Source organism: Phocoena sinus, chromosome 9, assembly GCF_008692025.1.
Source record: "Phocoena sinus isolate mPhoSin1 chromosome 9, mPhoSin1.pri, whole genome shotgun sequence".
NCBI classification, from domain to species: domain Eukaryota; kingdom Metazoa; phylum Chordata; class Mammalia; order Artiodactyla; family Phocoenidae; genus Phocoena; species Phocoena sinus.
The window spans coordinates 83,582,666-83,654,754 of record NC_045771.1 but is presented as its reverse complement, the minus strand read 5'-3'; the positions used below and the strand labels follow the sequence as shown (position 1 = coordinate 83,654,754).

The window sequence follows — 72,089 nt, the reverse complement described above, 5'->3', positions numbered from 1 at the left end:
GAGGTTCAGAGTACTAGAGACCGTTTCAACCTGCTGAAGGATGAGATGGGATCACTGAAGTCTTGGTAGAGGGTGTGTGTTAGAACAACATTACTAGCTTCGGTGACAGAGAGGTGCATGGTTTACTTAATAGAAAAGAAATGTGAAAGGAAATTAAAGGAGTGAGTAAGAAAGTAAACATGATGTTTTTATTGGGCAATATTGTATTTGAAATCAGCATTGCCTTATCTTTCCTCTTTATGGTCAAACATCTAAAAAAAAAAAAAGACATTACTTACTGTCACCATCTATCCGTGCATTCCCTAACCCATAACTATCTGACTTTGCCAAATGTCACTTTGCCAAAATGTCATCAGTCACACTAGTGTCCCTAAATGCGATGGATACTTACAACTATTGATTGTTTTTTTCCGTTTTTGAAAAATTCTCCCACGTTGTCTTATTCCTGCACACTCCCTGGTCTGAATCCTACTTCTTTCATTTTCCTTTCCTTTTCAGTGTCCTTCACAATCTCCTCCTCTTTGCCAGAAAGCTCCTGCAGTTCTTGAAGGCTATATCCCAAGCTCTTTTTTCTGCCTACTCCATATTCTTAATCTCATTCGTACCCACAGTTTCTATTACTATCTTTTCCTTGATGATTCACAAATGACTATCTCTAGTCCATAGTTCTTCTCTATCCTCTGGATCAGAATTTCTAATTACCTACTCTACAGGGATATCTTCAGGGCCCCTCAAATTCATCATGTTCAAAATCATTTTCATCTATTCCCTCTTCCTTCCTCAAACCTGGTGGTCTTCTCCCGTTCCCTACCTCAGTAAGTCACCACCATCCCTGAAATTTCCTCCCCTTTCCTACCCACTAGCCCCTACCATATCTGACAGTGATGAATTAATCACCAAGGTCTGTTGGTTTGGCCTCCAGAATACATGATAACTCTGTCTGTCCTTTTATTCTCCACCTCTGTTGTCCGAGTTTAGGTTGTTATCTCCTTCTGGAACATTTTGAATAGCTGCCCACTCATCTGTACAAATCTAGTCTTCCTTCCTCTAGTCGTTTTTCCAGAGCACAGCCAAGGTGATCTTTTCAAATTGCAAATCTTATCATGCCATTCTATTTCTGAACACTTGTATTTAAAATAAAGACAAAAATTCTTGATGTATCTTATCATCCTGTGTAGTCTGATCTTTTTAGCCTTTTCCCTCCTTCCTCTTAGACCTCCAGCCACCACAGTCTTTTACGTGCACAGGATTTCTCTTACCCCAGGGCCTTTCCAGTGGCCTGGAAGAGTTTTCTTCCTCCCTTCATCTCATTACTGCTTCCTTATCCTCAGTTCAAGTTTATTTAGTAAGCAAAAACTTCCCGGCCCCTCTGACTAGATCACTAATTGCATGCTGTGTGCCAATGAGGTCTTATTCACTGCTTTCATAACATATGCTGCATTTTATACTTACAATGTTATTAGTTTGTGTAGTGGCATTCTCCCTCCTAAACTAGAAGTTCCATGAAGGCAGGACTCGTGCTTATTTTTGCTCACTATTGTAGCTCCCTAATTTGACACAATGTCTATTCTTTAATAGGTGGATAATATATATTTACTAAGTAAATTAATGAGTAACTGAATGAGTTAATAAATGCAAGATTGGAGATCCTACCTTTGTTATCTGATTCTTCTTGAGATACGTAGCTTATCTCCCTTACTAGAATAGTCTATTTGAAAGTGGACACTAATCTTATCCACTCACACTTCCCTCATATGTCTAAGTTGGAATATAGTAAGTGCTTCATTACCATTTAAATTGAAAAAATACAAGTGACAATAAAACTAAATTCAAATCAGTGTTGTATTTTTGATGTTTTAAGCCATGTTTCCCCTACTGCCTATTCATAACTATCACAAACGCTTGGGTGTTTTTCAAAGCAACAGAATCAGAATATGAATCCGTGAAACTATATTTTTAAAGACTCAAGTTTGGTGTTAGCAAGAAAAGTTTGTGAAACATCAATTTAATACAGGTAATATATTTATATTTATAAGAGACAAAGTGATAAGGAAAAACCAATGACATCATGCAGACATGGCTTAAGGAAAAACTATATTCTTCCTACCTCCCTTTTTTTCTTCCATCTATATGTTAATATTGATGTAGTCCAAAATCAGTCAAGTTTATTTACAATAGACTTAAAAATCTTTCCTTTTTTCTTTTTCTGACTCATAAGTACACTTTGGGTTTCATCTGACCAGTTTTTTGCTAAGGGCAGGAACATCTTTGTCCTGTGTGATAAAGAAATTGTTACTTGTGTCTTGACGTCAGAGGTAGGCTAGTTAAAGTTAGATGCTGAACATGTGGTTGTACCTAATAATGTGTAATTTATCCTAATTTACAATGATGTCTCATACATTTTACTGTGTATTGGGAAGTCTCAACCTAACTGTTAACATTTTTCTAGGTTCAACTGTGTGGGCTAAATCATCTGGAAAATAGCTAGGTTGAGAAAGCCATGTTAAGATTATTTCAACGGTGTTTTAGTGAAAAATTAGTGTCAAGGAAGAGTTGTATTCAGATGAATGACCTCATATTGATTTTATGCAAAGGAACAAGTGGTTTCCTAGGGAAGAGAGAGAGGATCTTCTCTTTGATTCATCATTTTACAATGATAACAAATCAGATTAATGACATTCTAATGGTTCCAATTTTGGAACAATTAAGATTTCTGCCAGGGTAGGATTTGTGTTTCGGCATTACAGTTTCATAACTTAAAAGACGGTGCTCAATTCACTTTGGAGAGTCAGGATGAAAGTCAAGTCCCTGGAGAACTCCCAGGGCTTCTCCTTATCCAGGACTTTTTGTTTTTTAAAGAAAATTGCTGCACCAAATAGTACCTGAGCTCCATTCAGAAAAAAAGCAGTGCTGGCTCCTAGCATAAAAGCATTATCTACAAGATGACCTCACCAGGCACAGGACATTGCTCCCTCTCCTGCGACCTGGACTTTGTCAGTCATCAAAACTGCCTTTTACTGTGCTGAATTCCGTTTTCCACGTGCATGATCTAAAGGAATACAAATAGCACCCTTGTTTCATTGAAACTGAATGTGTACTCTCATCACCGTATGCTGAACAGAACTGAAAACCAGGAAGTAAGGGGAAAAGGCTTTTGTCCCAAAAACCTATCACAAAGTCTGTGCAGTAATGCTATCGCTGTAAATTTATAACCCAGTATTTCCCAAAACACTAGCTGCAAAAATAAGCGTTCCAAAAAGGAGTTCTTGTACTGTGTCTCCATCTCAAAGATACACAGCGTTAAAGAAATGTTTAACTTAATTTAACTTTTGTCGACTGAAAGGAAAACACGCAACGTCAGAGCTGTGTTTTGAGTGTCAGTTTCATTCAGAGATCTTACTGAGGACTACAGCTGGGGAAACAGTCTCTCGGATAGCTCTGATGAACTGCTCAGAGAGATAAGAGAGGAGCCAATATCTGATTAAATTTTGGGCTAGGAAATACATGCAGTCAAGCATACATCTTGGTTAAAAACATGACTGCCAATAACAAAGAACAGATAGCTCAGCTTAATAATTTTAGTGCTTTTCTGTGATGTATGGGAAGATGGAAGAATCCAGGGTCATTGAAATACTTCTGGAGATACGCATCTTAAATATCTGGGGGACCCGTTTATCCAAAGCACACGGTGCTTCCTCCTGTTTTCTTCATCCTGAAATCTGCAGTGGGTTGCAGCTTAACCCTTGTGTAGCTGGATGATGAGTGACACTCTATGTGCTTTTTGTTTACACCTTGTATGTCAAAAATGTGTTTGACAAAGCTAATCCCTCACTTTTGCTGAAGTTGTCCAATGTGGGAAATTCTGTTCTGTTAATTTGAAAGTATCTTGGTGACAGAGGCCTCATATTGAACTTTAAGGATTCTGCAGTAACTTTCAAATTTCCTATGCATGGTAGCTGTTTGTTGAAAAATTGAATAAATAAATGAATAGGTTAGTGTAGGGATGGACATATAGATGGAAAGATGAACAAGTAAATAAATTAATAAAAATAATTCTTAGGCCTAACACAATGAATGCAATTATTAAAAATAGTTTTTTTTTTTTTTTTTTTTTTTGCGGTACACGGGCCTCTCACTGTTGTGGCCTCTCCCGTTGCGGAGCACAGGCTCCGGACGCGCAGGCTCAGCGGCCATGGCTCATGGGCCCAGCCGCTCCGCGGCATGTGGGATCTTCCCGTACCGGGACACGGACCCGTGTCCTCTGCATCGGCAGGTGGACTCTCAACCACTGCGCCACCAGGGAAACCCCCGTGAATACTCTTTATATTTCTCTATACAACTTCACAACTGCGTGTCAACTTTTCTGCTCCCTCTGCTAATAACCAGTCATCTCTAACATCTATCAGGCCCTCTTGTGAGCACTCCACACATATTATCTCGTTTATTCCTGGGATCTGGCCTGTAGCTGTTGTTATTTTCCTCACTGTATGGATGTGGATACTGAGGAGTTAACGACCTTACTCCAGCTGTGCAGCTAATCAGTGGCAGAACCAAGATATCAGCCCAGATGACTAAGAATCCTTAGGCAGCGTTGTTCTTCTCTGTTTATATTCTGTCCACGCTAGAGAGCAGGCTTCTCTTGCATGTTTTTCTTGAAAGGCAAGCACTTTTTATCCTGGTGACTCATATCATCTTCTCACATATATGAGTCCCTACGATAATGAATAAAATGAAACCCACATACCTACATTGTATGTCAGAGTATCATTGCATTACAATATAGTAATTACTGTTCATCATAATGGTTATGGGACATTAAGGAAAGGGTAAAATACCTTTCCTCAGAAGACAAATAGTTTATAATACAGTTGAACTATTCATTATGGTTTAAAGTACCAGGGTTTGAAAGGAGCAAATCCTCTACTAGTTGGAAAGCATCCTGTTTAGTAAGAAGTCGCCCATTTAGACAGATGATCAAAAATAAATGCCCTTTGAGTACTAGACTGCACAGTTTTATCATATACTGCTTACACAACTTAGATAACAGAACACTTTCCTTCATGCTCAGCTATGCTATTCTTCTTGCCACTCCTTGTTGGTATAGTAATAAGATATGACACCACATGGGTTACTTGATGAAGTGATTTAGAACTGCAACATGTTTTTAACACAGCTCTAACATCCTTAGTCAGCTGATGGCTGGAGATTAATGTCACAATTAGTATGTGGATGTTTGATATGCCAAGCTCCTGGGTTTAGAATACCTGTAAAATGCTGTGGGCTCAGCTGGGCATTTTGCTGTCAGAGCTCACAAAGGTAATATAAACAGACATCTGACGGGCCTCTGCTGAGATGGGGTTTGGAGGTAGGCGTCTCTTGGAGTAAGACTTGGTTTAACTCAGAAAAGAAAAAAGACTCTCAAGGTGAAAATATTATTTTCAGAACGTAGGTATCACAACACATTTTGTACACTGTTACATGATCATCAGAAAGTCAAATTATGTGCATTCACCGTTCACATGGTGTGAGTTTAATAGGTTGCAAGCTGGTTGTAATTTCATCTGGTCATTATGCATGAGGGAAAATTAGCCTCTTCAGATCTTTTTAAAAATTGACACTGTTGCTAGTTATATTTTTAGAATTGAAACACAACTGAGAGATAGCACAGACTAGTCCATGGACAGTAGAAATTCGATGAATCTTTAAGCTTTTTCAATGTTGTCATCGAAGTCCCATGAATTGTATAGGAAAAATTTACAGTCCCCATCTGGTGGACTTAAATTTCTGAGTTCAAGAAGGACTGGTAGATTTCATTAGTTAAAAAAACACTTTAAAAACTGTATTTAGGGCTTCCCTGGTGGAGCAGTGGTTAAGAATATGCCTGCCAATGCAGAGGACACGGGTTCAAGCCCTGGCCCGGGAAGATCCCACATGCCGCGGAGCAACTAAACCCGTGCGCCTAGAGCCCACGCTCCACAACAAGAGAAGCCACCACAATGAGAAGCCTGCACACTGCGATGAAGAGTAGCCCCCGCTTGCCGCAACTAGACAAAACCCACGCACAGCAACAAAGACCAGTGCAGCCAAAAATAAATAAATTTATAAAAAGAAACAAAAACTATAGCAACTGTATGTTAGGTCTTCATGAAGCGTGAGGTGTTGAGGGCAATTGTATTCAGCAACTTGGCTCCATAATTTACAGCCAAAAAAAAAGATTTGAGACTTGCCAGATTTGCTGGGTTTATACATTTAAGGAAGGTTATTAGAAGAAATCTAAAAACTTGATTTTTCCCTGTTATACATACACACATATACACCCATGTGATTAATGGAAATTACCTAACACCTAAATCTGTATCAAAGATCACAATTACCTCATCAAGATTGTGTTTATTGCCTTCCCACTGAAATCTATCACCAATATTCTTATACATCTCAGTGAAGGTAGTATTTTTTATATAAACATATTTTAAAATGTGAGAAATTTTAAAGAAAACAATATATTCAGATTATGGAAAACATACAAATAAGAGTTCCACTATTACCTACTTATATTTATAGACATTAAAGGGTCATTAATTTATTGACTAATTCTCCAAGTTACATTGCAAGTTTTGAAGTGTAAGCATTTTGAAGAGCTGTAATAGGACTTTGGTCAAGTATGTTTTGTAGTCCTCTGGAGTGTTCCAGGTAGGGGTTATTTGTAGTACAGAGGGAACTGGCTTTAAAAGGTACTGATACTTTGATGAAAATATGATTTGTTGGTGAAGTGGTAGCGTACAGAGAAAGTTCAGAGTCTGTCCTGTTAAGGGGATAAAAGTTGCTTTTGAAAGACTTGAAGAGACTTAACAACAAAAAAGAATATCAAAACATCAGCAGTAAATGTAAACCTTCTAATTATTGTAAAAAAAATCATAAAAAGTTATGAAGCAAAATGTTTAAAGATTCTGAAGCTTAATCCTTTTATTGTTGGGTGTTGCTCTTCTAAGGGTAGTGCTTTGTAGGATGTAATTCTACCTTTACAAACAATTAGATAAAAGAAATGCTCACATTTTAAGGCTTATTTTTTTTATACAAAAGGACTAATTATTACAGGCCTTTGTGATGTGCTGCTGTTCATTATCCAAAACCTCAAAAAAATCCATATGACTTGTATGTCTGCTCTGGATCAAAAATCTCATTTCAAACCTCTGGGACATTTAAATGTGTCTCTGTTTACAGAGGCATCAGGCTGGCACCAAAGCCAGGACTGGTGTTGCTTTCTTTCAAACATCTTTAGGGTTGGACTAGCTATAACTTCATCGAATAGTGGTGGGTTTGAGTTCTTCTCGAGAAGCTTGTTTATTACTATTGATACTAATAGGATGTGGTAAATGGCTTTGGGGAAACAGATTGCTGACATACTTATGTAGCCTTATTTGGAATATAATATTAGTGTATAAGATTTACCAATTGGAAATTTTGCCAAATGCATTCAAGATTTTTTGCAAGTCTGAACTGAGTAGAAACAAATGATGTCCTTTTATTCATGTTACATCATTTTCTTTAGACATTTTTATTATTTCTTTCTGTCCTAGTAGGAACTTTTAGAGTTGGAAACTTTAAAACACACACACACACACACACACACACACACACACAGAGTAATAGAGCATACACACAACTATCCCTATCCTAAGGTAGATTGTCTGCTTTTTGTAGTCTTCCCAGGGGCTGAAATGAATTTACTTGACTTCCTTATCATGATAAGGTTTACAAAGAAGGAGGTGCAGGGTGGTCAATAAGACAGACAGGTAACCAAGACGTGGCAGGTGAGGAGAGAATTTCTGAAAATAATCAAAGTCTAAAGGTTGATTTAATCAGTCAATGAATCAGAAGAAAGAATGTTCTAAGAGGGAGCACATTTGCAAGTGGATTTAGATAGAAGAATGGCAAAAGGTGGGCCAGAGAGGTAAAAAGGTACCAGATCATGGAGAACATGTAAACAGGCAGGCGGACTTCATGACACTGGAGAGCCATGGCAGCCTTTAAAGTCACGTAATGTAATTGTTCTGCATTTCAGAAAGGTCACCCTGTCAGTTGGGTGGAAAACAGATGGGAAGTGGCAAGAATGGATGGTGGGCGGACAGTTTAAGGAGCTGTGCCAGGAATCTCTGCAAGAGAGAGACTTGAAGTAGACAAGGGGTAGTGATGATAGAAAAAAAAGCAAATAGTTAAATATTTAGGATGTAGCCCCATAGGCCTTGTTGAATAATTTGAGATGGGTAACAGGTGAAAGAAAAGAAGGGTAAAACCTGAGGTCTGGACTAAACAACTGAGAGATCACAGGAGGGAGGGATAGATTTTTTGAGATTAATTAAACTTATTAAATCATGAGTTTAATTTTTTAATGTTATTTTATTAGTCTGTATATGTCCCCAAAGGCAGTTAAAATGTACATCCAGGGATCAGGAGACTGAAGCTGCCTAAAGAAAAATAAAGATGTGTAAGTACTTCAGATTTCTAATAGAGGATATGTGGAGTAAGAAGACAAGATGGTCTAGATAAGTATCTTCAGTAAAAGTAACATTTACAGGAAAATCAGAGGAGTTTGAGAAAGAAGCAAGAGAGAAAGGAGAAGGATCAGGGAAATATGGCATTCTGGAAGCTGAAAGAAAAGCAACTTTCCAGGAGAACCCAGTGAACAATCATTGGTGTATTGGTTTAATTCACAAATATTCTTTAAGTTCCCACTTTGCACCAAACACAACTATGGAAAACCCACATATGGGCTCCACCCTCAGGGAACTAACAGTAGAGTGGAGAAACAAATACACATCAAACAAGCACACACATAAATATTTCATTGTAAATGTCAGTAAGTTATAAAGAGTAAATTTATTATAAACAGCTATAAAAGGATGTAGCCTGTGATCTTGTGTCTGTAAGGTCTGGGAACCCCTGTCTCAAGACGTGAACACAGACTTAAAATTTGAAGAATAGGGCTTCCCTGGTGGCACAGTGGTTGAGAGTCTGCCTGCCGATGCAGGGGACACGGGTTCGTGCCCCGGTCCGGGAAGATCCCACACGCCACGGAGCGGCTGCGCCCGTGAGCCATGGCCACTGAGCCTGCGCGTCCGGAGCCTGTGCTCCACAACAGGAGAGGCCACAACAGTGAGAGGACCGCGTACCGCAAAAAAAAATTGAAGAATACGTAGGAGCCAGTAGGGCCTGGAGTGGAAGAGGGGCAGTCCTCACAATAAAACAGCAAGAGCAAAGGATGTACTGAGTGAGGGACCAGGGCACTGAGCACTAGGACTTACCCTGAAACTATATTTTAGCATGAGAATGATCTAAGCTTTTAGGAATTTTAAAAAAGTAAAACTAATTTATTGCTCTTAGGCAACCAACCATGCAGGGTAGGGCAGACCTAGCTAGACAGCAATATTGGAGTTTAGAACTTGTCTGTTTCAGGTAGAGAGGTCATTGTGGGGAATGTGACCTTATTGCTTATTAATTTATTAAATACTTATTAATTCCATTACATGTGTGAGATACTATTGGGAAGGACGGGTGCCATATTATTTTTAAAAATTATCTTTATCATTATTATTGTTTTGATTTGAGGTATAATTTATATGTTCGTCCATTTCAAGTATGTAATTCAATGTTTGGTAACTTTATAAGTTGTTACATTAGTCTTTAATAATTTTTTTACATTAATCAGTGCAGTTTTCCTCCCTTGGATGGCAAGGGATGATCTACCTGACTGCACTAGGAAATGTTCTTGTGAATCCTTAACTAGCGGCAGTGCTAGGTGCTAGATTCTTCTTCCCAGGAATAAATAACACTTCTGGCCCTCAACTGAACACTGAAAAGAGAAAGAAGTCACAAGCTTTACTAAGTCACATTTTAAGCGTTAATTAAAAATCCTTTACACATCATTCCTCTTCCTGTCTTCATTTTCTTTTAATTCTCACTTAAGACAAGCTTACTCTGGTATCAGTATTCAAAGATGTGGCTGACTCAGAAGCTCAGGCTGGATTGGCTTGTGGGGATTGTTTACTCTGTTCATCTATAGATAAGAAAAGTAGCCACCTGGAAAAAATTAAGTGTTCGATGTCGCACACAAGGACAATTGGTGATAGAACTGAGATTTAAATGCAAGTTCTCAAGCACAGCCCAGGGTTTCCACAGTGACCATGTCACCTTTCTTGGGGGAAAATGTAGTTCAGGGGGACTCGTGCCACAGATTCACAGTGAAATACCTGACGAGTAATTTGCTGTTGGAACCTCTGAGTTTAATGAAGAGAGGCCACAACAGTGAGAGGCCCGCGTACCACAAAAAAAAAAAAAAAACCAAAAAACCCCCCAAAGAACAAACAAACAAAAAACAATTGTACTATTACTAACGAAAAACGTGTTGGCAGTGGCAGTGCTGATAATAGCAAAATGTCACAGAGCACTCTTGTTCCTCTTGATGTGGAGGAGTGGCGGTTACAGAAAAAGGGGCAATAAACAGAATAATGGAATGGCAAATATTATAGCAGAATGGAATTTTACTCTGATTTACTGAAAAGATACACATTAATAGGCATCTAATTGATAACTATTCACAGAACATAAATGTTAGGCATCAGATTATTCTTTCACTGTAAGCTAATCAAGATTTTAGACACAATGCAGATTAATGGAAAACACACACTTTACAAAATTAATGGTTACTTAGATTTCAATAACAGTTTGAAAATGGCAGAAAATAAAAGCACGCAGAGACTAAATATCTGTATAATATCAAACAAATTTGGAGCTGATTTAGTAGTGGTTTCTCACAAATTTGACTAAGATAGTGCATATTATAATTATCAGAAAATTATCATGTTCTACTGAGCTGGAAGCACAAAATGAGCTATGATTCTTAATAGGATTTTATTATCTGTTTCATTAATGTTATCGATCATCCAAATTCATTATGTTTGCAACATTTGTGTAGGAAAAAACACATGATGTAAGTGTGCCCCCAATGGCTATAGACTAGTTTGTAAGAATATAGAAAAGACCCGAATGTTCCGAATAACGGCCGTAGCTGGTTATATTCTCCAGTGAATGAAGCAGAGGGTTCTCTCTCCTATTTTTAAAGTTATTCCAAATTAGAGGATTCACAGTTTTTACAGAGATTTTATTTTTAGCAGATGCACGTGTTAACCAACGCTTCTACCTCTGATTCTGATGTAACACAGTGAAAACACGTAAATCAACACAAAAGATATATTTTTTCCTCATATACATAGTGTTTGATTATGTTAAGCCTGACTAATTCTCTGCAAGTATTGAAAAATACGTTTTGTGTTTAAAATAGGATATTGGATGAAGTAAGAAAATGTGTATTAGGACAGGCTCATAACCTGAAAAAGTATAGTTTGCCCATTTGTGTGATACACATGAAAACTATTTGTTTATAAATGTTGTTAATCAGTAGGATATTAGATATCTATAAGGTATGTTGCAGATTCCTCAGAATTTGAAACCCCCTTTCCATAGAGCTTCTTCATATAGTTGCCAACTTTTTGCATTTTGACACAAAGGTATTGCCCAGTTTAATACTCTTCTTCAGTTAACGCTAGCCACTAGTCCCAAGATGCAAACACTGAACTTGATCAGTTCATGCTTCTGGAAAAACTCCGCAAGAACTAGTTGTTAGTGACCCCATTAGATGTAAGTCTGCACCAGATCTCTGAGGTAGTGCAGTGTGTCTACAACTGGGCAAATCTTAGAAAATAATGAGTTAGGATTAAAAATCTAAGGCAAATCATCAAAAAATCTAGAAACAATAAATGCTGGAGAGGGTGTGGAGAAAAGGGGACACTCTTGCACTGCTGGTGGGAATGTGAATTGGTTCAGCCACTGTGGAGAACAGTATGGAGGTTCCTTAAAAAACTACAAATAGAATTACCATATGACCCAGCAATCCCACTACTTGGCATATACCCTGAGAAAACCAAAATTCAAAAAGAGTCATGTACCAAAATGTTCATTGCAGCTCTATTTACAATAGCCAGGACATGGAAACAACCTAAGCGCCCATCATCGGATGAATGGATAAAGAAGATGTGGCACATATACACAATGGAATATTACTCAGCCTTAAAAAGAAATGAAATTGAGCTATTTGTAATGAGATGGATAGACCTAGAGTCTGTCATACAGAGTGAAGTAAGTCAGAAAGAAAAAGACAAATACCGTATGCTAACACATATATATGGAATTTAAGGGAAAAAAATGTCATGAAGAACCTAGGGGTAAGATAGGAATAAAGACGCAGACCTACTGGAGAACGGACTTGAGGGTATGGGGAGGGGGAGGGGTGAGTTTTGACAGGGCGAGAGAGAGTCATGGACATATACACACTAACAAACGTAGTAAGGTAGATAGCTGGGGGGAAGCAGCCGCAAGGCACAGGGATATTAGCTCGGTGCTTTGTGACAGCCTGGAAGGGTGGGATGGGGAGAGTGGGAGGGAGGGAGACGCAAGAGGGAAGACATATGGGAACATATGTATATGTATAGCTGATTCACTTTGTTATAAAGCAGAAACTAACACACCATTGTAAAGCAATTATACCCCAATAAAGATGTTTAAAAAAAAAAAAAAAAAAATCTAAGGCAAGCAGGATTGTGAAACATTCTCAGTCAGGAAGAGAAGCTTCAAATAAGAGAAAAGGAAAATATCAGTATCATCACATTTGACCTTTGAATGACAAAGACTATTTCCTTGAGATACTATGAAAGAACACCACTAACTGTATAGTAAAAAGGTTGAATTTTCAATTGAAACAGATTTTTTTTTTTTTGCGGTACGCGGGCTTCTCACTGTTGTGGCCTCTCCCATTGCAGAGCCCAGGCTCCGGACGCGCAGGCTCAGAGGCCATGGCTCACAGGCCCAGCCGCTCCGCGGCATGTGGGATCTTCCCGGACCGGGGCATGAATCCATGTCCCCTGCATAAGCAGGCGGACTCTCAACCACTGCGCCACCAGGGAAGCCCTGAAACATTTTTTTTTTAAACATCTTTATTGGAGTATAATTGCTTTACACTGTTGTGTTATTTTCTGCCGTATAACAAAGTGAATCAGCTCTGTGCATATGTATATCCCCGTGTCCCCTCCCTCTTGAGTCTCCCTCCCACCCTCCTTATCCCACCCATCCAGGTGGTCGCAAAGCACCTAGCTGATCTCCCTGTGCCATGCAGCTGCTTCCCAATAGCTATCTATTTTACATTTGGTACTGTATATATGTCCATGCTACTCTCTTACTTCGTCGCAGCTTACCCTTTGCTCTCCCCATGACCTCAAGTCCATTCTCTATGTCTGTGTCTTTATTCCTTTCCTGCCCCGAGGTTCATCAGAACCTTTTTTTTTTTTTTAGATTCCATATATATATATGTGTCAGCATACAGTATTTGTTTTTCTCTTTCTGACTTACTTCACTCTGTATGACAGCCTCTATGTCCATCCACCTCACTACAAGTAACTCATTTCTTTTTATGGCTGAGTAATAGTCCATTGTATGTATGTGCCACATCTTCTTTATCCATTCATCTGTCTGTGGACATTTAGGTTGCTTCCATGTCCTGGCTATTGTAAATAGAGCTTCAATGAACACTGTGGTACATAATTCGTTTTGAATTATAGTATTCTCAGGGTATATGCCCAGTATGGGGATTGCTGGGTTATATGGTAATTCTATTTTTAGTTTCTTAAGGAACCTCCATACTGTTCTCCATAGTGGCTGTATCAATTTACATTCCCACCAGAAGGGCAAGAGGGTTCCCTTTTCTCCACACCCTCTCCAGCATTTACTGTTTGTAGACTTTTTGATGATGGCCATTCTGACCGATGTGAGGTGATACCTCATTGTAGTTATGATTTGCATTTCTCTAATGATTAGTGATGTTGAGCATCTTTCCTGTGTTTGTTGGCATTCTGTATATCTGCTTTGGAGAAATGTCTGTTTAGGTCTTCTGCCCATTTTTGGATTGGGTTGTTTGTTTTTTTGATACTGAGCTGTATGAGCTGCTTGTATATTTTGGAGATTACTCCTTTGTCAGTTGCTTCATTGGCAAATATTTTCTCCCATTCTGAGGGTTGCCTTTTCATCTTTTTTATGGTTTCCTTTGCTGTGCAAAAGCTTTGAAGTTTCATTAGGTCCCATTTGTTTGTTTTTATTTCCATTTCTCTAGGAGTTGGGTCAAAAAGGATCTTGCTGTGATTTATGTCACAGAGTGTTCTACCTATGTTTTTCTCTAAGAGTTTTAGGTCTTTAACATCTAACATTTAGGTCTTTAACATCTAACATTTAGGTCTTTAATCCATTTTTGTGTATGGTGTTAGGTAGTGTTTTACTTTCATTTTTTTACACGTAGCTGTCCAGTTTTCCCAGCACCACTCATTGAAGAGGCTGTTTTTTCTCCATTGTATACTCTTGCCTCCTTTGTCAAAGATAAGGTGACCATATGTGCGTTACTTTATCTCTGAGCTTTCTATCCTGTTCCATTGATGTATATTTCTGGTTTTGTGCCAGTACCATACTGTCTGGATTACTGTAGCTTTGTAGTATACTCTAAAGTCCAGGAGCCTGATTCCTCCACCTCTGTTTTTCTTTCCCAAGATTGGCTATTTGAGGTCTTTTGTTTTTCCATACAAATTGTGAAATTTTTTGTTCTAATACTGTGAAAAATGTCATCGGTAATTTGAAAGGGATTGCATTGAATCTGTAGATTGCTTTGTGTGCTATAGTCATTTTCACAATGTTGATTCTTCCAATCCAATAACATGGTATATCTCTCCATCTGCTTGTATCATTTTTAATTTCTTTCATCAGTGTCTTATAGTTTTCTGCATACAGCTCTTTTGTCTCCTGGGTAGATTTATTCCTAGGTATTTTATTCTTTTAGTTGCAGTGGTAAATGGGAGTGTTTCTTTAATTTCTCTTTCAGATTTTCATCATTAGTGTATAGGAATGCAAGAGATTTCTGTGCATTAATTTTGTATCCTGCTATCTACCAAATTTGTTGATTATATCTAGTAGTTTTCTGGTAGCATCTTTAGTATTCTCTATGTATAGTATTGTGTCATCTGCAAACAGTGAAAGTTTTAATTCGTTTCTGATTTGGATTTCTTTAATTTCTTTTTCTTCTCTGATTGCTGTGGCTAAAACTTCCAAAACTATGTTGAATAATAGGGGTGAGAGTGGGCAACCTTGTCTTTTTCCTGATCTTGGAGGAAGTGGTTTCAGTTTTTCACCATTGAGAACAATGTTGGCTGTGGTTTTGTCATATATAGACTTTATTATGTTGAGGTAGGTTCCCTCTATGCCTATTTTGTGGAGAGTTTTTATCATAAATGGGTGTTGAATTTTGTCAAAAGCTTTTTTGCAACTATTGAGATTATCATATGGTTTTTCTCCTTCAGTTTGTTGATATGGTTTATCACATTTACTGATTTGCATATATTGAAGAATCCTTGCATTTCTGGGGTAAACCCCACTTGATTATGGTGTATGATCCTTTTACTGTGCTGTTGGATTCTGTTTGCTAGTATTTTGTTGAGGATTTTTGCATCTATATTCATCAGTGATGCTGGTCTCTAATTTTCTTTTTTAGTAGTATAGTTTGGTTTTGGTATCAGGGTGAAGGTGGCCTTGTAGAATGAGTTTGGAAGTGTTCCTTCCTCTGAAATTTCTTGGAAGAGTTTGAGAAGGATGGGTGTTAGCTCTTCTCTAGATGTTTGATGGAATTCACCTGTGAAGCCATCTGGTCCTGGACTTTTGTTTGTTGGAAAAATTTTTAATCAGAGTTTCAATTTCATTATTTGTGATTGGTCTGTTCATATTTTCTGTTTCTTCCTGGTTCAGTCTTGGAAGGTTATATCTTTCTAAGAATTTGTCCATTTTTTCCAGGTTGTCCATTTTATTGGCATATAGTTGCTTGTAGTAATCTCTCATGCTGCTTTGTATTTCTGCATTGTCAGTTACTTCTCCTTTTTCATTTCTAATTCTGTTGTTTTGAGTCTTCTCCCTTTTTTTCTTGATGAGTCTGACGAATGGTTTATCAATTTGGTTTATCTTCTCAAAGAACCAGTTTTTTTTTTTTTTTTTTTTTTTGCGGTACACGGGCCTCTCACTGTTGTGGCCACTCCTGTTGTGGAGCACGGGCTCTGGACACACAGGCTCAGTGGCCATGGCTCAGGGGCCCAGCCACTCCACGGCATGCGGGATCCTCCCAGACCGGAGCATGATCCCATGTCCCCTGCATCGGCAGGCAGACTCTCAACCACTGCACCACCAGGGAAGCCCCAGTTTTTAGTTTTATATTGATCTTTGCTACTGTTTCTTTCATTTGTTTTTCATTTATTTCTTATCTGATCTTTATGATTTCTTTCCTTCAGCTAACTTTGGGGTTTTTTTGTTCTTCTTTCTCTAATTTCTTTAGGTGTAAGGTTAGCTTGTCTATTTGAGATGATTCTTGTTTCTTGAGGTAGGATTGTATTGCTATCAACTTCCCTGTTAGAACTGCTCTTGCTGCATCCCATACGTTTTGGGTCATCATGTTTTCATTGTCATTTGTTTCTAGGTTATTTATGATTTCCTCTTTGATTTATTCAGTGATCGCTTGGTTATTTAGTAGCGTATTGTTTAGCCTCCATGTGTTTGTATTTTGTACAGGTTTTTTTTCCTGTAATTGATACCTTGTCTCACAGCATTGTGGTTGGAAAAGATACTTGATATGATTTCAATTTTGTTAAATTTACCGAGGCTTGATTTGTGACTCAAGATATGGTCTATCCTGTAGAATGTTCCATGAGCACTTGAGAAGAAAGTGTATTCTGTCCTTTAAATATCAGTTAAGTCCATCTTGTTTAATGTGTCATTTAAAGCTTGTGTTTTCTTATTTGTTTTCATTTTGGGTGATCTGTCCATTGGTGAAAGTGGGGTGTTAAAGTTCCCTACTATGATTGTGTTACTGTCGATTCCCCCTTTTGTCGCGGTTAGCATTTGCCTTATGTATTGAGGTGCTCCTATGTTGGCTGCATATTTACAATTGTCATATCTTCTTCTTGGATTGATCCCTTCGTCACTATATAGTGTCCTTCTTTGTCTCTTGTAATAGTCTCTATTTTAAAGTCTATTTTGTCTGATATGAGTATTGCTACTCCAGCTTTCTTTTGATTTCCATTTGCATGGAATATCTTTTTCCATCCCCTCACTTTCAGTCTGTATGTGTCCCTAGGTCTGAAGTTTTTCTCTTGTATGTAGCATATGTATGGGTCTTGTTTTTGTAGCCATTCAGCCAGTCTGTGTCTTTTGCTTGGAGCATTTAATCCATTTACATTTAAGGTAGTTATTGATATGTATGTTCCTATTCCCATTTTCTTAATTGTTTTGGTTTTGTTATTGTAGGTCTTTTCCTTCTCTTGTGTTTCCTGCCTAGAGTAGTTCCTTTAACATTTGTTGCAAAGCTGGTTTGGTGGTGCTGAATTCTCTTAGCTTTTGCTTGTCTATAAAGGTTTTCATTTCTCTTTCAAATCTGAATAAGATCCTTGCTGGGTAGCATAAGCTTGGTTTTAAGTTTTTCCCTTTCATCACTTTAAATATGTCCTGCCACTCCCTTCTGGCTTGCAGAGTTTCTGCTGAAAGATCAGCTGTTAACCTTATGGGGATTCCCTTGTATGTTATTTGTTGCTTTTTCCTTGCTGCTTTTAATATGTTTTCTTTGTATTTAATTTTTGACAGTTTGATTAATATGTGTCTCGGTGTGTTTCTCTTTGGGTTTATCCTGTATGGGAGTCTCTGTGCTTCCTGGACTTGGGTGACTATTACCTTTCCCATGTTAGGGAAGTTTTCAACTATAATCTCTTCAAATATTTTCTCAGACCCTTTCTTTTTCTCTTCTTCTTCTGGGAACCCTACAATTCGAATATTGGTGTGTTTAGTGTTGTCCCAGAGGGTCTGAGACTGTCCTCAGTTCTTTTTATTCTTTTTTCTGCTCCCTGGCAGTTATTTCCAACATTTTATCTTCCAGGTCACTTATCTGTTCTTCTGCCTCAGTTATTCTCTTATTGATTCCTTGCAGAGTATTTTAAATTTCAGTAATTGTGTTGTTCATCGCTGTTTGTTTGCTCTTTAGTTCTTGTAGATCCTTGTTAAATGTTTCTTGTATTTTCTGCCTTCTCTTTCTAAAATTTTGGATCATCTTTACTGTCATTACTGTGAATTCTTTTTCAGGTAGATTGCCTATTTCATCTTCATTTATTTGGTCTTGTAGGTTTTTACCTTGCTCCTTGATCTGTAACAAATTTTTTTTTTTTTTTTTTTTTTGATGGGTGGTACTGTATTTCCTTCTTACTGGTTGTTTGGCCTGAGATATGTGGCACTGGAGTTTGCAGGCAGTTGGATAGAGCTGGGTCCTTGGTGCTGAGATGAGGACCTCTGGGAGGCCTCACTCTGATTGATAGTCCCTGGGGTCTGAGGCTTTGTTAGTCCAGTTGTTTCGACTCAGAGTTCCCGCCACAGGAGCTTGGGCGTGAACTCCGGCCTGGGAACCAAGATCCTGCAAACTTTGTGGCACAGTAAAAAAAAGAAGCAGCAGCAGCCGTACAGTATCAAAGAATAAAAAACAAAATAAAATTAGAAAGATAAAGAATATATTAGGAAAAATAAAACTATAATTGAAACAACTGCAACAAGGTCAAATAAAACCACGACAGAAAAAAGAAGAGAAAAAAAGGGTGGGGAGAGAGCAAGCCAAAAGGAGAGATCACTAACAAAGTATAAAGAATAAAATAAAATTATAAAAATATTTGTTAGGAAAAATAAAAATATAAAAGAATCAGCAACAATGAATCAACAAAGTAAAACAGACCCCCAATCTAAAAGAGGAAAAAAGAAAAAAAAAAGCCTTGGCTATGGGGGTGGAGTTTAGGCGGGGATGGGGGTGGTGTACCTTAGGCAGGAGTGGGGTTTAATGTGGGGCAGGACCTAGGCAGGTTGCAGGGGTGGTATTTGAGCATAGTGCGGAGCCTAGATGGGGCCATGTGCAAGTGTGGGGCGGGGCTTCTGCTTAGGACCTGAGCAGAAGGGGAAAGGAGGGCCTCTGGAGTGTGGGGTTCCAGAGTTTGGAGGTAGGGCCCTGAGTGAGGGTGTGTGGGTGGGGTTTAGGCCCAGCTCTTTGGAGGGGGTCTGAGAGGGGGTCTCTGAGTGTAGAGGTAGGGCCCTGGGTGGGGGTGTAGGAGCGGGGCTTGGGTTCTGTGCAGCAGGAGGTAGGCTCAAGGGCAGAGGGTAAGGCCCGGGAGCCCAACAGGCTCCCTGATGCCTATGTGGACAGGGAAAGCGCTGGCCCCGTTCCCTTCCGTTCCTTCATGCCCCTCCCCCACCGTCTCCCCCATGGTCTCCCCCGTCGCTGCTGCCGCTGGACCCATAACCGTGGATGGGTCCCGCTGGGTGTAGGAACTCCTCCTCTCCCCCAGCTGCCCCTCAGGGGTGCTGGTCCCAGAGGTCTGGCCTTTACTTTTGCTCCCCCTTCCCTCCCACTCCCTCAGGACCTGCCAGCTGGAGGGGACCTAGGTGGGCAGAGGATCAGGCCTGGGATCTCAACAAGTTCCTGGGGGTCCAAGTGGGCAGGGGAAACCTGGCCATGCTACCGTTTGAACCTCTGCCCTCCCAATGGTCCCCCCACCATCCGCCTTTGGGGGTGGAATCCCTTACCCTCCCCCTCCCCCAGCTGCCCCTCAGGGGCGCCAGTCCCGTCCCACCTCCACTTCTCCTCCCCCCTCATTCCCCACGCCCCACGTCCTATCGGGTCACTGGGGATTCCTCCCATCCCCTTAGGTGCCCTAGTTGTGAGGAGACGCACATTCTGCGTCCTCCTAGTATGCCATCTTGACTCCACCCTCAGAAACATGCTTTGATTCTAACCAACTTTAACATTTCTGGTCTCAGGGTGAGTTTCTTCCAGCTGAAGTGTATCTTCCCATATTTCCCATTTTGCTGCTTTCTTTAATTAACCCAAAATGCTGTGTATCCACTCCAGCCCCTTTTTTATTAAAACATTTAAAAAGTAAAATCAGAAATAGACTCAATTTTTAAGGAGTGCAATCATTAAAGAAATGATGGAAACATTTATTTTCTATTTTCCAACTAAAAATTTCTCTTAAAGTTGTCGTTTAGCATAGCAACTATTTTTGATTGTGAAGAAAAGTTTTTTAAAGTTCAATTCTAGGATTGGAAGGAATTGAACAGGTTTTTTAAAAAATAAATAATCCAAACTGATCTCTAATTTTAGTTTGGTAATTTAACATTGTTTAAAGTTCTCGGAGAACAATATTCATAAATACATACTGATGCCTGTTAACTTTTGCAAAGACTGAAATGAGTTATGTATTTTTAAGAGACCATTTCTGACCTCACCCTTTCTACCTATGTTATCTAAAAGAGGAACCCTAAAGGTAAGTCAGAGTCAAAATCTAAGTTATAATAGTAGTATTTCAAAAAATATTCTTTTCTGGAACATTCTTTTCACACTGTTAGAGAAAAACAGATTAAAGTAAAGCAGGAGAACAAAAACAGAGCAATGGATGAAAGGACAGAATTTCTCATCTTAATTTAAGATCTCAAAGCATTGACTAGCTCCTAGCAAAATGTTGGGTTGTTGTCATATAGATAATGGGTCTTAGCCAGAAAAATTTACTGAATACCTGAACTAAATATTTTCTCGTACACTTTTTGTCTTTGGTATCTTAGGCTCCTTAATAACTTACATTTTGCAAAGAAATTTCAAATTAATTGTTCTTACTATAGTAACGTTTTTATTTGACTGTATTTGTTAATAACTCCTTGTGTTTTTGAAAATAAAGCCAGAAACACTCTAGTCAAGGTTACTGATCGAATAGTGATCATTCTTGCATGATTAGAATGGAAATGTGTTACAGAACAGTGAAGTAGTGACACTGAGACAGGACTACCTAAATCCGCCTGAGCTACAGATTCGCAAATTGCTTAATTTTTGTACCTTTCATCTCATCTAGTTACACTAACCTAATTAGCTCTCTTTTCAAAGAAGTTATAGATCTTAAGCACTGATCTCCTATTCTGATCTATGTATCACCTTCTGCAAGTGGAGAGAGTAAATGATATCACACATGCTTAACAAGTATATGTTGTAAATAGTGCACACTTTAAAAAAGAAAAAGTCATCTTTTCTGTTTATAAATAACGATTTTGTTTGTAAAGCACCAAATTAGCTTTTAAAGAGTAGGCTTTGACCACTAGCATCCGGTGTAACGTTTAGACAGCACAATACACTACTAACAAGAAGTTCAATGTTTCTCTTTTAAAAAAGTCTCCAGGGCTTCCCTTGTGACGCAGTGGTTGAGAGTCCGCCTGCCGATGCAGGGGACACGGGTTCGTGACCCGGTCCGCGAAGATCCCACATGCCGCAGAGCGGCTGGGCCCGTGAGCCATGGCCGCTGGGCCTGTGCGTCTGGAGCCTGTGCTCCGCAACGGGAGAGGCCACAGCAGTGAGGCCCGCGTACCACAAAAACAAAAAGTCTCCGAATTACTCACTCTTACTTCCTACTTCTTATTCACAGAGCTAAAACACACTAGTGCTAAGACACTGAATTATTTTTTTCTCTTGAGGTCTCGATTTATTGTCCCCAAACCATCAATTACAATAATGTTCCATGCTGCTCTGGAATAAAATGTAGGAAACAAGTACTCCGTTGAGGACTTGGTTCAGCCTGAGCAGCCTTACACTGTGTTCTTGACCACACGTGGTCCCCTGTTTTCAGTCAGATTGGTACAAAAATATATCATTGGAATCCTCAATTCTAAAGGTAAATTCAGCATTAATGAGATTTTTCTAAGGAAAAGTAGCAAACAAAAATTGGATGCATATGAAATTTCCATCAGCAGATACATGTATAGTGAACATTGCATTTGCAGGTGGCTGAATAGGAGTATTCAATAAAATAAACACCAGTAAAACACCACATGTATCATCTTTGAATAGTTTCTACAGTTACAGGCATGGTTACATTATCAGCAAAAATGAAGGCCTCTCAGTGTCTGGCCAGTGGAAGTAATATGGAACACCTTGCTTTTTTTCCATTGCTCTGTCATTAAAAATAGGCCACAGTGCAGAATTTACTTCCAAGGAAATTCAGTGTCACTGATATGTACAGTTATAGTGTTACCAAAATGTATCAGTTTTCAGAACTGAGGACATCAAAGACACCCCAATCCTCAATATTTCAGAGAAATCAAAACTCATCCACATGCAGGTGACAATACATTAAAATTTTTGTGTGAAAACTTTTGCCTTACAACACTAGTTATACAAGTTAATATCTATTAAAACTAAACACACAGCACCTTTTATATGCTGAAAAATATACATCAGCAAGAGTGGAAGAAAAAAGGATTGATTAGAAGAGCCCACAGTCTTTCAGATTCTCTTTATTATATCTGTAACAGCATCAAACACGAACTTGACATTTTGAGTATCTGTAGCACAGGTCGTATGGGAATACATTTCCTTATCTTTTTTTAAATTCAGGTCTAGAAACTGGTTCTTGATGTAGTTCCTTGCATCTTCAAAGGTATTTGGACCTTGTTAAAAAAATTAAAGAAGTAAACTTTAACTGCATTTAAAAAGCATCAAATTATAAGTAATATCAATAAGTTTTAGTATTTTACTTTGCTATTTGATGTTCTCAGGATTGAAAAATCAAAATGGCAATGGTTAATTATCAGAGGTTTACACAACATCTATTTTGTGCTGGGAACTATGCTTACCTCCCTGGAGGCTTCAGGTGGCTAAAATGTAACCTCTGCGTCAGAAAGCTCACAGTAGAGTAGAAACACTAATATATTTATATAACAAAGTGAGTGAGTAAAAAAGCCCATATGTATGTCAAAGATTATGCATGTAAATGTGTGCATGGGTTGGGTGCATGTGTATTAATATGAACTAAAAGAAGAAAAGAATGGATATTATAGATGAGTGGACTACATAATGAGGTGTTATTTGAGCTGGACCTTGAGGGATAGCTAGGAGAGACGGAAAACTGTGTGAATGAAAGCCAAAAAGTGAGAGGCACTTACTGTATGATTTCAGCTCTTTGACATTCTCGGAAGGGCAAAACTACAGAAACAGTAAAAAGATAATGGTTTCAAGGGTTGAGGGCAGCGAAGACATGGACCACAGGCATTTTTTAGGGCAGTGAAACTATTTTGTATAATGCTGTAATGGTGGGTACATTGACATGACTTTGGCATAACCCATTGAATTGTGGAACACAAAGAGTTAACCCTAACCTGAAATACAGACTTCAGTTAATAATGTATCAATATCTGTTCATCAGTTGTAGCAAATATACCACACCCCTTCCAGATGTTTATAATAGGGGAAATTGTGGGAGCTGGCCAGAGAGGGAGTATGTAGAAACTTTTTTCTGTTTATTATTTTCATAAACTAAAAATTGCTCTGAGAAATAGATGATTACTTAAAAGAAAACATATAGCCCTGAATTATGATTCTATATTTAATTGGTAACTTTCAGTACAGAAGCATGATTATATTCAGTCATACGATAAATATGTAAACATAATGTTTACAAATAAGAAAAATATAAGTACTCATTATAGATGAGCACAAACAGCTGCTTTGACACAATTCAACACCCCTGGCACATCTGGGCTACCCACATATCTAAGTGGTGAAATTGGGTTTATATTTGTGTTTAAATCATAAATATTTCCATCTTACATAATTTCATTAACAACAGGGCATATAACTATTTACCAAAAAAAAAAAAAAAAAGTCTCCAAAAGAAACACAACCCTTTTAGAGAAACTGACATTTATATTCATTGGCTAAGAGGGTCAGTACTAAAACCCTAGGAGCTAGGAAAATTGGAAAAATAGATGTCACTCTTCTCATTCATTCAAGCTATTCCTCCAGAAACTTAATTCTGACTTTGAAGAGCCACTGAGGTCTAGTACAAGATTACAAGGTTTCATTAGGAAATATATTAAAAACCGCCAATTTGGAATATAATTTACACTCCTGTTATAATGTTTAAGATAATATAGTTTGCAATGTCATTATACATTACACAGAGTAACAACCCTGGTCTATCTAACCACCTCCCCTTTATTCATTAGAGCTTTGCTTTAATGCAGGCAGTGTAGAGAGGATTTCCTCTTTATCTGTAAGATTCTTCCCAGGTTGGATCATATACATGACTCAGAAAAGTATCATAAGCCCCAACCTCCTAAACATTACACATCAAAATCCAGATAGAAAAAATGTATCTCTATACAAAATTTTACTACTATGGAATTAAAAGGAAAGTATCTTACCAGTGTACTCTGGAAAGCAGATACCAAGATGCACTTTGGTTACTTTTTCTTGAAAGATCTTTTTTATTGAGAAACAGGACAATGGAGGTGGTTGCAAAGTACTTGTGATTACAGATACTGTTGAACAGGTGAAGGCTTTCATGCATTCTGTTCTGTTAGGTATAAAAGATGAAAATATGTAGGATTGTTATTTGCAAGATATTAATGGTGGGCATTATGAACAAGGATGTAGAAGTAACATCTGTCTTTGGAAGGTCTTAACTGAGTTGGGAAATGGGGTATTCATATTGGAAAGCACAACGGCTTATTTTTTACCTTGACCGTGTTTTCCTTTTAGACTTACCACTTCATCTTCCACCAAGACCATGTCATAGGCACTGAGTGCAGCACAAAATATAATTCATGTAACTCCTTCAAGGAGTGAATCCATTTCTTTCTCTCAGATCTCTGTCCACCTACATCAAGCATTCTTTAAAAAAACAAAAATAACAGAATAAAGAATCATACAAATATCTTCCAAAATTTACATTAAGATGAACATTTGGACTTATAACTGAATGCTCCCATCTGTTTAAAAGGTAGTCTTTCAGTTTTGACTGATTATAAAGTAAGACTTGTTTGGCCAATTTGCAGCTCAAGGACTAGAGAAAAAGAGAACATTTATTTACTTTTTTCGGTATTCATGCAGCCTGGAGCAAAATAATTCACATACTGACTTTGAGCAACTGGAAAATTTACAGCAGTTTAGAGTTTTAGTAAGACATCTATTGGTCTTAGGGATTTTGATCAAAGTCTATGCATATTCTTAAATATCCAGAGCCCACAGAAGATTGGAAGCTACCATAGTTCTGATACTATGATTCTTCCCTCTTCTCTTAGCTCCTCTTACCTCCATTCATTCGTTCAATTATCATTTGTGTTCTACGTACTAGACACTGTGCTAGGCCTACCAACATAAGCATAAAGGGACATGGTCACTCTGTCCCCTATAAGCTGGGTAACCTTGGGCAAGTTACTTAACCTCTCTGCACCTTAGGTTCCTGATGAATAAATGATAATAACAGTACCTATATTGTGAGGTTGCTTTAATGACTGAGTAAATACAGCATTTGTCTCAAGTGTTAAAAGCTAACAACATCGTTTGAACTCCTTTCTGTAAGGTTCTTGGACTTTTCCTAACATAGAATAAGGGAATTAACTTTTTGTCCATGTTTTCACAATTTATCTATGTATTCCCTGTGTGTTGTCACTTGCTATCGTGTGTGGTGGTTTTTTCCATATGCTTTTATTTTTCTATAATTTTATTTATAAATGTTCTCTTCTCCTTTATGGCTTCTGAATTTTCAGTTGTTACTAAAATTGCCTTTCCCACTTAAAAAAAAAAGGACTGGTCACTATCTTCAAAGAGATAAATAAAGAGAAAGAGAAAAATACATTATTATAATATTATGTAATATTCTAATATATAAGGTAAAATGTGAGCCCAGAGGAAGATTTAAATCAGGCTGAGGGACCATGTAACAGTTCCTTTAATATAAATCTAACTTTTTGCTATCTCAGGACTTTTGCATAATCCATCTCCTTTCCACGTGACACAGTTCCTTTCTTCCTTCCATAAGGCTGCTTCTTTCTCAACTTTCAGGTCTTAATGTCAATATCTCCTTCACAAGTAACGACCTTGAATGTCCATGTAAATTCTTAACTCTTTTTATTGCCCATTTCCTTTCTATTGTATCACTCTCTTTATTTCTTTTATAGTAACTGCCACAATCAATAAATAAGTGGTTTATTTTTTCACATGTTTAATAGCTATCATCACCCTAATAGAATAGTAGCCTCATGAGGGCAGGGACCTTATCTATATTAGTGATGCCTATATTCCCAGTACCAGGCACTGTGCCTGACACATAATAGACATGCAATAAATACTTGCAAATAAATGAATAGAATCCATGTTAATGGAATGGAGGGAGGAGTTTTACATAAAGTGCATGCACAAGTCATCAAGGAACGAGAGAACATGGCATGCTTGGGGCAAATAATTATATTTTTGGAAATGTGAAGATTAAGGTAAAAACATTGAGGTATATGGCCTGATACTTATTCATTTATTCAGCAAATATTTGTTTATTGAGCATTTATTATATTTCAGGTACCAGAGATGATTCAGTCTTGAGAACCTTGTAAGTGGATGATGGTGGCGTTTATGTGTGTGTGTGTTTGCGTGTGGGTGTGTGAATACACTTAGGATATCAGTATCTGATAGGAAGTGTAGAGGGTGGGTTGTAATTTGAAATGGAGTGATCAGAAACTGCAAAAGATGATAGCTGTGTAAAAAGAAGAGAGGCAGCGAGGGCAAAAGCTTTGAGCAGGCAGGAGTAAGCCTGAGGTGTTAGGCCAGAAATAGATTTACTATGTCTTTTACATTACATGAGAAGATTAGTTTTTATATTGTAGTCAATGGGGATCTGTAGGAGATTTGGGGGTAGGGAATTAACGTTTGTTTGTTTTCTTATTGTTATGGTAACTTTGATCTGAGATCAGAAGATAGATTTGATGAGGAAGAGACCAGAGGCAAAGGAAAAATTATGGGGCTTTCATAATAGCTTAATCCTAAAATATTAAGTACCAGGGAACATCCTAGCTGTACAGAGATTTCAAAGGTAATAACTATATTGGGGTATTAAATGTCAACCAGCTGATGTACTGAAGATAATGAAAAGTACAACACATTGTAGTGTTAGTACTTTACCTTTCACATAACCAAATGGAGAACAGATATATAGAACTAAAATTCCTCAAATATATATGTGTACCAATGCAAAATCACTCCACTTAATAGTCGATTGAAAGAGCAGTTGCTCATTGGGGCTTATTTTAGAGTGTAAGGCACTATAACCACTGAAAAAAATTTAGAGATTCCCAAAGTGGAGCATGGAAGAAATGCAAATATACACTCCATCATAACTATTCTGAGAAAAACAGTAATAGAAATCAGTAATAGAAAATCAGAAATCAGAAATAGAAAAACAGTAATAGAAATCAGAGGAAAACCTGTATCCTTGCTGACTGAATATCTGGATTGGTCAGATCTACTGGGATAATTAATGAGGTGAATGGATATGTGATATAGCTTGAATAACCTTAATTCCCTGAGTAGTTAAGATAACTAGAGCTTTAGAGACTTTAAATGGAACTTGGAATTCTCATTTTGGAAAGGTTTTATTTATTTATTTACTTATGTATGTATGTATGTAATACATGTTTCCTTAAGTCTGATATTTAAGTAAGGATTCTTAAATAGTAAAGAAAACGGGTTTAAATGCCTGAAATATATGATGTAACTAAAAATTCACAGGCTAGGATTTTAAGCGACTAGTGAACATCAATTATTTGTTAAACTGCCCATGTTATTTATATATTGCAAGCCATCAGAGTTTAATGGATTTATATTAAACAGTTGACTAAACAGTTGAGTTTTATAGTCCATTTTAAACAGTTGGGAAAGTTACTGAGTTTTACTAGTTTATGTTAAACAGTTGGCTAAATATTTGGCCACACAAGATTATTTACATTTTATATCAGGAGAGACTATTATGGAATAATATGCCCTTTATAGTGTTTGCAAACTCATTGAATAGTCTAGGACACCTAAAAATTAATAATGTTACTGCAGCTAATTTATTTGTGAGATGTCTTTGCTCATCCTATAAGCATGTGACTCTCTTGGAAAAATAACAATTTCTGACATCATTTATATATTTGAGCACAGAAAAATAGGATCTAATCTGAGTAGAAATTTATTTTAAACTATTCTGTTGAATGGGGTTTATTCAACATATTTGACTGTATCAGCAATGGTATAACTTTTTAATTTTTTTATTGAAGTATAGTTGACATATAGAATTGTATTATTTCAGGTGTACAGCACAGTGATTCGACATTTATATGCATTATAAATTAATCAGCACAATAAGTCTAGGTATAAAATCCTAAGGTGGCTACGTATGTCAGGGCCAACAGGTAGATCTGTGTCACCACTACGCAGCCACAGCAAAATGGCTCAACCAAGTCTTTCCCTGGTACCCAGTTCTGAAAATAGATTAGGGCAGATGCTTGCAGATAAAAAGTATATGCAGAGAGGTCATTCTAAATCCCTTAATTGCTTTTTATTAAAAACAGAATCCAAAGGATTTACAACCACAAGGGAAGCTGGGTCTCTAGACTCCCGTAATTGTTAATACCATCATATATTTCCTACTAAATGTGTGTGTGTAACTTAAAATGCCCACTAGATAATTCTCTGATTATTGAATAATATAATTTTTAAAGTCATCAAAGTAAATTCTATCAGAATAAATTAGACATCATCTTATATAGCTTATAATTTTGGTAACATTAACCATGAACATACCTGAAACAAAGGTACAGTTATACATGAGTTACTGCTCTGTGAGATCTAATAGAGAACAACAAAGCTAAGTTGGGATATAGCTGCTGGGTAGACAACCAGACTCACTGCTAAGCTGTCTCATACTCCCACAGAAATGAACATAGTGCACATGATTCAACTTTAAACTCAAAACAATTACGATTTATTTCATATCATGGATCCACTAAACACTGTTGCAAATAGTTATATAACAGGTACAAAATCTAAAGCTCTATGTTGTAATGGTTGCTGACCTCTTTTCCCTAGCTTCCGTATAGTTCTATGTCCTTTCAGTTCTATTTTTTAATCATAAAGCAATTAGGAAGAAAGGACTTCTCTATAACTGATAAATCCTTGTAAATATGTAAGTTCTTTGCCCTGCGGAATTATTTTATAGCAATAAAAGGGCTCACGTTTGCATTGCATTTTCTGTTTACTTAGTAACTTCTGTAAGGAGAATTAATTTTACCAGTTTGACAGTTGGAGTTCTGGTTTGATAAGAGCTCTAAGGAAATTTGCATTAAATTAGGTGATATATGAGGATGATACAGTACTTGGACAGAGAGAATTTTTTCATTTTGATGTTCCTGTTTAAAATTCTATAGTTCTTGAATTTAATATGTAAATTCAGTCTTTAGTTTTAAATAGTCTTAGGATAATTTATGCTATGTGAATACAAATCAGTGCTAATGTGAGTACCTGGGCACTTACTGAAATGAAGTGGGAAGGTACCTTATTTTTTACAATTCCTATTTTGAAATACTATGAAATGTTACACTGAAAAAGCCTATGTGCTTTAGGATAAACCTATTTAACACTTGAAAAAAAGTGATTTAGCTGTGAGAATTTATTAAGGGATTAATATAACTCAATTGCTGTGACTAAACTTAAAAATGTATTTAAATGATTAAAATAGTTCCTTAAAAGTACGTATAGCTGTGTTTTTTGTTTTATAGTAAAATTTAAGTATTTTCAAAATTTTATTGTTTAAATATTTGTTTGTAAAGAAATTCTCCACATTCTCTTCCTCATAGACAGTGCCTTTAATAACACACTCTCTTAAGCCAGAGAGAAAGCAAAACCTATTAAGAAAACAAAAGAGCTGAAAACCTGTTTTAGTGGGTGCGAAAGAGGTAATAGTTGCATAGTATAGAAAATGTTATGTCAAAATAAGTCTTAACTGAGCTTCACAATCCAATTCACAAGCATCTTACATTTTAGCATCAATACTGTAATAGAGAATTAGCAAGACCTTTCTCATTCCTTCATAAGGGCCGGTGATACATGAAAGTAGAATAGATCACTTATACAACTTAAAATGCTTTACAGAATTAACCAAAGACTTATAAAAGGACAGGAAAATGATGATACACCAATGAAAGTCTAGCATCCTAATGCAAATGCTGTATAATATTCAAAAAATTGTTTTAAAAAATGTATGAATATGATATTGGTACTGAGTGAACTTGACGTTTCGGGAAATGAACATGATTTTCTGAGGTTCTGTGTCTTCATTGGCAATCGTCGCATCTAGCCTCGTTTTAGAAGCACAGAGTGGTAAAGTACCACAGAGTGGTGACAACTGAGAGATACCTCCCCAATAGACTGTCCTTTTATTCCCCCTTCCCTCTTCTCTTTGAAGGGAATTGTGAATGACCAACAACACTGGAGAAAGCACTTACTGTACAGAAAAGGAATGGTTTCCAGCCCAATTTACCTTATAGCCCATCAGTGATGAGCAGTGTAAGACGTGTGATATTTGAAGTTAGGAAGATATGCATTTTAATCACATTTCTAGCACTTCTGTGTGTGATCTTGGGGAAGCCTTTTACTTTGTTTTAGCCTCCATTTCTTGACCATTTGTCCTCCGTAAGGATAGCAATGCCCATTCACCGTGTTACAGTCAGGGTGTGAAGGTAGTGTTCATAGGTGCCTGGCATAGTGCATTTATTCCTCCAGCCAGGATTGACTGTGTGTCTGCTCCGTGTTGGTCAGTGTGATAATCACAGGAGTTGTAAGCAAATATGGCCCCTGGCCTTCTGGAGCTCAGAGCACGTGACGCAGAAACAGAATGAAAAAGAACAAACTGATAAACAAGGCAATTTCATATATTGGTATGTTTCAAAAGAGAAAAATAGTGCAATATTATCAATTGTGTAACGGTACTGGCTCACATTGGCGCGGCTAGAAAGAACTGCTTGTTCGTATTTCTTCCCAACTCTACATTTAGTGGCATCATGTTGGTAGGTTGAAATTGGCTATTGTCAGGGTGTTTGCACCTGGGGACTCATCAAGGGCCAAAAATCAGGCTGCCCTCCCTCCCCCCACTCCTGAGAGCTTGTTCTTATGTGCTTACCCACACTCCGCAGGGTGTAGTAGTGACAGGGATGTTAAGGGATGGGTAGTAGGTAGGATGGTCAAGGCTCCATGAGGAGACAGCCTTTGATTTGGAAGCTTAATGATAAGAAGAGGCCAGTCTTTGCAGAGATCCAGGGTCAGGGCATTTTAGGCAAGGAGAGCAGTAGGTGTGAAGACTCTAAGGCTTGGAATGTTCAAGGAACAGATGTACTAAAAAGATAATTCATGCTAGTGACTATTTCTGACAAGATACTAAATTGGTTGTAGAGAATGACCAGGATTGGGTCATTCTAGGTGTTCAGTGTACGGCATTAAGTGTTAAAATTGGCTTATTATGATCCAGACAGTCTAGGATCCAGAAGATTCCATTAACTTACGTAAGGTAAGCGGACACCAAGTTATAACTCTGTGCTGGTACTTCATTTCAATAATCTTCACAACAACCTCATGAGGCAAGTAAAGAAAAAGTAGCTTTATTCCTCAAAAACTGCTGCTAATTAACGGAGAACCTGGGATTGGGACCTTGGTAGGATTAGCCCCAAGGCCTACACTCAGCTTCTAGTCTGTGTTTCAGTGAGAAATTTGGAGAGGAGAAAGGAGAGTAAGAGAGAAAAGTGAGTGTGCCACAAATGTACGGACAGGCTTAGGAGGGGCAGAGAGGAGGAATTGGACTTGGGTTCTCAAAGGAAAACTCTGAAAACTGGACCAAAGATCACGAGTCTGGAGAAAGTAGTTGCTAAAGAGGCACTGTGCCACAGTGATGACAAGCCCGAAGACAAACAGCTTACATTTGCCAAAAGAGATGTCCATCCCAGTCTTTGCAGTTCCTTTATCCTGGTTTGATCTTTGGTTCATCTTTCAGAAAATTAACTATTTGTGGGCCTGAAAATGAGGGGTAAATTTTGAAGGGCTTTCTTCCATATTAACTTGAAAATATCCTGGCCATCCATATAATAACTATTCTAATGAGATATTATGTGTCAGTAGTTTTAATACTTAAAAATATTAAACTTTGATCCCAGTGAAACAAATTTCCCTCATAAATGGATACAAATAATTCATGTCACATTTTTTTCATTTTTTATACTTTTAAAAAATATTCCCATTATCTCATACATGAATGACTGAACTATGTTTTTACTGACTTTTTTCATTACCAGGGGGTACACTAGAACATGGTTTTAATGTTGAATACTCCATCTCATCCGCAATCATAGGGAGAAGTACTTAAGTGTCAAGGGACATTTTCTAACACTATGGTATGGATTTCGATTTCTTGGTATAGTAAGTGAGTAATTTTACAATAGAATTTCTAGGAGTGTCTTGATAATGCAACAGCAATGAAAATAATGGACTCATCTTTATACCCAAACCATGCTTATAAAATAGGCTTTGTTATTCCAGTAAATAGCGTCACATTCAAATAATTCTCAATTGTTTTCATTTGTTTTTAACTAAGAAGACAAATTAAGAATATTTCAAGCAAATGGGAGAGTAGGAAGGCCCAGGAAATACGATCCCTGGCACCTCTTGGTTAAATGTTATTTAAATATATTTCCTTTTTTTTTTTTTTTTTGCCAAAGTAGGATATCAGTTTCAACTATGAGGAAAATGAAATCTAGCTCCCACCTACTCAAGACAGGCTTTTTTTTTTTTTGCCATACGCGGGCCTCTCACTGCTGTGGCCTCTCGCGTTGCGGAGCACAGGCTCCGGATGCGCAGGCTCAGCGGCCATGGCTCACGGACCCAGCCGCTGCGCGGCACGTGGGATCTTCCCGGACCGGGGCGCAAACCCGTGTCCCCTTCATCGGCAGGCGGACTCCCAACCACTGCGCCACCAGGGAAGCCCAACAGAGGCATTTTTGCTGGAGGGAAAGGGTGAGGCTCAGGGTGAGGGTTGGCATGTAGAGCTACAGGAGGGCAATGAAAGACAGTGGTACTGAAAGTACCTGAGGCCTAGTGAGCATGCCCAAGGACTCACTGCACTTGACCATGGGTTAGAGCTCTTCTCCATGAAGAAATATTGTGTCTGATGCATATTTCTGTTGAGAGTTCAAAGAGACATTGGATCATACCTGAAATGCAAGTCTTTAACAGGAGAATTGAGTTTCAGTGATTCTAGTTGTTTTCACTTGAGAATGTGGAACATCTTGATCATTTGGGACGTAGCCAGGAGCTGCTCTTCTGTCCAAATCGTTCAGGTAGCTAATAAGAAAAACAAATAAAATAGCATATATAATTTTAACTTTGTACTAGAAGATATCAGTATTGAGTACAAATGAATTTTTAGTTTAGAGCCCATTAAAGTTGTGAAACTCCAGACTGGTGCTTTTCCAACTCTGCTCCTCAGAATTACAAGAACATGGTGTCTGGGATGTTGCAGAGCACTGAGTGTGACACACAGCTGACCTCTGGGACCTTTTTTTTAAACGGCAACTGGATGAATGCTGCCTTAGTTTATATTTTATAAGGATGATGTGATGGATTCACTGGCATCTGAATAGACATTTGAGAAGAAAGCTCTCCTTATAGGACTTAGATCATCCCAAAAATGCTACCTTGTAATGATGGTCACTAGACTGGTCTGAAAAGGCTGTTGTTTGTATGTAGGCACTTCAAATTTTAAGAGAGAGACTGGTTTTAATATCATAATTTGATGGTGGTTGTGTTGTGTCTCCTGGATCGTTTAGTTTAAGAATCGGAATCGTTTTCATTAAGAACCATGGCTATATCTGGTTAGCTCAGTAACAGAAGAAACTTTTGACTTTCTTGCTGGTTCATGCTGGAACTAGTTCATGAAATTGCTGACCCACTCCCAAATCACACTCCTGGGGATAGAAAGCTGAAATTCCACACTGTATCCTTTCCAACCTCCTCTTCGCTTCCATCAGTGCCTCAGTGTGTCCTTCACTCTTCACCGGAGGCCATATTTAAAAACCCTACTGTTACCAGGAGAAATACTGTCCTCCTCCTGCCCACAGGATCTCTCACAGGTGGTGAGAGGCAGGAGTGAATCTGATTAAGCTGTGTGGTCTAGAAAAGTCTGTTAGATTAGAGGAAACAAACTGTTCTTAGCTTCATCCTTCAAACCAGATCATGTCTTTGGACTAAAACAAACTGTATCACTGCTTTAAAAACAGTTGAAAATCACTTATTATACACTTTTGATACTAAGGCTTTAGGAGCTTAGCAATATGGCTATTTCTATAAAATTGTTAAATAGAGATAGCAATAGCCTGGTAAGGTTTTTATGACAAAATTGCCCATTATATTGAACCAAGTTTATACATATAACCTAACTAGGAAGATCATAATGGGCATGTATCCATCCAGACAGAATGAGAGGTATAATCTAACTGAATATTAGTTATTACTCAACAGTTGACGTTTTCAGGGAATAAGCTGAAGGGCTGTTATGCGTTAGCACCTAGCACAATGCCTTGAAAGCCAATGCTATTTTATTTTATTTTTTTAATAAATTCAACAGCAATATAGATAATTTATTCTTGGAGGAACTTTCTGATTTTAAGCTGAAATAAACTAAGAATTGCCAAGTGCCTCAAAGGGATTTTGGCCAAGGACCAATAGACAATCACACTTCAGAAACACATATATGTATTATGTGAAAATTTATCACCATGTTTTATTCTAATAAAGTTTAATTTTATTAAAGACAAATCAAGATAGAAATATCAGAAGAAAGTATTGGAAAAATGTTCTAGTTTATCTCTTTTCGATTTTTGAAGCCAGATCCTTGGTGAATTTCCTGTTAACTCAGGGCTGCAGATGTGGTAGTATACTACTGGTCAGCTCATGCAGGAGCAAAAACCAAACCAAACCGAACCAAACAAAAACATACCTGCCATGACAGAGATTAAATTCATTTTAATGATAGCTGAATGAATGCTTTGGTAAAGACACATTTTAATGTACTTTTATTTGCATGCATAAATGATCTCAAGCGAAGCAGTAGCAGAGTGACAAATTTGCATTTAAGATGTTCATTTTAATAAACAAATATAGAATTTGGGTGCTCAAGCCTGTGGTCTAAAACTTAAACCAGAGACCCTGAATACATCCAGCTCAAATCACTTAAAAAATATCTGATTCTTTTCCTAATCATATAAAAATAGTATTCTCCTAGTAAAGTCCATGTTGAATCTTAAAACGTGGAGTTTAAGTCACACACTGGACAGCCCAATCAGCAAACCATGAAGTATTAATTAAAATTTTTCCCACTCTCATGACCCTTTTCTTTCAGTTTGCTAGTACTGGTTAGGGGAGAGATGTTATGTAGCCAACAAACAACATTCTCTGATTAGGACTCACCTCTTTGCTGGCCTCAACTTAAAGGGTTGCTAGGTTTGAGAGAATAACAAATATCTCACTTTCACACAAAAAAATGGATGGATGGTTGGACGGGTGGATGAATAAATAGAAAGAAGGAAAGAAAGGAAAAGAAGGAGGGGAGGTAGAAAGGAAGAGAGGAGAAGGAAAAGAAAGACCCCTGCCCTGTATAATGCATATGAAATAAAATGGATGTGTTATCAATCTGATAGTGTATTTAGTTTTAAAACATGAATGTAATTAAGTATTTGAAAGAAAAAAATCGGCTGTTAATTTTTGGAAGAAAGCAATGGCCATTTAACTATTTTTCTTAGCAGGCTTTTACTTAATCTTCCCTTTAAGAATCCCTAAGGGAAAAGAAAGTTAACATTTAAATTTTTAAATTTTAAATGAAAACTTTCTTTTTCCTGTCGTTATTCTACGGCTCTTTGCAAATCGATGTGGGTGGTTAAAAATCATTACTGGCGAGGTTCACAAAAATGGATGCAAATAGATATTGTGTAGATTTGCTAAACTTGAAGAACAGACAGATGCTTTTGATATGAATCTGAAATGTGATAGTGCCAGTGTAAAATATATTTCATGTGTCAAAACAAAGAAAAAAGCTAAAATTAAAGATTAGAAAGTCTAGGAAAAGCAATAAAATGTCATTCTATTTGCCCATTTTGGGTATACAATATGTAAAATTTTTTGTTATCAAAGAGCAAAGAATTTGGTAAACATGATGATAATATAATTGCAAATACAAGTTACATTATTTTAAGGGAAAATGTTTAACCAGTAATATGTATCTGAAACTAAATGTATGAATTACAAGTGTTGAACTATCCTTCTCTTCTTCTCTCCCCAGAACATTGCTAAGCAACATTTTATGAGAATATTCCATAACTCAGTTTCTGATTGTGACTGCCTTTATCAATGATTCATATCAAAAAGCGATGCTTTATACTATAGCTTAGTATTAAAACGTTGTTGATGTAATCACAGGATGATATCCATTCTCTAGGTCATCAGAGAGATAAGAGCAGGACTTTCCTCCAAGGGCAATATGTCCATTGGATTTTGGAATTTAAAGTGAAAACGGATGAGCAATCACAGAAGACTGTTGTTATGTTTTCCTAGAACTTATATGGTTTGTTTTCTCTCCATAATCCTCCTACTCGTTATGCTTAAAAATCTGAAGCATCATGCACGTCTTACTGTTCTGTCCTCAAATAATCTTTCATTTGTTTAACTTTTACTTAACTGCTTTTTAAAGTACTGCTAGCATGTTCTGTTGGGAGCCTCAGAAGAACTGCTATTTTTACCCTTTTACACATTCATATGCATGGACAGAAATATAGAATAAGTATTGACATTATATTTACATGCATGTGCACACATGCTTATAAGCATGTAACCATGGGACAGGTCAAGGACCACTTACTAAAATGGAAATTTAAAATCATTTTGATAATGAAATTATAAACATTGTTACAACATCCTAATTTCCTTATGGCTAAAAGTTGTGAAAATTATATAATCTTGCTTGAGACTCAAAAAGAATCCCACAACATACAAATGTTTTTCAAATCAATACATAACTTTCTTCTAAAATGCTATATCATGCCCATCAAACCAATGGAGCCAAAGCATGTATCATTAATAAGGTTATTTTAGAAGATGATTTGAGTAACTTGAATAGAGATGAAGTGAATAGCCCAAGACCTCAGTGTGCATGTTACCAGTCTGTGTTCATGTTGAACTTAGTGTGTAAGGATTAAATCTTTTTAATTGGGAGAAAATATTTACAACATATATATCTTCTCAGACATATAGGTTCAAAATTAGTTATTTAAAATCCTCCTGTGGTTATGTTTCTTACATCTTATTGCACCATCTTGATCTTTTTTTCTTTCTCTTCACTTGCTTTTTAGTATGATAAAATGTAAAGCCATTTACTTTCATCATTTGTGATTACAAATGTAGAGCATACAGAGTTACAATTCTTAAATGTAGATGTTTCAGCTACAGTTCCTGTCGAAACGCATTCACTTGCTAAGCTGCTGAGTCGTTGACCTGATATTCAGATGCCCTTTCAAAGCAGGCCTGAATTCCTGGATCTCTCCACAGTCGTTTTATTACCTCAGCCAATTCAGGCATCATGCTGCCGTCTTCCAGGGTATTTGTTGTCGCATAAAGTTGTCTTTGGTCTTTCTATAGCATTGTTTTTGTGAGAAGGATAAAAATACGTTGTTATTTGGGATCACGTATTCATTTTTTTCCAATAGAGCATTTCAGTTTGTTGATTCTTATTTCATTCAGTAATAATTTTATTGAGCATCTAGTCACTATATTTTCAGGTTAATACATTAGAACTCAAGTTCCGTATAAGGATTGGCTCATGTCCAGAAAAGTTTTTCATTGCAAAAACTGAACTATTACATGGAGAAATTAGGATATTTTGGTATATATCACTGACTTCTAAATGTGATGAAAAAAGGGATAACAATATTTTAGTGTGAGTCCACTGAGCTTCTAGACAACCAAAATGCTAGTGTCAAAGGGTAATGAACCTGATCTCGTCAGACACATTGTCTTCCTTTGATTATGGCCATATATTTTCCAGGAAACAAAAATACCAAGTAACAATTAGAATAAAAAAGGAAATTAAAACTCAGTACTCTAAAATTATAGTTTAAAAAATGTATTGATATATGGTATTATTTGCGATCATGTACCTCTTTGTAATCATAAAAATTAGCAATGGTAAACTTTTTAAAAAAATTAATTAATTTTATTTTTGGCTGCGTTGAGTCTTCGTTGCTACAAGCGGGCTTTCTCTAGTTTCAGCGAGTGGGGGCTACTCTTCGTTGCGATGCGTGGGCTTCTCATTGAGGTGGCTTCTTCTGTTGCAGAGCGCAGCCTCTAGGCGAGCAGGCTTCAGTAGTTGCAGCGCACGGGCTCAGAAGTTGTGGTGCATGGGCTTAGTTGCTCTGTGACATGTGGGATCTTCCCGGACCAGGGCTCAAAGCTGTGTCCCCTGCACCTGCATTAGCAGGCGGATTCTCAACCACTGTGCCACCAGGGAAGCCCAGCAATGGTAAACATTTTGATCCACCCAGTTTTTGAACATCCTTGTAGGTGTTGTCACTTGTGTGCCTTTGGGGCAAATCGATAGGGCAGAGTTGAGACTTCATTAGGAAAAGAGATGGGATGGAAGTAAAGTAAAAAGAGGAAAAGGAGAAAAGAAAAAGCAAGCATTGTGTTACTCCTGATGGGATATTTGGAAGTGACAAGGGCAGAAGGAAATAAAAGTTTGAGTAAATAATGTACTCCACAGTTTACTTAAACTAATCAAACACTGGTTTATGACAAAAAGTTTTGATTAAGAATCTGGATTTCAGACTAATTCAGTTATTGACCGTGATGCTAGACCAAGCAAATGAAGAAATCTGGGCTCAAATCTTGGTTGTCAGACTCCAAATCTCATGCTCTTTCTTGCTCAAACTCTTTTGAGTGCATATTATTATACCGACTCACATGACATTTAGCACTTGTAATATTTTACATAATCCTGACAACAGTAGTCACATAGACACAAAATTTTCTCCGTCTTACAAATGACGAATCTAAAACTTGGAGGTAAATTGGCCAAATCAATGAAGACAATAAGCATTGAAGAGTCAAACCCAAACGTATTTTCTGCAAAATCAGGTGGATACCAGTGAAGTATGTCCAATAAGTACCTGATGACTTTCTGATATAATTCAATTTATTATTATTTGAAATCTATGACAGGCTTCTGTCACCATTTTACCAAAAATCTGCTCTTTGCATGAAGAACTAAGGGTATAGCTCTCATTGTTAAAGAGAGGCTCTGTTGAGACTAAAAACCTTACTTCATCTTTCTTCAATTGGATTTTATTGCCAAACCAAACTGATCAGATGACCACTAGGCCACAAACTTTAACTGGCCCAAATCAAGGGCTTTGATCCTATTTTATTGCATCAACAAAAGGTGAACTTTAAAATCCTTCTTCCCGATTAGTTTGATGTGATAGGAAAGTGCAAATTAGTGAGATATGATCCGATCACTTTGCTGGCATCATCCTATTTGCTTCCTTCCACACGAAAGTGCCATTTAGGACAAGTGAGGCAGCGCGACAGCTGCTCAAACAGTACTGTCCCTAAAGGGAAAAAAAATCACATGCCTTGTAAGCTTTACAAAACAAGCTATTATATACTCTTTCATTCTTTTAAATAGTCACCATTTTAAATTTACATATACTTTATTTGTAGAGGTATCAAGAATATAGTCTCACCATGAGCATTTAAATGTCCTGAAGTCCTCTTTGATCATCATTTATTATTAGCTTCCCCAAGGGCAAGCCATCCTGTCAGTTTGGTTTTGTCTTTCAAGGCCTTTTATATTTTAGTGTACTGCATGCACAGGTAAAGTTGATGGTAGTGATTTTCAAACCAGGCTGCACATTGTAAACATGTGGGGTACTTTTAAAAAAATGTCAATACCAGGACCCCAACCCAAACAAAATGAGTCTGAATCTCCAGGTGTCACGGTCTGCAAAGGTAGCTTTAAAAATCTCGCAGGTGTCTCAAATGTGCAGCCTGAGTTGAGAATACCTGGCAATGTATTTTTTTAACCATAAATAATATCGTATTAGACATACTGCAATTCGATTCTTGAAGTTCTTCTACAGTTATCAAAGGGTTGATGATAACTAAAGAGTCCAAATTGATATTGTTTTAAGGGAATGGGCCCACCAATGAAATTTGAATTTTTGAAATGCATCACACCAAAATTAACAGCTATTATGAAGAGTCTTCTATATAACAACCAAGTTGATTGAACATCAAACTCCTACCAATTATCTTCCAGATGAAAAACAAAAAAAACCCAAAACTCCAGTAATTTCCCGTCAAACTCAGAATAAAATTCCAGATTCCTTTCTGTGGCTCACAAGGCTCTACATTTTTAGCCACGTCTTCCTTTCTAATTTTATTTCCTGACTCCCCCCTACCCCTGCACTTTTGTCCCTCTTTCCTCAAGACACACTGGACTCCTTACTATTCCTTGAACTCTCCAAGCCCCCATTTCAGAGCTTTTGAGAATGGCTGATCTCTTCGTGTGTTTCCTGTGGCTCACTTCCTACTTCACTGAAATCTTCCCAAATCTTCATCTCTTCCCAAATACCACCTCCTCAAGAATGCCTTCCCTACCACCCTTTCTTTCATTCTTTCATCACTTTCTAACCCCTTAACCTCCTTGATTTTTCTTCATAACACTTATTGCTACCTATATAGTACACAGTTCTTTATATCTTTTATATTAGGCTATAAGCAAATGAAGGCAGAGATTTTATTGTTTTGTTCATTTCTATATCCTTAAAACCAAGAACAGAACCTAACACATAGTACATGTCCCTGAAATATTGTTGAATGGATGAATCAGTAAAATGAATATACTAATTAGCTCAGACCTCATGTTCTAGAGAAATTTTAAGGGATGTCTAATAATTTTCCAAAAGTTTCAAATAATTCACAGTGGGTATGAGTGGCGTCCTAAAGAAATTTTTTTCCCCTATCATGTATTTGGAAAAGCTTGGGAATTATGGTGGTTCTAGAATAGCTCATTCTCTTAATGTTGGATCGTTCTAGAATTATGTTGCATAGAAAGTGAAATATATGTTTCCTCAACAAGTTACTCAGACTTTCTTCATCAACATTAGGGACCTCAGATGATCCTAGAACCTTGTGGAACTCATTCTGAACCCTAGAATCATATTTCAAAGTGTTGCGGAAAAAAAATTGATATATCAATGGAAGGAAAGGATATCATAGCCTAATAATTTGCAGAACTGTCAGGTTCCGAATACCAAGTTTTAACTATAGGATCTTCAGAGCCTTTGCTTACAAATACTGTTGGTAAATTTCCAGTAAGTTGTTATAGTACATATGTATCCCAAAATTATTTGATTACAGAACTTTTATCATAGAACATCTTGAGGAATCAGTGTTCTTTAGTTGAAATTATAGGATTCACTTCATAGGGTGCTATGTCAAAGATGGTCACAACACCCAAAATGTGTAATTAAAGTGTTGTTAATTTTCAGCATCCTTTTATGTTGGTCTAGTGATTGCTTTAGATGCTCTAAAATAGAATATAGGAATATTCAGAGAGAGTAAATGCCTTTATTATTTCCCCCTCTTGTTTCTTCAACTTTGCCCTCTTTAAAAGTTATATACTCATGAAATTAGTTTATCAAACATTAAACCAAAAGAAACAAGAATGACCCCCGTTTAGCTGTATTCCCCTTCAACTACAGATTCTCTCTCTCTCATACTCTTCAGCGATAGTTCTTTAAACTCTGTTCTCATATCTACTCATTTCTGAACACACTTCATTGGATTCTGCATTCACAACTTTTCTGAAACCTCTCCCATAATCTCTACATTATCAAATCCATTAGATTCTTTTAAATATACTACCTTCTTGACCTCTTCAGACCTTTCCATTTAGATCACCTTCCTTTGGAGCATTTCACTCAAATTCCGTGATTCCATATTCTCCTGGTTTTCTTCTTACTGTTCCATCATTTTCTCCAAAGTTTCCTATTCCTCTCAAATGACCGGAAACTGTTGGAGTTTTTCAACATTGTTACCTAAGTCTCCATTCTCCTTAGTGCCTTTCTCTTCTCAATCTAAGCACTTGATCTCTTCCATCCCATCCCCTTCCTTAATGTAAATTATATGCCTTAGTGTAAGGGTATGGCAGTAACACTGAGACTTAAGTCTCTAACCAAATATCCCCTTTGAACTTCAAATGCACATTTTCAACTGTTCATACATGTGGATAGCTCGCAGAATTACAAACTCAACATTTCCAAAGGGAAATTTATTAGTTCCGCCCCATCCTCATTAGTACAGTCTTCCCTTTCTCAGTAATTCTCTCTGCACATGACGAGGATTTAGCTCCATATCCAGCTATGCTGCTCTTTTGAAACAGCTCATGCTTTGTAATTACTTGTTCAACACCAAATTTTCTTCTCTAGAGGGCAAATACTATTTCCATCTCATTTACTGCTGATTCCTCAGTATATTCCTAGTGTCCAGTCAGATGTCTGCCATATCAATAATAGTTTAATGAAAAAAAACTTTTTCAAATGGTATTGGATGTGTAGACTTCAATACATAAGTGTTAACGAGCCTCCATTCAATGCGATTATTGGAAAGTAAAAATACCTAATATTTACTGGGAGCTTAACGTTCTTCAATACTTTGTGTTTATGTGGGTTTCTTATGGTTTTGCTTCCTCCTGTAATGCTCATTGTAATTGAATGATGAAAGCACTAACACTGTGTGTATGAGAAATCTGAAACCTAAGTAACTTGTCCAGACTTACAGAACCAGTGACTAATAAAGCTCATGTATATTTTCGGTTAGGATACTTTCTGTCTTTGAATGGCAATCTGTGTGATGATGTACAAACTGTATAAAATAAATTCAAATACATAAACTGTATAAGTAAATTGAAAGCTAAATTGAAAGCCATAGGACACCAGATCTCTGAAAGCCACACATAAGCAAAGTGCTTAGCAATTGTCTGTTGAATAAGCAGTTTAAGCCAGGTAGAGAGTGTATTAATCTTAAAATCAAATACTGAAGAATGTGATTGAAACTGCTATCATCTACATTAATCGAAATCAAAATATGAGCTATATAGTACCTGACAACTGTGATGCTTGATGCTTGAGGACATAAGTACTCCTAAGGAGTTATGTCAGTTGCTTAGTGCTGCTTAAGTTACTCTGTTTACACCATTTAATGTAGGGTTTAAATAAATGACATTTATTTCTATTTTGTAGTTAGCATAATGGCAGCCATGTACAGAGTCTGTTTTCACTCCACCTGCATGCCAGATCATTAAGACTCTTAACCAACACATTTCAGGTATTTAGTGATGACTGGCATCACTGATTTGCAAACATTGGGCTGCATGAAACAAAAAATATATTTAAGTAGCAGTGGGCAAGGTAGTGATGCAAATAAATGCAATATTACACATGCAAATTCAAACATTGCTAAATCATCCTCAAAGGATTGCAGAAGGATTGCAGAAGGAAAACCTGTTTGAGGAACTATTACTGCTTAAAAGGGAGAAAATAAACGAAATAATCCTAATTGTTAAAAATCCTTGTATAGGGAAAAGCACTATAGTGGAAGCCAGGAGAAGCGGGTTTTGCCCTAAACTCTGGCTGTTTAATGCAGGTCAACTTGCTAATCCTCTCTGGTCCTTCTTTTTTGTTTACATCTGGAAATAAGGGGATTCTACTTCGTTGTCTCTTAAGGGTCAGTCATTAGCTTTTTACTTAGCAAAGTTATTTCTTTTCAAGAGAAAGATTTCAATATTCCGAGGACAAAGATATACACAGAGTTCTGAAACTTTTTGTGGTGTTTATAACATGACGTCTAGAGGAAATGAAGTAATTTAACATAACATTCACATCTTGTCCTATCACTTAAGACACACTGGAAAATAGGAGTGCCTACTTTCTATTTATAACAGTAACCAAGGCATCCTCTTTAGTGGCGGTAATTACCCTCTGTTAAATCCATTGTCACTGTTCCATGGTGTGTACCTGCTGCTGAGTTCTCAAAGTTGAAATGCCTAGACATTTAATTTGGCTGAACTCTTCTTTCCCTTCCACTCATTCAAACAGAGCTCAAAGTTTTACCACTAGTTTTGGAATACACAACTATTGAAAGTTAAGGTCTTTGTGTATGCTAATCACTTTTTTGCATAATATGTTCTTGTTGCTTTCTGTTTTTTTTTCTTATTGCTTTTAAAAGTGCTTGTGTGTTCAGTAGGCATCATTTGAATGACATATTACTAAGGATTTGCGTTGCATCCATACACATAGAGGCTTTAGCATAGGGCGAAAAAACAACACAAATGCCTCCCAAGATATTAGAACCTTCAAATACAAAGACTCTTAGTGAAAGGAGTAAAGGCAGTACCTATACCTATTATCTATTGTTTTTAATATTTGATTGCCAATAATGGCTGTATTTCTACTTCAAAAATGGCCATGTTTGTCCTGCTGTAGCAAGCAATTAAATAACTTAAGTGAATAAAATAGTCAATTAAAGGCTGTAGAAAAAAAACAGTAAAATGTCTTTATGGATAGATCAGGAATAAGTTCATTAAAGAAATCCCAGTTCTCTGTCAGAAATTGAAATTAGAATATTACTTTACTTAGTAAATTTAAGTGGCAATTATAAATAAACTTGGGGGCATTTAGGTTTTCTTCCTGGAACAGATTCTGATCGTTATACTTTTCTCATAGGATGAGGAAATACCTTTCACCAAGCAAACTGACAAAAGCACAGTTAACAAAATCCAGTTGTAGTGGGACTTAAGCAATATTGCTTTTTAAGGGCTGCAATTGACGTGAGACAGAGCTCTCTACCTGGAAGTTCATTCCTAGATCTGTTCAAATTAATAAGCATTTACTGGGCATTTTCAGTAACATATTTCATGCACTGAAGAGAATGAATGAATTATAAAAGTTCCTCCTCCCTAAAAACAGAGTAGTGCACCATTGCCCCATACAGTAGCCACCAGACACGTTACTTAAAATTAAGTAAAATTAAAAGTTTAGTTCCTCAATCACACTAGCCACATAGGGAGAGCACAGGTGTAACATTCCTGTCACCACAGAAAGTTCTATTGGAGAGTAGTAGATTACAGGAAGGTAGGGCATGAAATTCTATTTTTGTACAGTGTGATAACGTGTAGCAAAAATACTGGCAGGTGGTATGATGAACTAGAAAAAGTGCTCAACTCTATTGGGAGTGGTTGTAAGCGATCAGGGAGACTGCCTGGCAGCAGTGATGATCAGCTGATTTTTCAAGGATAAATAGTTATTTCCAGAGAGTCAAAAGGAAAAACGAACATTTTAGGCAGAAGGATCTGTGTGACCAAATAGATGCTGACAATCATCAAGCTTTCAGTATGTGCCAAACATTGTTTTAAGTGCTTTCTATGTCTTGTTTCTTACAGTAAGCCTTCATTTAAAGTAGGTAAAATTGTCACCTACATTTTACAGGTAAGAAACATAGGCATAGATATCCTATGACTTAAGTCACTATCCCTGACTTAAAATGTTAGTGTCTAGTACAGCTGTTCAACAAACACAGTCTACTTTTGGAGCCTGTGATCTTAGCCACTAAGCTGTATTGCCACCCATAGCATGCTAGTGCACAGAACTGTTGTGGTCCAGCATTTCTGAAGCAGGAAGTAGGAAGGGGGAAATTGTGGGATGTTAGGATGAAGAGATCGGCAAGAGCTGGATTCTGAACTGTTGATTTACCACGTCTAGGAGCTTCATCTTGATAGTATAGGTGAAGCATTCAATTTATGAAGGAGACACAATCATTTTTTCAGGGATCAGTTGGTGGCACTGTGGATAATGCAGTGGAAGGAGGAGAGGGGGAAGTAGAAACAACACAGCAAGATGCCGTTATTAATCCAGGTCAGAAATGCTGAGGTTTCGAACTAAGGCAGTGACAGTAGAGTTAAATGACATGTTGGGAAACATACCTTATGTAGGTGTAGCATAACTTGGTAAGAGAGTGAGGGGTCAGTATAACTACACCTAGATTTATTTCTTGAGAGGCTGCTGTTGCTGTGATTCATTGTAGGGGACTACAGGCCAGATAAGTTTAACGTCGTTTATTCTGATTTAGACCTATCCACAGAATATAGAGGTAGATATTATCTGCTTCCCTAGTTCAGACAAAGTGTCTGAGTTTGGAAGAAATATTCTGGCACAGTCCCCTTGAAGATGATTGTGAAAATCAGTGGACTTCAGCAATTTTCATGTGATGAAAGCGTAGAGTAAGCAGAGAAGAGGACCTGATACAGTAGAGACACCAACAATGATGTGCTCAAAGAATAGGGGAGGATAGTAGAGTTTGGAGGTGAACTGGGAAAGGGAGTGATCCTAGAAGCCAGGGTAAAGTTGTAGGAGGGAAAAACTCAATGAAGTCAAGTGGAATTAAAATAAGGACTCATCACTTCCTAAAAAATGGCAATTAGGAAATCATAACTGACATTTATAAGGGCAGTTTCTGTGACGTGCCAGAGGCAAGAGCAATGGAAATGGTTGAAGGACGGATGGAAAGTGGAAGAAGAGAGCTAGTGTTCACTGTTTTTTTTTTTTTTAACATCTTTATTGGAGTATAATTGCTTTACAATGGTGTGTTAGTTTCTGCTTTATAACAAAGTGAATCAGTTATACATACACATATGTTCCCATATCTCTTCCCTCTTGCATCTCCCTCCTTCCGACCCTCCCTATCCCACCCCTCTAGGTGGTCACAAAGCACCGAGCTGATCTCCCTGTGCTATGCGGCTGCTTCCCACTAGCTATCTATTTTACGTTGGGTAGTGTATATATGTCCATGCCACTCTCTCGCTTTGTCACAGCTTACCTTCCCCCTCCCCATATCCTCAAGTCCATTCTCTAGTAGGTCTGTGTCTTTATTCCTGTCTTACCCCTAGGTTCTTCATGACAGTTTTTTTTCTTAAATTCCATATATATGTGTTAGCATACAGTATTTGTCTTTCTCTTTCTGACTCACTTCACTCTGTATGACAGACTCTACGTCCATCCACCTCATTACAACTAGTTCAATTTCATTTCTTTTTATGGCTGAGTAATATTCCATTGTATATATGTGCCACATCTTCTTTATCCATTCATCCGATGATGGACATTTAGGTTGTTTCCATCTCCGGGCTATTGTAAACAGAGCTGCAATGAACATTTTGGTACATGATTCTTTTTGAATTATGGTTTTCTCAGGGTATATGCCCAGTAGTGGGATTGCTGGGTCATACAGTAGTTCTATTTATAGTTTTTTAAGGAACCTCCATACTGTTCTCCATAGTGGCTGTACCAATTCACATTCCCCCCAGCAGTGCAAGAGTGTTCCCTTTTCTCCACACCCTCTCCAGCATTTATTGTTTGTAGATTTTTTGATGATGGCCATTCTGACTGGTGTGAGATGGTATATCATTGTAGTTTTGATTTGCATTTCTCTAATGATTAATGAAGTTGAGCATTCTTTCATGTGTTTGTTGGCAGTCTGTATATCTTCTTTGGAGAAATGTCTATTTAGGTCTTCTGCCCATTTTTGGATTGGGTTGTTTGTTTTTTTGTTATTGAGCTGCATGAGCTGCTTGTAAATTTTGGAGATTGCTCTTTTGTCAGTTGCTTCATTTGCAAATATTTTCTCCCATTCTAAGGGTTGTCTTTTGGTCTTGTTTATGGTTTCCTTTGTTGCGCAAAAGCTTCAGAGTTTCATTAGGTCCCATTTGTTTATTTTTGTTTTTATTTCCATTTCTCTAGGAGGTTGGTCAAAAAGGATCTTGCTGTGATTTATGTCACAGAGTGTTCTGCCTATGTTTTCCTCTAAGAGTTTGATAGTTTCTGGCCTTACACATAGGTCTTTAATTCATTTTGAGCTTATTTTTGTGTATGGTGTTAGGGAGGGATCTAATCTCATACTTTTACATGTACCTGTCCAGTTTTCCCAGAACCACTTATTGAAGAGGCTGTCCTTTCTCCACTGTACATTGCTGCCTCCTTTATCAAAGATAAGGTGACCATAGGTGTGTGGGTTTATCTCTGGGCTTTCTATCCTGTTCCACTGATCTATCTTTCTGTTTTTGTGCCAGTACCATACTGTCTTGATTACTGTAACTTTGTAGTACAGTCAGGGAGGCTGATTGCTCCAGCTCCGTTTTTTGTTCTCAAGATTGCTTTGGCTATTCGGGGTCTTTTGTGTTTCCATACAAATTGTGAAATTTTTTGTTCTAGTTCTGTGAAAAATGCCAGTGGTAGTTTGATAGGGATTGCATTGAATCTGTAGATTGCTTTGGGTAGTAGAGTCATTTTCATAATGTTGATTCTTCCCATCTAAGAACATGGTATATCCCTCCATCTATTTGTATCATCTTTAATTTCTTTCATCAGTGTCTTATAATTTTCAGCATACAGGTATTTCGTCTCCTTAGGTAGGTTTATTCCTAGATATTTTATTCTTTTTGTTGCAGTGGTAAACGGGAGTGTTTTCTTGATTTCACTTTCAGATTTTTCATCATTAGTGTATAGGAATGCCAGAGATTCCTGTGCATTAATTTTGTATCCTGCTACTTTACCAAATTCATTGATTAGCTCTAGTAGTCTCCTGGTAGCATCTTTAGGGTTCTCTATGTATAGTATCATGTCATCTGCATACAGTGACAGCTTTACTTCTTCTTTTCTGATTTGGATTCCTTTAATTTCCTTTTCTTCTCTGATCGCTGTGGCTAAAACTTCCAAAACTATGCTGAATAAGAGTGGTGAGAGTGGGCAACCTTGTCTTGTTCCTGATCTTAGTGGAAATGCTTTCAGTTTTTCACCACTGAGGATGATGTTGGCTGTGGGTTTGTCATATATGGCCTTTATTATGTTGAGGAAAGTTCCCTCTATGCCTACTTTCTGCAGTGTTTTTATCATAAATGGGTGTTAAATTTTGTCGAAAGCTTTCTCTGCATCAGTTGAGATGATCATATGGTTTTTCTCCTTCAGTTTGTTAATATGGTGTATCACGTTGATTGATTTGCGTATATTGAAGAATCCTTGCATTGCCGAGTTAAACCCCACTTGATCATGGTGCATGATCTTTTTAACGTGCTGTTGGATTCTGTTTGCTAGTATTTTGTTGAGGATTTTTGCATCTATGTTCATCAGGAATATTGGCCTGTAGTTCACTTTCTTGTGACATCTTTGTCTGGTTTTGGTATCAGGGTGATGGTGGCCTCGTAGAATGAGTTTGGGAGTATTCCTCCCTCTACTATATTTTCGAAGATTTGAGAAGGATAGATCTTAGCTCTTCTCTAAATGTTTGATAGAAATCGCCTGTGAAGCCATCTGGTCCTGGCCTTTTGTTTGTTGGAAGATTTTTAATCAGAGTTTCAATTTCAGTGCTTCTGATTGGTCTGTTCATATTTTCTATTTCTTCCTGATTTAGTCTTGGCAGGTTGTGCATTTCTAAGAATTTGTCCATTTCTTCCAGGTTGTCCATTTTATTGCCATAGATTTGCTTGTATTAATCTCTCATAATCTTTTGTATTTCTGCAGTGTCAGTTCTGGCTTCTCCTTTTTTATTTCTAGTTCTATTGATTTGAGTCCTCCCTTTTTTTCTTGATGAGTCTGGCTAATGGTTAATCAATTTTGTTTATCTCCTCAAAGAACCAGCTTTTAGTTTTATTGATCTTTGCTATCGTTTCCTTCATTTCTTTTTCATTTATTTCTGATCTGATTTTTATGATTTCTTTCCTTCTGCTAACTTTGGGGTTTTTTTGTTCTTCTTTCTCTAATTGCTTTAGGTGCAAGGTTAGGTTGTTTATTTGAGATGTTTTCTGTTTCTTAAGGTAGGATTGTATTGCTGTAAACTTCCCTCTTAGAACTGCTTTTTCTGCATCCCATAGGTTTTGGGTCGTCGTGTCTCCATTGTCATTTGTTTCTAGGTATGTTTTGATTTCCTCTTAGATTTCTTCGGTGATCACTTCCTTATTAAGTAGTGTATTGTTTAGCCTCCATGTATTTGTATTTTTTACAGATCTTTTCCTGTAATTGATATCTAGTCTCATAGCATTGTGGTCGGAAAAGATTCTTGATAAAATTTCAATTTTCTTAAATTTACCAAGGCTTGATTTGTGACCCAAAATATGATCTATCCTGGAGACTGTTCCACGAGCACTTGAGAAAAATGTGTATTCTGTTGTTTTTGGATGGAATGTCTATAAATACCAATTAAGTCCATCTTGTTTAATGTATCATTTAAAGCTTGTGTTTCCTTATTTATTTCCATTTTGGATGATCTGTCCATTGGTGAAAGTGGGGTGTTAAAGTCCCCTACTATGAATGCGTTACTGTCAATTTCCCCTTTTATGGCTGTTAGTATTTGCCTTATGTATTGAGGTGCTCCTATGTTGGTTGCATAAATATTTACAATGGTTATATCTTCTTCTGGGATCTATCCCTTGATCATTATGTAGTGTCCTTCTTTCTCTTTTAATAGTCTTTATTTTAAAGTCCATTTTGTATGATATGGTAATTGCTACTCCAGCTTTCTTTTGGTTTCCATTTGCATGGAATATCTTTTTCCATCCCCTTACTTTCAGTCTGTATGTCTCTCTAGGTCTGAAGTGGGTCTCTCGTAGACAGCATATATATGGGTCTTGTTTTTGTATCCATTCAGTCAATCTGTGTCTTTTGGTGGAAGCATTTAGTCTGTTTACATTTAAGGTAATTATCGATATGTATGTTCCTATTCCCATTTTCTTAGTTGTTTTGGTTTTGTTATTCTAGGTGTTTTCCTTCTCTTGTGTTTCTTGCTTAGAGAATTCCCTTTAGCATTTGTTGTAAAGCTGGTTTGGTGGTGCTGAATTCTCTTATTTTTTGCTTGTCTCTAAAGGTTTTAATTTCTCCATCAAATCTGAATGAGATCCTTGCTGGGTAGAGTAATCTTGGTTGCAGGTTTTTCTCTTTCATCACTTTAAATATGTCCTGCCAGTCCCTTCTGGCTTGCAGAGTTTCTGCTGAAAGATCAGCTGTTAACCTTATAGGGATCCCCTTGTGTGTTATTTGTTGTTTTTCCCTTGCTGCTTTTAATATGTTTCTTTGTATTTAATTTTTGACAGTTTGATTAATATGTGTCTTGGCATATTTCTCCTTGGATTTATCCTGTATGGGACTCTCTGTGCTTCCTGGACTTGATTAACTATTTCCTTTCCCATATTAGGGAAGTTTTCAACTATAATCTCTTCAAGTATTTTCTCAGTCCCTTTCTTTTTCTCTTCTTCTTCTGGAACCCCTATAATTCGAATGTTGGTGCATTTAATGTTGTCCCAGAGGTCTGTGAGACTGTCCTCAGTTCTTTTCATTGTTTTTTCTTTATTCTGCTCTGCAGTAGTTATTTCCACTATTTTATCTTCCAGGTCACTTATCCGTTCTGCCTCAGTTATTCTGCTATTGATCCCATCTAGAGTATTTTTAGTTTCATTTTTTGTGTTGTTCATCGTTGCTTGTTTCATCTTTCATTCTTCTAGATCCTTGTTAATGTTTCTTGCATTTTCTTTATTCTGTTTCCAAGATTTTGGATCATCTTTACTATCATTATTCTGAATTCTTTTTCAGGTAGACTGCCTATTTCCTGTTCATTTGTTAGGTCTGGTGGGTTTTTATCTTGCTCCTTCATCTGCTGTGTGTTTTTCTGTCTTCTCATTTTGCTTCTCTTACTGTGTTTGGGGTCTCCTTTTTGCAGGCTGCAGGTTCGTAGTTCCCATTGTTTTTGGTGTCTGTCCCCAGTGGCTAAAGTTGGTTCAGTGGGTTGTGTAGCCTTCCTGGTGGAGGGGACTAGTGCCTGTGTTCTGGTGGATGAGGCTGGATCTTGTCTTTCTGGTGGGCAGGTCCACATCTGGTGGTGTGTTTTGGGGTGTCTGTGGACTTATTACGATTTTAGGCAGCCTCTCTGCTAATGGGTGGGGTTGTGTTCCTGTCTTGCTAGTTGTTTGGCATAGGGTGTCCAGCACTGTAGCTTGCTGGTCGTTGAGTGAAGTTGGTTGCTGGTGTTGAGATGGAGATCTCTGGGAGATTTTTGCCGTTTGGTATTATGTGGAGCTGGGAGGTCTCTTGTGGCCCAGTGTCCTGAGGTTGGCTCTCCCATCTCAGAGGCACAACACTGACTCCTTGCTGCAGCACCAAGAGCCTTTCATCCACACGGCTCAGAATAAAGGGGAGAAAAATTAGAAAGAAAGAAAAAGAAAAGAAGGAAGGAAGGAAGAGAGAAAGAAAGAAAGGAAGGAAGGAAGGAAGAAGATAAAATAAAATAAAGTTATTAAAATAATTATTAAGAAAAAAAAATTTTTACAGAAAAAAAGAAGTGGATGGATAGAACCCTAGGACAAATGGTGGAAGCAAAGCTATACAGACAAAATCTCACACAGAAGCATACACACAAAAAGAGGAAAAGGGGAAAAAATCATAAATCTTGCTCTCAAAGTACACCTCCTGAATTTGGGGTGATTCGTTGTCTATTCATGTATTCCACGGATGCAGGGTACATCAAGTTGATTGCGGAGATTTAATCCGCTGCTCCTGAGGCTGCTGGGAGAGATTTCCCTTTCTCTTCTTTGTTCTCACAGCTCCAGGGGCTCAGCTTTCGATTTGGCCCTGCCTTTGCGTGTAGGTCGCCGGAGGGCGTCTGTTCGCTCAGACAGAATGGGGTTAAAGGAGCAGCTGCTTCGGGGACTCTGGCTCACTCAGGCCGGGGGGAGGGCGGGGTACAGAGTGCGGGGCGAGCCTGCGGCAGCAGAGGCCAGCGTGACATTGCACCAGCCTGAGGTGCGCCGTGCATTTTCCCGGGGAAGTTGTCCCTGGATCTCGGGAACCTGGCAGTGGTGGGCTGCACAGGCTCCCCGGAAGGCGGTGTGGATAGTGACCTGTGCTCGCACACAGCCTTCTTGGTGGTGGCAGCAGCAGCCATAGCGTCTCCCGTCTGTCTCTGGGGTCCGCCCTTTTAGCCACGGCTCACGCCCGTCTCTGAAGCTCCTTTGAGCAGCGCTCTTAATCTCCTCTACTCGCGCACCAGGAAACAAAGAGGGAAGAAAAAGTCTCTTGCCTCTTTGGCAGGTGCAGACTTTTCCCTGGACTCCCTCTGGGCTAGCCGTGGTGCACTAACCCCCTGCAGGCTGTGTTCACGCCGCACCCCAGTCCTCTCCCTGTGCTCCAACCGAAGCCCGAGCCTCAGCTCCCAGCCCCGCCCGCCCAGGCGGGTGAGCAGACAAGCCTCTCGGGCTGGTGAGTGCAGGTCGGCACCGATCCTCTGTGCGGGAATCTCTCTGCTTTGCCACCCGCACCCATGTTGCTGTGCTCTCCACCGTGGCTCTGAAGCTTTCCCCCTCCGCCACCCGCAGTCTCCGCCCGCAAAGGGGCTTCCTAGTGTGTGGAAACATTTACTACTTCACAGTTCCTTCCCACTGGTGCAGGTCCCATCCCTATTCTTTTGTCTCCGTTTTTTCTTCTTTTCTTTTGCCCTACCCAGGTACGTGGGGACTTTCTTGCCTTTTGGGAGGTCTGAGGTCTTCTGCCAGCGTTCAGTAGGTGTTCTGTAGGAGTTGTTCTACGTGTAGATGTATTTCTGGTGTATCTGTGGGGAGGAAGGTGATCTCCGTGTCTTACTCTTCCGCCATCTTCCCTGATGATCCCCAGACCTACTTTAAAACAAAGAGATTAAGTCTCCTGACTTCCATATTAATGCTATAATGTTGCTTTCTTTTTTTAAAAAATTATTTATTTATTTTTGGCTGTGTTGGGTCTTCACTGCTGCATGCGGGCTTTCTCTAGTTGCGGCGAGCAGGGGCTACTCTTCGTTGCGGTGTGCGGGCTTCTCATTGCAGTGGCTTCTCTTGTTGCGGACCACAGGCTCTAGGCATGTGGGCTTCAGTAGTTGTGACACGCGAGCTCAGGAGTTGTGGCTCGGGGGCTCTAGAACGCAGGCTCAGTAGTTGTGGCACACAGGCTTAGTTGCTCCGCGGCATGTGGGATCTTCCTGGACCAGGGCTTGAACCCATGCCCCCTGCACTGGCAGGTGGATTCTTAACCACTGCGCCACCAGGAAAGCCCTGTTGCTTTCTTTTTAGGTATACACTGGTAATGTCAATATCAAAATGATGTCAAGACATAAATTATTTTAAAATCACTTATTTTAAATTAATATGGAAGAACTGAAGTTTCATAGACATATGGGTTTGTAGTGTCTGCTTGTCATCTGTTGGTGGACTGTTGGCATAAATGATTTTTAGGGTTACCCTTTTTGAAGCAACTTGATTTTATTACACTCACTATTCCTCTTTCTCATTGAGCAACAACAAACTTACCTGTCTCTTCCACATTACAACCCTTCAAATAGGCTAGACAGAGAGTAGAACAATGTAATAAGCAAACTCATGCTTCAGAATTAAATAAAAGTGAGCGTGTACTCATTGCTGACTTTGGGTATCTTGATTAAAATTAATTTCTGAGAGTATCCTCTTTCATAAAATTGGCTTATTAATATCTACCTCTTAGGGTTTGGGTAGATTAACATATAAAGTACCTGGTGCATACTCTAACTTACTGTGAGCTCTCAACATTCTCTATTATTTGAAGCATGCCCCACCTTTTTTCCAAGAGACTTTTCAAGTATATCTTCCACTCCTTTAACCCTTCCTGGTGGAACATGAGTTTTAGATTCCTTACCCTCTGAACCACACTCCATGCAAGAGCCAATGTCCTTTTGAAACACTGTCCTACTGAAAATGGTGCCATAGATATCAGGTGATTTTATTGAGAGCACTGATATTCTGATGTAGTAAGATAGGGGTGCAACATAGGACTGCCTCAATCCTTGTACTTATTTCTAAATAGAACATTTTTCTTAATAGAGACCATGATGAGTTTGCCTCTTTTCTTCTTTTCTTTTTTGTTTGTTGGGGGTTTTTTGTAGCTTTATTACTTTTTTTTTTTTTTTAACCTATATTGAGCTTGTAGCAGTTAATTTGTTGCTACGTTTTTCACATCACATCTTAGCAAACAGATTCTCCCACATACTACATGTGTATACTGCATGAGTATAGTTGATTTTGAGCCTCAGTTGAAGATATCTGTTAAATTCCATTTTGCTCATTTGGGCCAAGCATTTCTGCTAGTTGAGATCACTTGGAATATTGACTTTCCTGTCACTATATCCTTCCAAATTCTGAATCTTACTCAAGTGTGAAACGTTGCCTTATCTATCTTTACCCAAATCTGTGATAAGAACATTGAAGAGGAGAAGGTCAAGGGCAGGAATCTGTCAGGCCCATTTGTCATCATAAGTCCTTGTTCTCTGTCTGTAGTTAATGATGCTAAATGTTCCCCATTAAATATGACAATTACTGCAGGTTTCTGTACATACTATTTATCCTGTTTAAGGAATTGCCTTCTATTCCTAGTGTGATAAAATTTTTTATCTGGAATGGATAAAAAGTTTAGTGTGTGTGTGTGTGTGTGCGTGTGTACGTGTGCACATGTGTGTATCTCCTGTCATAATCATGATCTTTCTGCTTTGATAATGTGAATATATTAATCTTCTAATAGTAGTTCAACAAGGCATTCTTGAGATAACACCCTTCCCACCTCTGGCTCTATTTTTTTTTTTTTTAAGTACCTTTTATACATTGTTGGAATCAGTTTGCTAATATTTTGGTTTGGTTTTTGGATCCCTGTTTGTCAAGGAGATTGGCCAAATTTTGTTGTCAAGTTTATCAAATAATGCATTGAGAAGAATTTCCTAAGAAAGTTTATGTGATTTTAAAGTGATATGCTCATGAGATATCTCATAGAATTCATTTGTAAGGAAATGTACATGAATTTACAGATACATTTGTATATTTTCTTTTGCCAAAAAATGCACTTATTTTCCCCAAATTTTAATAATCTTAGAAACCTATGGGAGTTGGAGAAAATAATACATTAGAAACCTATATTTTATACCTTTTATACCCTTCACCTTACCAAGCATTTTGTCATTTGTCTTGTTTCATATATATATATATATATATTTATATATATATATATAAATTTACACAACACGTGTGTGTGTTTGTATATAGATATTTATATACACATATTTATGCTTTGATTTGCTGAACCTCTTGAAAGCAATCGGGCACTTCACCCATAATACTTCAGAATGCATCCGTAAGAATAGGCCATTTCCCCAGAAAACCAGAATACTATTTTCACGATTGAGATGTATAAATCCAAAATGTTATCTAATATATACTCCATATTCAAATTTATCTGATTGTTCCAAAATATGTTTTTCATGCATTTCATATGTCTTGGGCCCAAGATCCAATCAAGGCTTACACATTTCCTTTGGATATTATGCTATAATATTTAAACTCTTAATTTAGAATATTTCCTTTGTTATATTGTTGGTTTTTGTTTTCATGACATTGGCATTTTTCTAAAGCTTAGGTCAATTTATTATAAAATGTCCAATATTCTATATTTGATGGTTAGATCTAGTGTAAATATTTTAGCATAAATATGATGTAAGCAATATTGTATTTTTTCAGTGAATCACATCAGTAGTCATATGGTGTCAGATATATTTCTATTACTATTAGTATGTCCAAGTACCTATTTCTCTGATACAGTAATGGTAAGCATTATGAAACTATAAAATATGTCATCACCCAAACAAGCATATTTCATTTGTGAGAAAGAATGTTGTGGCTATGTAATCTTTTCTTTCTAATGAAATTTTATTTAAATACTTTCAATTTTATACTTGTTCTAAAAATATCTGATAATATTGTATTTAAAACATTATTTACATAAGCCTTCTTAGATTTTGAAGTATTGTAACAGATATGTGATCTTTCTTATCTTTTTAATATACTTCTGAGGCTAAAAAAGGGGGAGAAAACCCTGAAATATAGAATTCTGTGATTTTTTTTCCCACACAGGCCTGCTTTAAATAGAAACATAGATGATAGATAGATAGAAAGATGGATTGATAGAATTTATCTAAGTGTTCCTTAATTGTGGTAGCGGTTATGCACACACATTTTGTATAAATTAATTATTGCTTCAAAAAAATTAATGCTTCAAAAAAAGGCCTTGGTTAATTATACAGTGTGTAAAGGTTGGCCTTTACACACTGTATATCTGGGAAAGGGAGAACACAGGATTGAATATATCAGATTGACTGCTCTCACTTGAGTTTATCCCTCCTGCTTTCCAGACCCATATATTCATCTATTTAATAGATATCTCAACTTGATTGTTCTAGAAACATCACATATTTGAATGTCTCAAATTATTACTCCTTTCATTTCTTGCCTAACCTAAACTTTGTCCTCTCTTCCACATACTGATGAATAAAATGCTCACTATTCCCAATTCTGCTCTTAATCATTCCTCTTATTTAACAATCACAGGTAGTCAAGTCACGAAGTTCTATTGATTTTTGTCTCTTAATGTCCTTCAAATCTCACTTTCAAACTTATAATTTCTGCCTTAATTTACAATTTCATCAAGTGTTTGCAAGGAAGTGACAATTTCCTAAATGGCCTACCTACCTTAACCACCCTCATGAAATCTTTGTCTCATACAAGAGCCAGGATACTCTTTGACAAAGAATCCAAGTATTCTTATTCTCATTTACATTATTAAAACCTATCAAAATCTTGATTGACTTAAAAAACAAACTCCTGTCATCCACCAGAGGGCAGACAGCAGAAACAAGAAGAACTACAGTCCTGCAGCCTGTGGAACAAAAACCACATTCACAGAAAGATAGACAAGATGAAAAGGCAGAGGGCTATATACCAGATGAAGGAACAAGATAAAACCCCAGAAAAACAACTAAATGGAGATAGGCAATGTTCCAGAAAAAGAATTCAGAATAATGATAGTGAAGATGATCCAGGACCTTGGAAAAAGAATGGAGGCAAAGATTGAGAAGATGCAAGAAATGTTTAAAAAAGATGTAGAAGAATTAAAGAACAAAAATAGATGAACAATACAATAACTGAAATGAAAAATACACTAGAAGGAATCAGTAGTGGTATAACTGAAGCAGAAGAACAGATAAGTGACCTGGAAGAAACAATGGAATTCACTGCTGTGGAACAGAATAAAGAAAAAAGAATGAAAAGAAATGAAAACAGCCTAAGAGACCTCTGGGACAACATTAAATGCAACAACATTCGCAATATAGGGGTCCCAGAATGAGAAGAGAGAGAGAGAGGACCTGAGAAAATATTTGAAGAGACTGTAGTCGAAAACTTCCCTAACATGGGAAAGGAAATAGCCACCCAAGTCCAGGAAGCACAGCGAGTCCCATACAGGATAAACCCAAGGAGAAACACGCCAAGACACATAGTAATCAAATTGGCAAAAATTAAAGACAAAGAAAAATTATTGAAAGCAGCAAGGGAAAAACGACAAATAACACACAAGGGAACTCCCATAAGGTTAACAGCAGATTTCTCAGCAGTAACTCTACAAACCAGGAGTGGCATGATATACTTAAAATGATGAAAGGGAGGAACCTACAGCCAAGATTACTCTACCCAGCAAGGATCTAATTCAGATTTGATGGAGAAATCAAAAGCTTTACAGACAAGCAAAAGCTAAGAGAGTTCAGCACTACCACCAAACCAGCTTTACAACAAAAACTAAAGAAACTTCTCTAAGTGGGAAACACAAGAGAAGAAAAGGACCTACAAAAACAAACTGAAAACAATTAAGAAAATGGTAATAGGAACATACATATCAATAATTACCTTAAATGTGAATGGATTAAATGCTCCAATGAAAAGACAGAGACTTGCTAAATGTATACAAAAACAAGATCCATATATATGCTGTCCACAAGAGACCCACTTCAGACCTAGGGACACATACAGACTGAAAGTGAGGGGATAGAAAAAGATATTCCATGCAAATGGAATTCAAAAGAAAGCTGGGGTAGCAATACTCAGATAAAATAGACTTTAAAATAAAAAATGTTACAAGAGACAAGGAAGGACACTACATAATGATCAAGGGATCAATCCAAGAAGATGATATAACAATTATAGATATATATGCACTCAACATAGGAGCACCTCAATACATAAGGCAACTGCTAACAGCTATAAAAGAGGAAATCAACAGTAACACAATGATAGTGGGAGACTTTAACACCTCACTAACACCAATAGATCATCCAAACAAGGAAACACAAGCTTTAAAAGATACAGTAGATCAGATAATTTAACTGATATTTATAGGACATTATATCAAAACCAGCAGATTACACCTTCTTCTCCAGTGCGCACAGAACATTCTCCAGGAAGATCACATCTTGTGTCACAAATCAAGCCTTAGTAAATTTAAGAAAATTGAAATCATATCAAGCATCTTTTCTGACCACAACACTATGAGATTAGAAATGAATTACAGGGGAAAAAACGTAAAAAACACAAACACATGGAGGCTAAACAATACATTACTAAATAACCAAGAGATCACTGAAGAAATCAAAGAGGAAATCAAAATATAGCTAGAGGCAAATGACAATGAAAACAGGACGATCCAAAAGCTATGGGATGCAGCAAAAGCAGTTCTAAGAGGGAAGTTTATAGCTATAAAAGCCTACCTCAGGAGCAAGAAAAATTTCAAATAAACAATGTAACATTACACATAAAGGAACTAGAGAAAGAAGAACAAACAAAACCCAAAGTTAGCAAAAGGCAAGAAATCATAAAGATCAGAACAGAAATAAATGAAATAGAAACAAAGCAAACAATAGCAAAGATCAATAAAGCTAAAAGCTAGTTCTTTGAGAAGGTAAACAAAATTGATTAAGCATTAGCCAGACTCATCAAGAAAAAGAGGGAGAGGACTCAAATCAATAAAATTAGAATGAAAAAGGAGAAGTTATAACAGACACCATAGAAATACAAAGTATCCTAAGAGACTACTAAAAGCAAATCTATGCCAATAAAATGGATAACCTGGAAGAAATGGACAAATTCTTAGAAAGGTATAACCTTCTAAGACTGAACCAGGAAGAAATAGAAAATATGAACAGACCAATCACAAGTAATGAAATTGAAACTGTGATTAAAAATCTTGCAACAAACAAAAATCCAGGACCAGGTGGCTTCACAGGTGAATGCTATCAAACATTTAGAGAAGAGTTAACACCCATCCTTCTCAAACTCTTCCAATAAATTGCAGGGGAAGGAACACTCCCAAACTCATTCTATGAGGCCATCATTACCCTGATACCAAAACCAGACAAAGATACTACAAAAAAAGAAAATTACGGACCAGTATCACTGATGAATATAGATGCAAAAATCCTCAACAAGATACTAGCAAACAGAATCCAACAACACATTAAAATGATCATACACCATGATCAAGTGGGATTTATCCCAGGGATGCAAGGATTCTTCAATATACACAAATCAATCAATGTGGTACACCATATTAACAAATTGAAGAATAAAAACCATATGATCATCTCAATAGATGCAGGAAAAGCTTTTGACAAAATTCAACACCCATTTATGATAAAAACTCTCTAGAAAGTGGGCATAGAGGGAACCTACCTCAACATAATAAAGGCCATATATGACAAACCCACAGCAAACATCATTCTCCATGGTGAAAACTGAAAGCATTTGCTCTAAGATGAGGAACAAGACAAGGATGACAACTCTCACCACTATTATTCAACATAGTTTTGGAAGTCCTAGCCATGGCAATCAGAGAAGAAAAAGAAATAAAAGGAATCCAAATTGGAAAAGAAGAAGTAAAACTGTCACTGTTTGCAGATGACATGATACTATACATACAGAATCCTAAAGTGGCCACCAGAAAACTACTAGAGCTAATCAATGAATTTGGTAAAGTTGCAGGATACAAAATTAATGCACAGAAATCTCTTGCATTCCTATACACTAATGATGAAAAATCTGAAAGAGAAATTAAGGAAACACTCCCATTTACCACTGCAACAAAAAGAATAAAATACCTAGGAATAAACCTACCTAGGGAGACAAAAGACCTGTATGCAGAAAACTATAAGATACTGATGAAAGAATTCAAAGAAGATACCAAGAGATGGAGAGATATACCATGTTCTTGGATTTGAAGAATCAATATTGTGAAAATGACTATACTACCCAAAGCAATCTACAGATTCAATGCAATCCCTGTCAAATTACCAATTTTTTACAGAACTAGAACAAAAAAATCTTAAAATTTGTATGAAGACACAAAAAACCCCGAATAACCAAAGCAGTCTTGCAGGGAAAAAATGGAGCTGTTGGAATCAGACTCCCTGACTACAGATTATACTATAAAGCTACAGTAATCAAGATAATATGGTACTGGCACAAAAACAGAAATACAGAGCAATGGAACAGGATAGAAATCCCAGAGATAAACCCACACACCTATGGTCAACTAACCTATGACAAAGGAGGCAAGGATATACAGTGGAGAAAGACAGTCTCTTCAATAAGTGTTGCTGGGAAAACTGGACAGCTACATGTAAAAGAATTAAATTAAAACACCCCCTAACACCATACACAGAAATAAATTCAAAATGGATTAGAGACCTAAATATAAGACCAGGAACTGTAAAACTCTTAGAGGAAAACATGGGAAGAACACTCTTTGATAGCAAGGTATTTTTTGATCCACCTCCTAGAGTAATGGAAATAAAAATAAACAAATGGGAGCTAATGAAACTTAAAAACTTTTGCACAGCAAAGGAAACCATAAACAAGATGAAAAGGCAACCTTCAGAATGGGGGAAAATATTTGCAAATCAATCATCGGACAAAGGATTAATCTCCAAAATATACAAACAGCTCAGGCAGCTCAATATTAAAAAAACAAACAACCCAATCCAATAATGGGCAGAGGACCTCAATAGATATTTCTCCAAAGAAGACATACAAATGGCCAAGAAGCACATGAAAAGCTGCTCAACATCACTAATTATTAGAGAAATGCAAATCAAAACTACAATGAGGTATCACCTCACACCAGTTAGAATGGGCATCATCAGAAAATCTACAAACAACAAATGCTGAAGAGGGTGTGGAGAAAAGGGAACCCTCTTGCCCTGTTCGTGGGAATGTAAACTGATACAGCCACTATGGAGAACAGTATGGAGGTTCCTTAAAAAACTAATAATAGAATTACCATATGATCCAGCAATCCCACTACTGGGCATATACCCTGAGAAAACCATAATTCAAAAAGACACATGCACCCTCATGTTCATTGCAGCACTATTTACAGTAGCAGGTCATGGAAGCAACCTAAATGCCCATTGACACATGAATGGATAAAGAAGATGTGGTATATATATACAATGGAATATTACTCAGCCATAAAAAGTAACTAACTTGAGTCATTTGTGGAGACGTGGATGCACCTAGAGACTGTCATACAGAGTGGAGTAAGTCAAAAAGCAACAAACAAATATCATATATTAATGCATATATGTGGAACCTGGAAAATGGTACATATGAACTGGTTTGCAGAGCAGGAATTGAGACACAGATGTAGAAAACAAGCATATGGACACCAAGGGAGGAAAGAGGCGGGGGTTAGAGGCGGTGGTGTGATGAACTGGGAGTTTGGTATTGACATGTATACACTGATGTGTATAAAATGGATGACTAATAAGAAAAAATAAATTAAAAATAAATATTAAAAAAAAAAAAGAAAAGAGGGCTTCCGTGGTGGCGCAGTGGTTGAGAGTCCACCTGCCGATGCAGGGGACATGGGTTTGTGCCCCGGTCTGGGAAGATCCCACATGCCGCAGAGTGGCTGGGCCTGTGAGCCATGGCTGCTGAGCCTGTGTGTCCGGAGCCTGTGCTCTGCAATGGGAGAGGCCACAACAGTGAGAGACCTGCGTACTGCAAAAAAAAAAAAAAAAAGGAAATTGAATACAAGAAGAAAGAAAAGAAGTGTAGATTTCCAGTTTCAATGATCTAATATTATCCTTAGCTCTGGTTATATGGGAACATATATATGAATTAAAAAAAAAGACAACTCAAAAAAAGCCCAAACTCCTTATGAGATGGCTCTTTTTCAGCTCTATTTTCAAATACCAAATGTATGTCTATGGTTTAGTCACCATGACCAACATACAGAGATATTTTAGGTTCTGACTCTGTCATTCTTCCACGCATTATGCATGCATGCTTTCCCGTGCTAAGCTGTTGGAATTCAAGAAGAGCAAAAGCATACATGCTCTCTGTTTTCATAGAACTTAGAATGCAGAGAGTAATTTAAAACTGACAAAGATAAAAAGAAAAGGGTGGAAAGAGTGTGGAGAAAAGGGGACCCTCTTGCACTGTTGGTGTGAATGTAAATTGATACAGCCACTATGGAGAACAGTATGGAGGTTCCTTTAAAAACTAAAAATAGGACTACTATATGACCCAGCATTCCCACTACTGGGCATATACCCTGAGAAAACCATAGTTCAAAAAGAGTCATATACCAAAATGTTCATTGCAGCTCTGTTTACAATAGCCCGGAGACGGAAACAACCTAAGTGTCAATCATCGGATGAATGGATAAAGAAGATGTGGCACATATATACAATGGGATATTACTCAGCCATAAAAAGAAACAAAATTGAGTTATTTGCAGTGAAGTGAATGGACCTAGGGACTGTCATACAGAGTGAAGTAAGTCAGAAAGAGAAAAACAAATACTGTATGCTAACGCACATGTATATGGAATCTAAAAAAAAAAAATGGTTCTTAAGAACCTATGGGAAGGACAGGAATAAAGACACAGACATAGAGAATGGACTTAAGGACACGGGGAGGGGGAAGGGTAAGCTGGGATGAAGTGAGAGAGTGGCATGGACATATATACACTACCAAATATAAAATAGGTAGCTAATGGAAAGCAGCCGCATTGCACAGGGAGATCAGCTCAGTGCTTTGTGTTCACCTAGAGGGTTGGGATAGGGAGGGTGGGAGGAAGATGCAAGAGGGAGGAGAAATGGGGATAAACGTATATGTATAGCTGATTCACTTTGTTATAAAGCAGAAACTAACACACCATTGTAAAGCAATTATACTCCAATAAAGATGTTTATAAAAAGAAAGGAAAGGCTCTGTTCTCCTGTAAACTCATTTGTCATCTTATAAATTGAATTACCTTAATTAGTTCTCATTTTCTTCTCTATATAATGAAAATACTATTTCATAGGGGTTCCTCGTAGATTGAAAACAATAACAGAAGTAGTGGAGAAAAGAGAAATGTGAGACCCATTCTATCAGAGAAGAGCTAAAACTAAACTTTGTAACAGGCTTTGGACAATGGATAGAGAATGATTACAAAGAAAGGAGCTAAAGAAGATTGAAATATCATGTTGATCTAATGGGAAAGAATATAATGAGGGATCTCATTAAAAAAATTAAGTTTGAAGATGATTGGAAACAAGATAAACTTGGAAAATAATTTTGAGGTCTCCCAAAGTACAGTTTATTGATAAATAACAGAAATTTGCAAATATGGATCAAGAAATTGGAAAAATTGTAATCATTCTTGTAGAAGTGATAGTTAAGTCCTGATATGAGGTCCCTGAGAGAGTACAGATTGAAAAACACAAAGGCCCAAGGACAAATTTTGGTGAGTGAAACCACTCACAAATGGAGAGAAAAGAAGCAAGCTTCAGTGAAGTAGGGAGTAAAGGGATATAAAAAATGAGAAGGTATTTCAGTGTTACAGGAGTTAAAAAAGAAGAGAGATTCAGTTATTGAGGTCTCAGTTTTGTGAATTCGCAGGTTATCAGGAATCTGTGAGAGATCATATTTTAGTAGAGAAAAGGATGTACAAGTTACTTTGCAGTTAACTGAAGGGAATGTAGAGGGTATAGAAATAGAAGCAGTGACCATAGACTATTTCTATAAGCATTTCAATATAATAACATTTTAAAAGATAACTCTGTAAGGTGAATTCAAAGGGAGTCAAAGAAAAGAGTAAAAGCTTTTTAGGCAAATGGAGAGAAATATTATATGCCAAGGGGAAGGAGCTAGCAGAGAAGAATTTTGAAAATGGCAAAGAGATAAAATAATTCATAAAGCAAAATTCTTAATACAGAAGGGGATAGAATTTACAGCACAAAGGCTGAAGTTAGCCTTAAATTAAAAATGGAATACCACCAATTCCTTAAAACTAGTTGAAGCAGAAGAGAATAAATGAAAGTTAATGAGTTTGGAGATGATGAGTGATGACTGTCTTACACAGGGGTGGTCATCTAGGGTGAGGTGGGAAGAGAGGAAGTTCTAGAAGAAAATGATGTTGGAAATGTAGAAAGAGCTGCCTTTTGGAATATTTTAGTAGAAAAGTAGGAATAAGTAAAACAATTATTAGGCCAGCTAAAGTTAAAAACAGGAGGTTGTCAGCCAGGAAACTGACAATGATAAATCGTTTTATTCTAAAATATCTGCGAATGAAGGAAATTAGGAGTTTACATTGGAACCAGGATGAGCACTGAGGGCTGAAAAGATGTTAAATAACATCACTTTGGAGGAAATCGGTTGGGGACAGTGTATTAAAACAATAATAAATGGAGAACATTGAGGAATTATCCAGGTTTGGGGTTGTGAATGCCAGTTAAGGTAGAAAAGTAAGGGGACAGAATATTTCAGAGTTTTAGGAGGCGCACAGGTATAATGGCTGACTTTGAAGGAAAATATATGAAATTAAAGAACAAATTCAGTAACTGTGAACAAGTATGAGATAGTAAAGAATCACATCCTGGTCAGAGAGTGGAATTTCCAGATACCTTAAAAGAGGAACAATTCTAAGTAGCAAATTTGTTCTATTTGAATATAAAATATTGAGGCAGGAATTAAACCCTCGAGTTCTACTTTATTAACATCAGAATCTAGTAAAGAGAATGGAGATTTTCATATCTTGATTAATTTCACCCTCAGTTTCTCCTTGAATTCTGCTTCCTTAGGTGCAAATTCTACATTGATTTATTTGGAGGAAACTTAAATAAGGAGATGGATTCTGAAGTTGAATCTAAATCTTAACTGGAAGTATATTTTATTTTATGTAAAATATATCATGGAGCCTTTACACCATCAAATGTTTCACTACCCTCTTTCCTTTCTAACACAATGGAGGGGTGAACGATTTTTGTTAACTGCTCATGTTGCTTATATGAATGTTTTTAAAGGTACAGTATTGCTCTTGAGTCAATAATTCAGGTTTGAATAAAACAAATGAATATGAAAATGCTCTGTGATATAACTAGAGAGGTTCTGTTAAATTATAGTTAACGAGAGCTATTCTTAGCAAGACAGGATGTTTAATCTCATTAACAAATACCATCATTTGGCTAAATATGAAGTGCCTTAATGAATGGTTTGCATCTTTTATGTGAGAGACTTATGAGCCTATGGTTAATGTGTCCTGATTATTTGAGATAAATTAATCTAAAACAAACAACCAAATATATGCAAAACATTTGTCTAAGTGCTTTTATCCTATTAGAAAAAAGAGACACTGTAGAAAGCTATTTGATGCTGCCAGCTGCCATTCTTTATAAATAAATACAACTGCAAATATTTGGCTTTTCCTCTGGAACTTTCAAATTGTTATGGTGCAAATAGTTCATTGCTTTGAGATGATTTGAAATTCTCCAAGTAGACCTTTTCTTCCTGTTTTCTCTCCGTTTACTCTAAAGCAATTTTAAACATTTGTATTAAAAATATTTGTGCACCCACAAGATTGATATCTTTAGAAACAAAATAAAATATTGTAAAATATTTTGAAACAAAAATGTATTGATATTACAGAAAGGAAAGAATGACTTTAATTTTAAAAAATGGAAACCTTATTCAGAAATAAGTTGTACATGTTGTTCACAAGGTTCTTATCACTAGTGATGAGAAAGGATTTTTTTTCTTTCTAATTCTGCTAATTCTTCTTTGCAAGTGTAACATAATTATTCCAGGGGATCTGTGTATGTGATCACATCCACAGACAGGCATTGACTCTATTGGTGTAATAGAAATTCAAAACAGAACTTCTTACACTTGTTGAATTTATACTCTAGCCAGTGACTCAGGAACACCTCCAGTTTTCTGCATCCACTCCCACTCATATATAGAAATACTTCTTAAAAATAAAGACCTATTTAAACAAATACAATATAAATAACAACTTTGATATGAATCTTATGTCCTCTTTCCTCCTGATGTACATAAGAGGAAGAAAACCTGTATACATTTACAGACATCCAATTTATTTCAGATCTAGGAATCTGTTATACAGTAAGGGTAAACCACGTTTGTCTGGATTTTTACAATTCACCAAATGCTTTGACACCGTCATTTCTCTGAGATTATGTGTCTAGCTGAGGTCATTCAGAGAAGTGAAAAAAGCGTAACACTTGGTGAAAATATTAACAAATCAATTTTACCTCAAATGGCTTAAAAACACATTCTACTCTACGAGAATTGTAAATTGTATTCTCTCCACTCTGCTAGGTGGATAAACCTATTTAGCTAATTCTGCTTTGCAAGTTTTATTTTATCAATTATTTTCTAACAGGCTTTTACATAGTGTCAGAATTATAATTCTCCTACTGTCATACTAAAACAATGGAACATCTTCTAAAACATCCACTTGTTGAATAAGTGGGCCAATTTGGAAATTTTGATGTTGATTAGTAAGTAAATAGAAACATATTTAAAGTAGATTGAGAAATTTTAGGCTCCATCCAGATTCATGTTTCTAAGAGCCAGATGAGTAGAATAATATTTTAAAATGATAAAACTCAGCTGGCACCATTAAAAAAATGATAGTGTGATGCTTACAAGATAGCACATAAAAAAATAAAAAATAAATGGTTTTAGAACTAAAGGAATAGAACAGCAGTGATGAACAGTCCATGACAATGTTGGGAATCACTGGCTAAAAGCTCATTACAATATCATAACTAAAAATTGTAGAGTGAATGAGGCAAGGTTTCAGATATGAAGAAAGAACGAAACTATTTTTTTCTCTATACTTCACAGCTTTGAATCTAACTAGCTCATGTGATAGAAATTTGTAAAAGTTAAAAAAAAAAAGGAATGTAAATAAATTTGAACTGAAATTTGAAATAATAAATATAAGGAACGGGGACAGGAAAAACACAAACATGATCCATGTTGATTTCACAATCAAATGACATATATTTCTTTTGAATAGAATACAAGTTTAATCAAACATTTGTAAATTAAGATTTAAAAAAAAGTAACGTAGGAAGTTTACAAAAGAGAACAGCTTATTCATTAACATTTGTTTTTCTTATTAAAATGCACTCTTCCTGGGGCACCTTTACAGGCTAATTTTTTTTTTTTAAAGTATGTGACATTATTGTCTTGATAGCAGTTATCAAATGAGCCAGGAATGTATGTCATCTCCAGTGTTTCCTAGAAGCCTGCTTCTAGGAACAGATTTTGCATCTCTTCTATAATTTTACTGAATGTCTGAAAGGTACAATAAAAGGGAATCTGTCTGCAAAGTGATCCTTTAGTTGTAAAGTGCACTTTGATATAAATAGCTCTTCAGATTAAGTGAAACCTTGTATTCAGTAATACCAAATGGTACATCTACTTTACAGCACATGTTAAATTTGGAAAGTTGTGTTAAAGCACCTAGAAATTTGTTGGATAACAAGAGGATCAACATAAAGAATGAATTCTGTTGAAAATGTTTTTCCGATTTTTAATTTTTATAAAAATAGAGCTAGACTCAGGGACTGATTACTACCAACGCTTACCTGGTTAGTCCCACATGACGTCCGCTCACTGATAAAAACAGTTGTTCAGACCAGACTGATGAGTGAGAATCATTGTCTCAATGATGGGAGAAATTAGATTTCATTAGTGAGGGGATTTGAGGGTGGGAAGGTTTTGTTTAGTTCCACTGAATGCTTTTATGATATCTTAATGACGCCAAATTGAATATAAAGATTATAGGTTAGAGAATTTGCTTTCAATTCAAAACATGAGAATTGAAGCAGAGTTGTTACAAACCTTTATTGTTTTGAACTTTGACAACTTAATCATTAGATATCGAACTCATATAGAGTCCAGAAGGAAAAATTTAGTCAAGTGTTTGGACATTGAAATGTGAAAAGCTAAAGAGAATTTGATTCATTTTCTGAAAATAAGATGTGACAGAAAAGTTCGGTGACATATTGTTGGAACCAGACGAATCCAAGCTTATTGTATGGTAACATTGGAAACGAATTTGTGCAATTGTCATTGTTTTAGGAAAGTTAAAGATGTAATAATACCACTAAGATTCTTTGATATCTCTTTTTTTAAATTTTATTTATTTAATTTATTTTTGGCTGTGTCGGGTCTTCATTGCTGCGTGCGGGCTCTCTCTAGCTGCGGCGAGCCGGGGGCTACTCTTACATTTCTTATAAAATGTTACCCTTTCCTCTTTATCTAGCCCACCACTTTAATCTAAAAATAATTGGTATATTGAAAATGTCTATTCTTTTGAAATTTTCTTCAAACATAGGGATTCTTAATGTATTGTATCATTATTCCTGTGCCATTGTTCTTAGTACAAGAAGGACACAGAATGCATTTGCAGGAATGCTTGGTTTTCCCTCTCATCTTTTGTTTTCTCTATGTCCACTTATTACTTTGACTCTTGATCAAAGCCTCGGAGAATACTCTGGAGTGTTAGGGAAGGTCTGTTTTCTGGTTTCGTAAGGGCTGACCCCTACATCTTTCCAAATTATCACCCTCTCTTGGTGGTTACTTGCAAGTGCTGTGGGCAAGTGTGAGGCCTCAGGACTTGGGCATAAAGGGAGAAAACGTTTCCTTTCCTTGGAGGAGCAAGTGCTGGGAATGCTATAGTTCGTTTCTGAGATACTCTTGCTACTGGGAGCAAATTAGATACAGTAAAGGGACACACACACATACACACAAATGAGAGCATTTTGTTGTGTGAAAGATTCACAATTCTGAAATAAAATGAAGTCCTTTTGTGTATAACTAAGAGTAGGAGAAACATACAGCTATGATTAAATTAAAGCTGTTTTGTATTCTTTTCATAGGTCTTTATGTTATTTCAAAAATACATTTATCTTCTAGTGACTATAACATGTTAAAAATTTTTAGAAAAATGTGTGGCATCTAGATTATTTTCATTCTTTCAATTCATTAAACATTTATTAAGTTTATAGTTGCGGTAGAATATTGTGCTGAATTTTGAGGGAATAAAAGATAGAAGAGATGTAACTCCTGACCTGAATGAGTATTTAAATATCCTAAAAGGATTTAAATGGAGTATTTTTCAATCATACAGACAATATTACAGGCAGTATTCAGAAGCCTAAATAATATTATTAGTATAATTTAAAGTACTTTATCATTACTCTCCAAATAACTTGAGACTAATTGGTTTTAACAGTACAAGTAATTAAATAACATATTAGTGTTGATATCAAACAGCTCAACATATTTTCAAACAAAATGACATAAATCTTTATAACTTGTAATTAAAGGGTTGTTTTCCATATAAAAAGTTGGTATTCACGAAATGACTAGGGTACAATAAAATAATAAATGTGCATGAGATTTTTAAAAACATAATAAAAGATTATTGACGTAGAGAAATTGAACCATCTAGTAAATATTTGTCTCTGTGCTTAACAAAAGACATGTAATAAAATGCTAAACAAACAAGTAAATATTTATAGAGCACACAAAGTCAAGTTCCAAACACATTTTGATAATAAATCTCCCGTATGGTAATACCCTTGAAATTAAAGTTTGAGAAAAGTAAATAAATCACAATTGAAAAAAATCAGGGTTTTAAAGGCAAAAGAAAAAAAAAGCTATTACCTAATAAGAGCAACTTTACAGTTCTTGCATCTCGCTCAGCATCTTCCTGAAGCTTTTTCTCCAGTTCTTTTGATCTTTTGCCTGACTCCTTGCTCTCTGAACTAATTCCGCTTACCATCTTGTAGTGTTTGATACTTGTCAGTTTATTTGCTCAAACTTTCTGAAATGTAGAGCACAGCTCTGGTTTGGACATAGGATGTAGAAGCAATGCTCTGCTGAAATACCCAGTAGCCCATTCCCTCATTTTCTAAGACTCTGCTTTGACTAAGGAGATGCTTTCGAGCTGTCACCTGATCAAAGGGTAAAAACCATACAGCGCTCTGGCAGCTAAAGAGAAAATTCTTTATGCTTTCAGATTAAATGGTTACTTCTGACACATCTTCAAACCTACTCTTCTTCCTTACAGAATAGCATACAATAATGTAGAAAGTTGTCAAAATCTGTACACTAAAGATAATCTGAAATGAACAGTTCAAATAGAATGTTTCTCACTAATAAGCAGTCTTTATTACATGATTTAAAGTTATAATTACTAATGAACAAGCTTGTGTCTTGTTTTTAGATATATGAGTCTTGAAATTCTTCATAATCACTCTAATATCACTATCAGAATATTTATATTGAATCACCCAAATTTATAGCCTTGCTATGCTTAGATTATGACTCAAAATGACTGAGACTTAGTGTCTGTCAGCCAACTAGAAAACAGCTTTTTATTTAAAAAACGGAAATAAATACATGCAGTTCTTACATCTACACACATTGCCGTGTAGCCAAACATAGAATTCAACACACAGTGCCCTTAAATTACTTATTTTCGTTTCTTAGGATCGATTTCTATAAATTGAGCTTTTACTGCTTGTGAGAAAGTCAATCCATCAACATTAATTGAGGATCCGCTTGGTGTAGACACTGAAATGTGTTTGATTCAAGCAATACATTAACTCTTTGGGGCCATTAAGCAACAGCTGCTGTGCTGGAAGGACTTTGATTGATTTG

The 72,089-nt window shown here is 36.9% G+C and overlaps 1 pseudogene; it reads right to left on the bottom strand.

Moving 5' to 3' along the window:
• Positions 1-22,457: 22,457 nt before the first annotated feature.
• LOC116759167 lies at positions 22,458-71,208 on the bottom strand (annotated as a pseudogene).
• Positions 71,209-72,089: the final 881 nt, after the last annotated feature.